This window comes from Mastomys coucha, unplaced genomic scaffold (assembly GCF_008632895.1).
Source record: "Mastomys coucha isolate ucsf_1 unplaced genomic scaffold, UCSF_Mcou_1 pScaffold3, whole genome shotgun sequence".
NCBI lineage: Eukaryota > Metazoa > Chordata > Mammalia > Rodentia > Muridae > Mastomys > Mastomys coucha.
Window position 1 is genome coordinate 72,287,425 of NW_022196909.1, and position 58,938 is coordinate 72,346,362.

The 58,938-nt window shown below is 48.5% G+C and overlaps 2 protein-coding genes across 3 annotated transcripts; both read right to left on the bottom strand.

The window, feature by feature from the left end:
- Positions 1-7,420: 7,420 nt before the first annotated feature.
- Positions 7,421-11,270, bottom strand: Tnfsf14 (TNF superfamily member 14). Of its 2 annotated transcripts, none has more exons than XM_031347650.1 (4): positions 11,066-11,270; positions 9,993-10,029; positions 9,674-9,715; positions 7,421-8,106 (listed from the first exon to the last, which is right to left on the bottom strand). In XM_031347650.1, the coding sequence occupies exons 1-4, from the start codon at positions 11,171-11,173 to the stop codon at positions 7,679-7,681; spliced, it is 615 nt and encodes a 204-aa protein (XP_031203510.1). In that variant the 5' UTR covers positions 11,174-11,270; the 3' UTR covers positions 7,421-7,678. The 2 variants fall into 2 exon arrangements, with proteins under 2 accessions (XP_031203510.1, XP_031203509.1); XM_031347649.1 differs by having other exon boundaries at positions 10,961-11,270.
- A 19,517-nt stretch (positions 11,271-30,787) lies between these two features.
- C3 (complement C3) lies at positions 30,788-57,730 on the bottom strand. The gene is made up of 41 exons (XM_031348120.1): positions 57,558-57,730; positions 56,059-56,248; positions 55,604-55,766; positions 55,437-55,507; positions 54,714-54,808; positions 54,534-54,616; positions 54,352-54,442; positions 54,167-54,269; positions 53,838-53,964; positions 53,614-53,729; positions 53,382-53,528; positions 52,677-52,886; positions 52,346-52,552; positions 51,790-51,948; positions 51,487-51,616; positions 50,974-51,045; positions 50,596-50,796; positions 49,890-49,998; positions 49,355-49,440; positions 48,596-48,738; positions 48,257-48,469; positions 47,090-47,156; positions 46,908-46,994; positions 45,575-45,778; positions 45,005-45,080; positions 44,560-44,719; positions 43,553-43,651; positions 41,654-41,810; positions 40,656-40,819; positions 39,359-39,517; positions 38,828-38,887; positions 38,652-38,742; positions 38,480-38,531; positions 36,739-36,826; positions 36,549-36,638; positions 35,454-35,559; positions 33,468-33,557; positions 33,064-33,147; positions 31,274-31,357; positions 31,059-31,194; positions 30,788-30,966 (listed from the first exon to the last, which is right to left on the bottom strand). Exons 1-41 carry the CDS (start codon positions 57,635-57,637, stop codon positions 30,825-30,827), a joined length of 4,992 nt encoding a protein of 1,663 aa, XP_031203980.1. The 5' UTR covers positions 57,638-57,730; the 3' UTR covers positions 30,788-30,824.
- Positions 57,731-58,938: the final 1,208 nt, after the last annotated feature.

Consider the following 58,938-nt stretch of genomic DNA (forward strand, 5'->3'; position numbering starts at 1 on the left):
CTCAAGTTCCCGTTCGTGGAGCTCCCACGGGATGAAGTGAAGCTAGGAGCTCGGCTTCCTTCACCACCCCTTACGCTGTATCCACTGCATCCCATCCCTTACGTGGCCACTGTTACTCTTCTGTCTATTTTGAATAGAACCCCAACCCAACTTCATACCAACTTGGATTAACTATTTCTGCACTGAAGCCACCAACCAGGTTTTCCAGAGTCAAGGCCCCTAAAAATAATATGGAACTCATACTTTTGAAGGAGACAATGTAAAGTCCTGTCTTGGCCCTTTCACATCTCATTTCCTTAATGTCAATCACATCATGATGTTGGTACAGACTCTTCCAGAGCTATGATGTCAAAAAAACCTTTTTTTCTTTGTAAAGTATTTAGGCTCAGATATTTTGTTACAGCAACATAGTAGACTATGTTTTCAGTTTTCCAGCTCTGAGCAGTGGCCTCAGTTCTCTGTGCCTGACCTCTAACTGCTTGGGCCACTTCCCACTGAGCAACCTGCCCATCCCTGTCTCCTCTTCCAGTTTCCATTTATAATGGATTACAACACTCTACTGACCTCTTTATAGCCAAGGCATCTATTAAAGAGAATCTTCACAGATGCACATTGGGAAATTGTCCCACTTACCTTTGTCAGCTTGATGCGGTCTAGCATTGGGCAGGGAGCCTTTACTAAAATAATTGCCAGATCAGATCAGATCAGCCTGAGGCCATGTATGAGAGGTTGTTTTGACTGGAGAATCCGGCCCCTGTGGGCAGCACCATTCCTAGGCAGGTAAGCCAGATATGTATAGTGTCACTCACTGGGCATGACCATGAGTGGATGAGCCAGGGCACAGCCTTCCTGCATGTCTCCTGCCCCAGAGTCTTGCCTTGAGTTCCTGCCTCAACTTCCCTCAGTGACCTGTGGAGTGTAAACAAAATCAACCCTTTTTCCTCCCTGAGATGTTTTTGGTCAAGGCATTTACTACAGCAACAGAAAGAAGATTGGGTTAATGTCAGGACTTCAGCATTTGGGGGTGCCACATACAATGTAGTCTGTAACAGGGCAAAGTCACTTACATTTTGATTTTTGGAGAGTCCTGGGAACATGAAAATCCTCCCAGAAGAGTTTTGAGGAAACTCAAAGATGAAAATGTCTTGGATTCCTGTAAGACACCTGAGAGGCTGCAGGTTCCCCACCAGGAAGTGACTTAGTGGCATCTCTGGACAGCTTCAAAGAGCTTTCTGTACCTCAGATTGACCAAATATATATATATATATATATATATATATATATATATATATATATATATATATATGTATGTATGTATATATATATATATACATATATATATGTATGTATATATATCACCAGCAAGACTCATTATTGGTAGAGATTTCTCAGTTGCCAACAAGTGATAGATGCCAGAGTGGAGATGATTGACAGCCAGAGCTTGTGTGGACATGTGCTCCTGATACCTCTACCTGGACTCATGTACCTAGCCACCTGTACCTATGGACCACCTTCCTCCACCCTTCATAGCTCAGGAATTTTGACAGTCCAGGGAAAGAAGGATGTTTGAAGGAATGGTTCCCAGCTGGGTAGCCACCCTCAGCCTCCTGGTGGTTGAGTGAACTTTTCCAGGGGGATATGAACAGACACCTACTCAACCCACAAAAAGGCAATGACATAATCAAGGAAGACAACCCAAAGCAGCTTGGTGAACCACAGACTTAACTGGGGTTGCTTACCAGACTTATGGGCAGCCGCACCACTCAGGGAAAGATCTGTCCAGGGAACAGTTAAATAGCTATTGATCCTTAGGGAGGGGCCTCAGAGCCTCTTCCCCACATGACAGAAATTTAACGGTTTAGTCTTGTGCTGATAATCACAGCTACCAAGCATTCATGAGGGTGGCAACCCCAGTGAGCCCACAGGCCAGTGCTCCACAACACTGGTGTAGCCAAATCTTCAGACACAAATAGAGTTGAATTAGTAATGAGAAAAGAATATGAAAACTTTCTGCACTCTCGTAGAGGTTCATGTATGCCACACACCAGCCTGAATTTGTTTCGTAGGAAGCAGTCACTAAGAAAAGCACTGATGTGGGAGATTGTATCAGCTAGGTCTTGCTCATGTGAGCTTTGATTGGAACTTGCTGTTCCTTTAATAAAATCTATAGCCTGATGTGAAGATGAAAGCCAGCTCACAGTCAGCCTCTCTGTAGGAGATACTCAGGGTGTGGTAGGGGAGATAGCTTTGGTGAGAGGCCCATGCAATGACCTTCACAAAAGGACAGTCACTACTCCATCAGCTTGTCACAATGTCCACCTTCCCAATTGTCCTTGTTCCTTTTCCTGTGACTATAGTAACATATCTTGATGAGAGCAATTAAAGAGAGGAAGGTTTACCCCAGCTCATGGCTCAAGGGTGCATTACACCATGGTACAGGAGACACAGCAATAGTGAGTGTCTCTGCAGCTCAGTTCCCTTTTATACAGTTGAGGATCGAAGCCCAGGGAATGGTGCTACCCACAGTGTGAATGTGGGTCCTTCTGCCTCAGTAATGCAACTGAGATAATCTCTATATGCATGCATGTGTGGTTCCAGCATTGGAGGGGAAGAGACAGGAGGCTCACTGGGGCATACTTGTCCACCACTCATAGTGAGAGATGCTGCTTAAAAATCAAGGTACATGATACCTGAAGGATGACATCAAGGTTGACTTGTGGCTTCCACATACACAGTACATACACAGATACATGTATACTACTGCATGGACATGTACACACACACGCACACACACACGCACACACACACAGAGTCACACATATTGGCTAATATGTTTCCCCTTTCTTTTTCAGTTTTCTTTTTGTTTTTTCAAGTCGGGGTTTCTCTGTGTAACAGCCCTGGCTGTCTTTGAACTCACTCTGTAAATCTGGCTGACCTCAGAGATCTGCCTGTCTCCTGGGTGCTGGTATTAAAGGTGCACCACCATCGCTTGTCTAAGTTTCTCTTTTCAAACACACTCTGATTAGTGTCCTATGGATGATGCAAGGCTGCCTTTGGCAGAATAGTTGAGATTAACTGGAAATTTAAGTGAGCTCATAACTATAACCATGTCAGTTAGTCTTCTGTTACTATAACAAATGACAGAGACAATGTGGAAAGAATGCTCTGGTTCTTGTTTTGGGCAGTTTCGGTCCATGGGTGGTCGTCCCTGTTGTTTTGAGACTGCTGGGATGTGTCATGGTGGGAATACCTTGTGGGGGGGAATCACTCAATGCTTGGGAAGTGAAAGAGAGGAAAAGGAAACAGACCACATTTCCATTCTCTTCTTTGAGGGCCTGTTTCCAACTGCTTGGTGATCTCTGAACAAGCCCCACTTTTGTTTTTTTAGCATTTTCAATTTATTCTTTGAGAATAATTACAGATATATAATGCATTTTGATCATATTTATCCCCCTTCAACTCCTCCAGGACTCTCCATCCTCCACCGTTCCTCTTTCCTCATCATAACACACTCAATCCAGTGAGAGCTGCCCATATGAGTGCCCTACTCACTGCTCTATTGCCATGAGGAGACACCGTGCTCACAACAACTCTTATAAAATGAAGCATATAGCTGGGGGCTTGCTTACAGTCTCACAAGGCTAGTCTATTATCATCAAGGTGGGAGCAGACAGCCATGGTGCCAGAGCAGTAGCTGAGAGCTTTACATGCTGATCTGCATGCACCAAAGCTTTTGAATCCTCAAAGCCCACACCAGTGACACATGTGGCCCTCCCTCAACAAGGCCACACATCTCAATCCTTCCCAAACAGTTCTGCTAACTTGGGATCAAGCATTCAGACATATGAAACTAATTGGGACCATTTTCACTCAAACATCACGATCAGCATGGGTGAGGGTTGTCCACTGGAGCATTGTGAAGTACTAGGAGAAGAAAACTTTTTCTTCCTACCCCAGCTGCCATGAGCCGTTCAGCTCCTCAGTTAGGGGTGGGGTTGTGATCCCCTCCCCTCCATGCTGCAAGGTGGCCTGGCCTGATCCTGTGCATGGACCACAGTTGCTGTAGTTCATAGTTGTTGGGTCCTGTCATAGCCAGAAGACACTGGCTTGCTCTGGGTCCTGCCTGATCAGACTCTTACAGTCTTTCTGCCCCTTCCTCCATGATGGTCTCTTGCCACGCACACTTTGCGTGACAGCAGTTTGAGGCAAAAGCTTCATGAAATCCAGTCTCCTGCTTCTGTATCGTCTCCTTGGCATTCCATAACTCAGAGGTAGCCCAGATATGTCCTTGCCAACTCGCGTGCTAGGTGCCCACCAAGATATGATTTATTAATAGCTAGACAAAATTGGACATTGCTCTCTGACCTTTACCAATGTTCCAACTTCTTAGCCAAACCCTGGCTTGGAATTTCGTAAAGAATGTTATCCATCCAAACTAATTGCCTTCAGCATTGTGGGTAGGGCATTGAAGCTACCCATAATGGGAGACTTATCCCAGGGCAAGGTCAGGTCAAGAATTAGCAAGAGACCTGTCTCTACTAGCCCAGAAGACTAGCATAGTGGGCCTTTTACTAAGATGGGTAGGACCTTGAGCCGAGTGTCTGTGTGTGAGACAGTGTGTAGCAGTCAGCATTCTAGATTCGAGATTCGAGCCTCTACCCTCCTGGCTGGTGCACTCACAGCCCCCTTGGACTCCTGCCGGGCTGCATGGGCCCGAGTGTGCTCGGAGCCTGGGGGTGCTACACCAGTCCAGAGGAGATGGCTGCTGTTTTAGACCCAGTGTGTTTCAGGTGACCTCAGATGTACCTCAACCACTGAGCTGCCAGATTTTTCATCTCTCTTTTACAATGACTGTAAAAACCTCATGCCATTTTTTAAGAAATACATTCAGATTCCACGGTTCTTTGTGAAGACTCTGTTTATCACCCGCCAAATTCCTTGCTCACCAGGCCAGAGTTTTCATCACCCTGTGGAATAAGGGGTCCTTGCAGAAACCCGGTCCATGGCAGTCTCTGAGCCTTGGGGAGGGATGTGACGTAGATTTCCCATTTGTGACTAAGTTTTCCTCAGTCTCTTGCTCTCTGCTCTGTAATCTGCTGTGGGTTTCAGCATTAACTGTTGTCCATTGCATCAAGAAGCTTCTCTGATGAGATCTGAGAGCTACATGGATCATTGCATATCAAGATACTAATTTAGAGGACATTTTCACACTATGTCCATTTAGCAAAATAGCAGTAAGTTCCCCCTTGGGGTCTGTGAATGCCCAAAACATGGCTTCTTGGCAAGGTTTCCAGTACCAGGTGTGATTTTCCTCCTGTGGAGTGGCCCTTAAATCCAACCAGAAGTGGTTAGTTACATAGTGGTAACCAGTGGGTACATCTTGCCAACCAGTTACTGTAGTTCACACAGTTCACAGCTGAGTAAGATGGCATGATAGGGTCTTACCAAGTTCTGGTGGGTAATAAAGAGCAATGGCAATAGCTTGTATTGTTTTGGAGGTCTCTGGAATATCTCTTACCAACAATTTGGAGAGAGGTGGTTACCAAAGTACCTCCTCTGGGGAGACACATGTACAGCGCAGCAACAACTATATTTATATAAGGAATAGCTACTAATGATAAAAGAGATCACTGCAGCCCAAGCTGTATAGATGGGGAAACTGAGGCCCAGAGATGCCAAGGATGAATCTCAAAGTCACCAAGCTGGGAAGTGGCAGAGCAGGGATTTGAACTCTGAACATTGACTCCAGAACATAAGAACCATCAGATTTCTCTGTGATGACATCTCTCATTTTAACCGTGGTTAGCAGGTGGGCTGTAGCACCATTCTATGACACTGGCACACCATCATTATTTTGGGCGTCTTGGTAGGAGGTAAGGGGAAGAAGGGTCAGTGACTGCCTAGGGGAGAATGGTGTCCCAGGGAGCAGTGGGTGGTGGAGCCCCAGGGGTAGAAGAGGAAACACATTATAGATAACCTTCTCAGAAACACAGAAGTAGGTCAGTTCTTGGCCAGGGACTTCCTTGTCCCCCATCGTTCTTGCCCCTCGCCTCACACTTTTACCTTCTTTCCTACTTCCCTTTCTCAATCACCCCTCCTCTCTTTCTATTCTCAAGGCTGAGAAAAATCTTCTAGAATGATTTTTTTTTCTTACAGTGGAAACTGCTGGTGGCTTTTTATAAATACACTGTCCCCACACCTTGGTCTCATCAAAGACACGGAAACAGGCCATGCTAAGCATAAAGGAAACTCCGATGGAGGGTGAGGCTGGCTGTTTGGGGGCTTTTCCACCTCCCACCAGTGTTGCAAGGACAGGACACAGGAAGTCTGCTTGGACTGGCTTGGACTAGTTGTGACCCCTGAGCAGAGGGAGCCCGACCCTCTCAGCCTCTTGTGGGCTCTGCATTTGAAGGTGCTGGGTAACTGCCCAGATGTTCAACTAGGGTAACACACAGCTATAGCTCTAGATGCTGGAGGAACCTAGATAGGAGGCATGAAACTCTGCCTCAAAATATATGAAATATATAGTTCAAAGCTATCCTGGACTACTTGAGACCCCATCTCCCAACAAACAAACAAACAAACAAACAAACAAACTGGAACAAACAAACATAAAAGCACAAATGATTAGAACATGTAAAGTGCCTCTCAAATACTATTATTTAATATTTTTTATTTTATTCACTATGCATGTGTCCTGCATGTGGGGTCCAGAGAATGGCCTCAGTTGTCATCTTCAGGAACTATCTACCTTTTTTGAGGCAAGGTCTCTCCCTGATCCTGGAACTCATTGATTCAGCTAGACTGCCTAGCCAGCAAGCCCCAGAGGTCCTCCTGTCTCTGTCTCCTATTGATGATCCCATCACCACAAGTGTCCATCACCACATCTGTGTCTTTATATGAGCACCAGGGATTCAAACTTAGATCCTCATAATTGCACTTTACCCACTGAGCCATAACCCAAACCCATTCGCTGCCCTTTGTGTCTTCCCACAGGCCTGGCACAATCTGTTCTAAGTGTGTTGAAAAAAGTGCCCTCAATGGTGTCATCTCCCTTCCCTGACACTTTATTCCTTGAGTTTTCGGGTTTTTGTTTTGCTTTGTTTTGTTTTGTTCTTGTTTCCTCCCCTTCTGTTCTGCATTCCCCTCTTTCCTCCCTTCCCTCCCTTCCCATGTCTGTTGCTGCTGCGCATTGTGCTGAGTGCTGAGGTCCATCAAAATGTCCCTGAAGGATGTATGTGCTCAGAAGCTGGTACCTGGCCAGTTGCAGCCAGGGGCCCAATGCTGTGTGGTGGCTGGATGGAAGAGGCCAGTGTGTGGTGGCAAGTATGGATTCCTGAGTGCTGCCAACATGGTCTTGATGGCACCCTGAGAAGGTTTCTTGCCTCCAGCCCAAACCCAGAAAGCTTAAATCTCAGTGTCTGCATCAGAAGCATAAATACCCCAAGCTTTATTGTTTCTGCCTGAATATCAGGCAAATGGGCTGAACCCCATGCTCCTGGGCTCCACACCTCAAGTCTCTAGGTCTCTGATTTGAAGATTGCTCAAAGCCAGTCAGCAGTCTACACCATCCTGAGCAAAGTTCAAGGCTCCTTAAAGGGGGGTTCCAAACCCGATTGCTGGGTTTGAGGTGAGTCCTGGAGAGATCCCTCCACAGAACACATGGTCACTGCAGCCTTCAGACCATGAAAGCTCCGAAATAGGACCTGGTGCCGTCACGTGGTCTGACCAGGCGATTTCCAGGCACGCGGACCACCACCTCTTCCCCAGCTTCCAGATGTACCACGCCGCCCAGGAAGCTGCTGTCCCACCAGACTCGGGAGCTGTTGGCCCGGCCACAGGGTGACCGCCTGCTGACCAGCAGTTCTAACTCCTTGGGGTAGCGGGATGTGCGCTTGTACAACCCATGGGTGATGGGGAGGCCATTGGCCAGCCCTTGGGGGCAGCCCACGCCACTGAGCTGCACTTTGGAGTACACATAGTAGTAACCGGTCTCCGTTGTCACCAGGGCCCCATCATGATATGTCAGGCCCCTCAAGAAGGCTAGGCCAAGTCGTGTCTCCCATAACAGAGGTCCACCAATACCTATCAAGCTGGCATTGGCTCCTGGGGGGAAAGGAGAGAGAAAGATAACTGGTCAGCATGGTTAGCATTGTGCCCACCCTTTCTATGTGACCTTATGCTAGTTGCCTCTGATTTCACCGCCATATTAGGCTGCTTGTCTGGGTTGACTCAGCCCATTCTTGCAGGGGGGAGAAACTGAGGTACAGAAAAACAAGCAAAGTAATTTGGTGGTTATGCATCTTAACTCAGTTCATTCCCATCTCCTTCTGCAAGGGTAGGAACAGAGGCACTGAGGAGCAAAGCCACTTGAATATCAAAGAGGAAACTGAGGCACAAGGTATTTAAGCTTCCTAGTGAAGTGTTTTAAATGGGATTAGGACTTAGGAGGTGGAACACTCGCCCAGCATGCCGAAGGCTGGGCATTCTATCCCCAGCACCAAGTAAGTCAGGTGTGGTGGTGTATGCCTGTCACCCAGCTCTTTCGAGGTGGAGGCGGGAGGATAAAGAGTTCAAGGCCAGTTTAGGCTACATGAGACCCTGTCTCAAAAAGTGTGTGTGATTGTGTGTGTGTGTGTTTGTGTGTATATGTGTGTGATGTATGTGAGTGTTTGTGATATATATGTGTATGTGTGCCCAGAAGTCAACACCAGGCAACTTCCTCAGCTTCAGCTTCTCTCCATCTTATTTTTGAGGCAGAGTCTCTTCCTGACCCTGGGAGTCCCCTGTTGTTGAGGCTACTGGCCAGCAGGTCCCAGGGACCTCTCTGCCTGTCTCTGCCTCCATGACTGGCACAGGAGTGTGTGTCTGCCTGGATCTGCCTCTGTAATTGGCACAGGAGTATATGTTTGGCTTTGGCTCAGATGTTGAGTCGAAAGTGGCTAGCACTTTGCACATTGAGCCATCTCCACATCATGTTTTAAAAATAGTTTTTGATTATAGCATATTTTATGTGTATTCTGGTTAATTTCTTATTTGTTAAATTATAAATTAAACTGTTTATGCCAAAAGAAAAAACAGTATATACAGCTGGATGTAGTGGCCTACGTCTTTAATTCCAGTACTCAAGAGACAGAGGCAGGTCTACTAGGCATCCCAAGCTACACAGAGAGACCCTGTCTCCAAAAACAAAAGTAAGCAAGCAAGCAAGCAAACAAACAAACAAACAAATGTAAACTGTGGTAGGTCTGTGGCCCAACATATTCTGAGGCCTCCAAAGACCTTGGGATGTGTCCCCATGACTAACAGGATGAAAAGATGACTTTACATGGCTCTCTGTGGCTCTTCTATGGGCTGTTTGTTAGTAAACCCTGAAAAAATTTTAAAAAGATGGCTAAGAGAGTAAAGGCACTTGGAGCCAAGCCTGATGACTTGACATCAGTCCATGGAAGCCAAAAGGTGGAAAAAAAGAATCGTTCCCATGAGAATTTTCTGACCTCCACACTGTGGCATGCACATGTGCAGTATTAAATGAATAAAAAGAAGTAAATGTAAAAACAATTAAAAACACACTAAATGAATGCAAAAATGAATGCTCTAACTTGTGAAGACATGGGTCTCTCAAGGACACACTAAACCCTACTCCATGTGAAGATCTGGGGTTCCCCCTCACCTGTAAGATGTGCTGCTGGGTTGGGCTGGTGAGATCGTTGATCTGAGGAAGAGAGTCAGAGGTTAGAGACAAAGAGAGGAGTGTGTGTGTGTGTGTGTGTGTGTGTATACCGGTAGGTTCTCACACACTGATGGAGGCTACCTGTAAGTATCAGGCTCTGCCCCTTTTGGAATGACCCAGATTTCTGCTTCTTTGGCCCTGGGGGAGGGGCACCTGTGGGGCCTATGAAGTGACACTAGATGATGACCCAGGGTGTGTTGTGGGGAGGTGCAGAGCAGGAACCATGCCACCTACTTTGTAGGGTGGGGCCCAAACTTACCTTGTATCAGCTTCTCCCAGGAGCCTTTGCCTCCATCCTGAAAGGCAGACAGGGATGTTTGGTAAGGACATGCCACACTGGAGTCTTGCTGGTATATGGAGATGAGACTGTCTGGCCATGGCTACAGACACCACCCACAGGCATGTATGCAGAGCCACACATGCACACATCACATACATACACACATATGGGAGAGAGGGGCTCACACCTAATTAGATCTGTTGTGTTTCCAAGATAGGTTCTCGTAGTAGCCCATGCTGGCCTCAGGCTTGCTAAGTAGCCTAGGATGCCCTTGAACTCCTTGAGCCTTCTGCCTCCCTTTCCCACTTGCTGGGATGAAGAATTAACTAATCAAGTTGAATGTCTGAAAGCTTGAGACTAGAATTGTTTCAGAAATGTTTTCAAGGTTTTTGGATAGTTGAGGGCCCGTGAGAAGGCTCAGGGGGTAAAAGTGCTTGCTGCTAAGCCTTACCTGAGTCCAGTCCCTAGGACCTACACAAATAGAGACCCAGAGAAGTGATTCCACAAAGGTGTTTCACATACATGCTGCAGCACATGCACACTTTTTCATATCCACACACTAAATAAGTAAATGTAATAAAAAAAAAACTTAAAAAGAAAACATAGGCAAAGGCTCAGGAGCATATTGTGACACACCCATGGCTTGTCTGAAAGGGACAGAGAGTGAGCAAATGAGAGAGCTGAGAGTGAACCAGGATGACCATTAAACTAGTCGTGGACAAGGCTTTGGACTGGAAACAACAACTGTGCAGGTGAATCCCAGGGAAGCTGCCGGGTACCGCATGTGTATCAGATCCTCATGTACAGAAGAGAAGACTGAGGGTCAGAAAGACAGACTGACAGGAGAAACCCTGGGTTCTAGTTGGGTTCTCTGCCTGGCACACAATACACAGCCATAAAGAGACAGGTACTAGAGAGGACCCGCTGGTTCCCCAAGCCCCACTTACTGGCAGATGAGCCACTATGTCCCCAAGACGCTGATGCAGTCTCAGGAGAAACCAGCCCTGGGTGGCCAGCCCAGCACCTAGCAGCAGCATCAGAGCCAGGCTAACCTGGACAATGCCGCAGTGCCGCCTCCGATGGTTCTGTCCCAGCCGCCTGAATGGGATGTCTGTCTGTCCGTCCACCACAAACACTGAAGGCTGTACCACACACTCCATGCCAGAGCAGCTGAGGCTCAGAAGCCCAGGGACAGGATTGGCAAGCCCGAGTTCCTCCTCTCCGGAGGAAACCACAATTGCCCAATGCTTAGGCTTTGCAAACTGCAAAAGGTTCCTGTAAGCCCTAGGACTCACTTTAAAGCTGAAGTTTGGTGCCTCCCCTTTCCCCACACACCCTCCTCTTCTTCCTGTGACCCCAGAAGGCCCAGCCCTGAGATCACTCTCACTCAGGCCGCCATAGCTCACACTTTCCAGAAAATGTGACTCAGGTGAGATGGACGGGGCAGCCCCTGATGGAGGTACTTGGTGGCTTTGTTTCCCTCAGAGGAACTTCTGTGGGTTTCATGCAAGCATCTTGCACCACACCTGCATGCACACGCTGGCAAGCACAGGCCTTTGGGTTTGCTTTAATCTGTGCATATGGGTGCAGGTGCTTGTGCAGATTCAAGGTTCATGAATGTGTGCACACAGATGTAGATGTTCTGATATGTGCCTGTGTGTGCCAGAACAAGCACACAGGCATTTCCTGATGTGTGTGCAGGCCCATATATGGGCATACACACTACAGCGTGTATCATCTATTTGCACATGCACATATGAACCTCGGATGTGTTCACATGTGTGTCCATTGAAGACGGTGCTGGGGAAGATTTTCAGATACCTCCTTGTCCCCAAATCTTCAGCTTGGACCTTACCCTCACCACACACCCTTCCAGATACTGAGGACTCAGAGGTTCAGTTAGAAGGCTCACCAGCCCCTCCTTCTCAATGTCAATGGCCCCCATGCTGTAGTGTTTGTCCTCACACAGGGCTGGCAGTGCTGTGACCACAGAACCCCAGTGCTCTGCCACACTGCTGATTCATGGCTTCCCTAACCAGGGTTCCAGGGGAAGTAGTGCTGAGACTCCTGTCCCTGCAGGACCCACCCATCTACCTGCCTCAGGAACAGAAGCCTTCAGAGGAAGCCCAGGTGTGTGAGGTGCTGAAGGGACGTGTGCTGTTGACATGAGCTTGTCAAGAACTCCAGAGCCTCAGACCCAGAGGGAAACATAGCCTTCTCTTCTGGTCCACGCATAGATGTGGATGTCGACAGTGTGTATAGAATGTGTCCACCATTCTTCCCCAAGTGCTGACCCATGAACATAGCTCCCTTACAAAGACAGTTCTTATTGAGATTAACTAAACCTGCCTTCCCCATCCCATTGTGTATATAAAACCTGCGTCCTTGCTTAACTGTATGTAATAAGCTGCCTCTTTCAGTGATATGCAATAACCCCGCTTCTCCACTCAACTCTGTATAATAACATGCTGAAATACTCATGTGCAGAAGGCCCAGATCACATGACCCCAGGATTCCTGTATGTCTGTTTTTTTGTTTTTGTTTTTTTTTTTTACTTGTCTCCTTGCTGTTGCCCAACTCAGGTCCATTCCTGGAACTGTGCATATTACTCATCAGCCCAGAGTATCCTACCATATAGGATCTGCCTGGAAGCATTATCTAGTCTCTCATGGTCTGTACTGGCCAGTGTCAATTTGACACAAGCTACATTAATTTTGGAAGGGGAAACTTCAATGGAGAAAATGCCCTCAACAGATTGACTTGTGGGAGGCCCCTGCTCACTGTATACTGTGCCTTCCCTGCACTGGCATTCCTGGGTTGACAAGCCATAGGACCCAAGCCAGTCAGCAGTGTTCTTCCATAGCCTCAGCATCAGCTCCTGTCTCCGGGTTCCTGTCCTAACTTCCCTCAGTGCATGGGGTATGACCTGAAAGCGTAAGCTAAGGTAAACCTTTTCCTCTCCAAGTTGCTTTTGTTCATGGTGTTTTATGACAGCAATAGAAATCCTAAGCAAGACACAGGTTGGTATCCAGTGTGGGGTAGGGATATGGAAGACCTGACTATGGTTTTGAGAAGATTGTAGTGGCATCTGAACTTTGGACTGGAAAAACTGTTCCATGCACAGAGCTAAGTGAGCTGTTCTGTAGGAGCTTGGAAGTTCAAAATGCTGAGAATAATGCAGATGATGGAGGCCTGGCTTGTGAAATTACAGAGGGAAGTTTGAGAGTTCCTTAAAGACCACCAGGATTTAGAGGATGATGGCACACACCTCTAGTCATAGCATTTGGGAGGCAGAGGCAGAGGCAGAGGCAGAGGCAGAGGCAGAGGCAGAGGCAGAGGCAGAGGCAGAGGCAGAGGCAGAGGCAGAGGCAGAGGCAGAGGCAGAGGCAGAGGCAGAGGCAGATGGATCTCTGTGAGATCAAAGCCAGCCTCACCTATATAGTGAGTTCCACGAGAGCAAGAACTATCAAGAGATTCTATCTTAAAACAAAAGAACAAGAAGAACATTGTGAATGTTTGATATTTGAAGTAAGATTCTTAGTTCTGCTAGTTCTGCAGAACTGGCTGTGATTTAAGAAGAGACCGGCATCATTGAGGTAAAATCTGGGAAGTGTTTCCTGAGAGAATCAGTATACAGAAGCTGTGCTGTTGAGGTGAACAAGGTTATAATCAGATGATGCTGGTTTTGAAAGTATAAAGAGGCCATGGAGAGAAGCTGAGGTTTGGCACTGTGTGAGACCAGGAGAGGTTGTTAGTGAAAGCGCAGCCTCAGTGGCAGCAGAAGACCCCAGCATTCTGAAGATGCTAGTGCCTTGGGGTAACCACCACCACCAGCAGCCTTGGAGTGCAGCCAGCCCCAGCCCAGAAGACAAGATGTGAGGGCTGCATAGGGCAGCACCAGAGAAGTCATTTAGGACCTTTGGAGGAGCCCAGAAGATCGCATTTGAATCCCAGACACTGGAATGGAATTTTTTACACAGTTGGATTTTGGTTTTGCTTGTTCAGGTTGTTGACTGTACCCTGGTTCTTCCCTCTTGAAATAAGAAAGTATTTAGCTTGTTTTCAATGTTATAGGATCCCACAGTTGAGAGACTAACTTTTAAAATATTTTAGATTTTAAAGAATTTTAACTTTAAACTTCAGAGTTTTAAAGACTAAATTTTAACGTGCTTGAATTTGTAAGGCTGTAGGACTTTTTTAAGTTGGCAAAATGTTTAAAAATTTATTTATTTTTAGTTTATGTACACTAGTGTTTTGCTTGCATGTATGAGGGATTTGGATCCCCTGGAAAATGAATTAAAGACAGTTGTGAGCTGCTGTGTGGGTGCTGGGAATTGCTCATTTTCTTGAAGAACAGCCAACGCTCTTAAGCCATCTCTCTGCCCACCAAATGTTTTTATATTGTGATGTTGATACTAATGTTTGATCTTGGAGATGACAAGAAAGGAAAGGTTGTGACTTACTAGTGATGTCTTTGTGTGTCAAGATGACAAGGGGTAAACGGTGCTGGATAGTTTTATGTCAACTTGACACAAGCGAAAATCATCTGAGAAGAGAGAGCTTCAGTTGAAAAAAATGTCTCCATAAGATCAGGCTGCATTCAAACCTGTAGGGCATTTTCTTAATTAGTGATTGATATGGAGGGGCCCAGCCCACTATGTGTGTCACCATCCCAGGCTGATGGCCCTGGGTTCTCTTTAAGATTTACTTATTATTTATTTACTACAAGTACGCTGTAGCTGTCTTCAGACAGCACCAGAAGAAGGCGTCAGATCTCATTACGGGTGGTTGTGAGCCACCATGTGGTTGCTAGGATTTGAACTCATGACCTTTGGAAGAGCAATTGGTGCTCTTACCCGCTGAACCATCTCACCAGCCCTGGCCCTGGGTTCTCTATGAAAGCAGGCTGAGCAAGCCATGGGGAGCAAGCCAGTAAGCAGACCTCATGGCCTCCACATCTGCTCCTCCTCAGGGTTCCTGCTCAATTAGAATTCCTGTCCTGACTTTATGCAGTGATGAAATATAACCTGGAAATGTAAGTGAAATAAACCCTCTCCTCACCATGCTTTGGTCATGGTGTTTTATCGCAGCAGTAGAAACCCTAACTATGACTTGGAGGAAGGAAAATCTTGGCTTATGGTGAGAAGTGTCTATCACAGTGATGATGTCAAGGTCCATGGTGATTCTATGCCCTGTAAACATGATCATCTAGATTTACCACTCAAGTGTAGACGTGAGTGTGCCAGGCAGGGGTCAGAGGAGACTGGAGAAGTTCAGGGGAGCTCACAGGGAAGCCAGGATGTGAGGCTCAGTGAAGGGGCAACAAGCTGTTGCTGAGGAAAGATGTGGGAACTGAGAGCTGAGACTCAGAAATGGGGGGTGGGACAAGGGTGCCTGGCTGCTAAGGGCAAGTACAGGGGAGGAGGGCAGACATGCTGCTTAGGGCAGAACCTGAAAGCTTGCGGGCTCTTGGATGGCTTCTCCTAGGGAGACTATTTTTATACTTTACTGCAGATAATGGGGGGAAGGAAGGACAGAAGAAATGGTCATAGCGGATTACAGCGTGGTGAACCAGTGAGTTTATCTGGGTGACTTATAGAAGCATGGGTGAGGGTGACTTACAGGAAACCAAGTGACTCAAAGACACTTGTGTCACGAAAGACAGGGCTGAGCATGTGCAATGACTGATACAGGCTGGGACGCCCGGACTTCCCCATTTAACTTGTAGGCAGCTCCAGCAAAGAGTCTCAAATTCCCCAGCAACTCACTCTGCGTGTTTGGATGTATGTGTATCTGTGAGAGAGTGTATATATGTCTCTGTGTTAGTGTAAGTATTAGTGTATGTAGGTGTGTGTGTCTATGAGAATGTATGCACGTGTGTGAGTGTGGTATGTCTTTGTGTGTGTGTGCATGAGTAAAAGAACGTGTATGTAAGTGTGTGTGACAGTGTATGTATGTCAGCTTGTTATTGTAAGTGTAAGTATTAGTGTACATGTGAATGTATGTGTGGTATGTCTGTGAGTGAGAGAGTATGTGCATATGTGTGTGAGAATATATGCATGTCTGTGTATTAGTGTAACTATTAGTGTGAGTGAATGTGACAGTGTGTGGAAGTATGGCATTTCTATGTGAGTGTGTGTGACTAAGTGTGTGAGTGTTGTTTGGTATGTCAGTGTGAGTGTGTGTCACTGTGTTAATGTATTTAAAGAACAGAGGCCCACACTGAATATCTTCTTCAATGGCTTTCTACATTATATTTTTAACATTTACTGTTACTTACTTTGTCCTTGAGTGTATCCCTGTGTGTACACTGCCTGTGGGAGTGAGAAGGGGGTACCAATTCTGCCAGAGATGCACTTAGAGCTGCCTGTGAACTTCCTTTCATGACCACTGAGAAACATGTGGAACATCTGCAACAGCGCTATGAACTTTGAACTAATGAACCTATCTCCAGTCTCCTCTTTATATTTCCCTATCTTCCTTACAACTCTCTATCCTTCTCCTTACACCTCTCCAGCCTCCTCCTTACATACCTCTATCCTCCTTATATCTCTCCAGCCTCCTCCTTACATCTTGTGGGACTGTGGAGTGCAGTCTGTGTTTTTGGTTGAGCAAGGCTTGCTTCTGGAGACCCAGTAGAAAGTTCTACAAGGGACAGAACAGTAAAGACCACAAGACATAAGGCTGCTGACAACAGAAGCCCTCACTCCAGGATCCTGTGGCTAGACAATGTTGCAGCTCCCAGTATTCTGGCTGGACTCCACCCCCAGTCTCTGACCACAGCCAGGTGTGTCCCACCCCACAGTTACCTGAGGACAGACTGGTAGCCCAGCCCGCCATATAAGGGGCTGTTTGCCCCCTCCTCTTTCTTTCTTTTTTCTCTCAACCTCTTAGCTTCTTGTCTTTACTCTCACTGCTCATCCCCTCTCTTCTCATTCCTTCCCCCTCTCTCCATGTTGCCAGGTCCCACCTCTACTTTTCTACATTCTCTCCCTCTCTCTTTCTTTTCTATAATAAAATGCCTTAAGATCATGGATTGCTCCCTTTCCACTAGACTCATGTTTGCCCAGCGTTTGCAGCCACAAGACCAGACCAGTGACCCTCACCCTAGGCTCACACAGGAACAATCGGGCGCCACCGCTTCCCTTTCATGCCCTCTTTATCCCTTCAGGCCCTGGGTGGACTGAGCTGCTCCAGGGGCGGGGGGGGGGCAATTTGTTCTCAGCTCTTCCACGGTATCCAGTGTCTCCTGCGATGCCCAGGAGCTAAAACCTGCTGTCTTTGGCCTCATTGAGGGCCAGGGACCCCTGTAGCTGTCCATCTCCACTCCCCAGGGACTGGGATCTAGATGCCCACCCTGTGGGGTGGAGTGAGCAGATTACCTCTTCTGCCCTCCAACCGAGAGTACCAGAACTCTGGCAGGACGCAGGTCTCCCTGCAGGTCTCCCTTTTGATCTCCACTGGCAGTGCTGCTGGCTGGTGTCTGGCACTGCCGCAGCTTGGTGATGGCAGGGTGTGCAACCCAACAACATCTCTCCATTTTCATACATCCCTCCATCCTCCTTACATCTCTCTATCCTCCTTATACCTCTTCATACTCCTTACATCTTTCCATCTTCCTTATATACCTCCATCCTCCTTTTTCAATCCCTCCAGCCTCTTTACATCGCTCAATCCTCCTCCTTACACTTCTTCATACTCCTTCCACCCTTCCAACCTCCTTACATCTCTCCATCCTCCTCCTTACACCCCTCCATTCTCCTTACATGCCTCCATCCTCCCCCTTAAATCCCTCCATCTTCCTTACATCTCTCCATCTTCCTTACATTCCTCCAACCTCCTTATATCCCTCCATTCTCCTTACATCTCTCCATCCTCCCCCTTACATCCCTCCATCCTCCTTACATCCCTCCATCCTACCACTTACATGCCTCCATCTTTCTTACATCTCTCCATCCTTCTTACAACTCTATCATCCTTACACCTCTTCATACTCCTTACATCTCTCCATCTTCCTTACATTCCTCCATCCTCTTCTTCCATCCTTCCATACGCATTACATCCCTCCATCCTCCTTACATCCCTCCAACCTCCTTGCATTACTCCATTCTTCTTACATTCCTCCATCTTCCTCCTTACATCCCTCAAGCCTCCTTACATCCCTACATCTTCCTAACATCCCTCCATCTTCCTTACATCCCTCCATCCTCCTCCTTACATCTCTCCATCCTCCTTACATCCTTCCATTCTCCTTACATCCCTCCATCCTCCTTAAATCTCTCCATCTTCTTTACATCTCTCCATCTTCCTTTCATTTCTCCATCCTCCTTACATCCCTCCATCCTTTTTACATCTCTCCATCCTCCTTACATCCCTCAATCCTTTTTACATCCCTCCATGCTCCTTACATCCCTCCATCCTTTTTACATCTCTCCATCTTCCTTACATCCCTCCATCTTCCTTACAACCCTCCATCCTCCTTACATCCCTCCATGCTCCTTACATCCCTCCATCTCCCTTACATGCCTCCATCCTCCTCACATCTTGCCATCTTCCATACCTCCCTCCATCCTACATACATCCCTCCATCCTGATTACATCCCAACAGCCTCCTTACATCTCTCCATCTTTCTCACATCCCTCCATCCCCCTTACATGCCTCCTTCCTCCTCACATCCCTCCACCCTCCCTATATCTCTCCATCCTCATCCTTACACCTCTTCATACTCCTTACTTCTCTCCATCTTCCGTACATACCTCCATCCTGTTCTTCGATAATTCTATCCTCCTTACATCCCTCCACACTCCTTAAATGCCTCCATCCTCCCCCTTACAACCCTCCATCTTCCTTAAATCTCTCCATCTTCCTTTTATCCCTCCATCTTCCTTACATCCCTCCATCTTCCTTACATCCTTCCATCCTCCTTACATTCCCCCATCTTCCTTATACCCCACCATCTTCCTTACATCCCTCCATCCATCTTACATCCCTACATTCTCCTTACATCCCTCAATCCTCCTTACATCCCTCCATTTTCCTTACATCCCTCCATCCTCCTTACATTACTCCATCCTCCTTACATTCCTCCATCCTCCTTACATCCCTCCATCTTCCTTACATCCCTCCATCTTCCTCTTTACATCCCACAATCCTCCTCCTAACATCCCTCAATCCTCCTTACATCCCTCCATCTTTCTTACATGTCTCCATCCTCTTCTTTACATCCCTCCATCCTTTTTACATCCATCCATCCTCCTTAGAACACTCCATTTTCCTTACGTCCCTCCATCATCCTCCTTACATCCCTCAATCCTCCTTCAATCATCCCTCCATCCTTCTTACATGCCTCCATCCTTCTTACATCCCTCCATCCTTCCTTTTACATCCCTCCATCCTCTTTACATACCTCCATCTGCCCCCTTACATCACTCCATCTTACTTACATCTCTCCATCTTCCTTACATCCCTCCCTCCTCCTTACATCCCTCCCTCCTCCTTCTTACATCTCTCCATCCTCCTCCTTACATCCCTACATCCTCCTTTTTACATCCCTCCATTTTCCTTAAATCCCTCCATCTTCCTTACATCCCTCCATCCTTCTTACATACCTCTATCCTCCTTTCAACTCTCCAACTTCCTTACATCCCTCCATTCTCCTTACATTCCTCCATCCTCCTTACATCCTTCCATGCTCCTTACATGCCTCTATCCTCCCCCTTACAACCCTCCAACTTCCTTATACCCCACCATCCTCCATACATCCCTCCATCCTTCATACATCCCTCCAACCTCCTCCTTATTTCTCTACATCCTCTTTACATCCCTTCATCCTTTTTAAACCCCTCTATCCTCCTTACATCCTTCCATTGTTCTTACATCACTCCATCCTCCTTACATCTTTCCATCTTCCTTACATCCCTCCATCTTCCTTACATCCCTCCATCCTCCTTACATCACTCCATCCTTTTTACATCACTCCATCTTCCTTACTTCCCTCCATCTTCCTTCTATTCCTCCATCCTCCTTACCTCCCTCCATGCTCAGTATATTCCTCTATCCTCTGTACATTCCTCCATCTTCCTTAAATCTCGCCATCTTCCTTACATTCCTCGACCCTCCATTTTACATCCCTCCATCTTCCTACTTACATTCCTCCATCTTCCTTACATCCCTCCATCCTCCTTACATCCCTCCATCCTCTTTACATCCCTCCATCTTCCTTACATCCCTCCATCCTCTTTACATCCCTCCATCCTCCTCCTTACGTCACTCCATCATCGTTCTTACATCCTTCTGTTCTCCTCCTTACATCCCTCCATCTTTCTTACATCCCTCCATCCCCCTTACATGCCTCCATCCTACTTACATGCTTCCATCATCCTTACATCCCTCCATCTTCCTCTTTACATCCCTCCATCCTACTCCTTAGATACCTCCATCTTCCTCTTTACATACCATAATCCTCCTCCTTACATCTCTCTGTCTTTCTTACATGCCTCCATCCTCTTCCTTACATCCCTCCATCCTTGTTATATCCCTCCATTTTCCTTACAACACTCCATTCTTCTTACATCCCTCCATCTTCCTCCTTATATCCCCCAATTCTCCTTCTATCATCCCTCCATCCTTCTTACATTCCTCCATCCTTCTTATATCCTTCCATTCTTCCTTTTACATCCCTCCATCCTCCTTACATAACTCCATCCTCCTTACATCCCTCCATCCTTCTTATATCCCTCCATCTTCCTCCTTACATCACTGAATCCTCCTATTATCCCTCCATCTTTCTTACATCCCTCCATCCTCCTTACATACCTCCACCCTCTTGCATCATTCCATCCTGCACCTTACATCCCTCCATCTTTCTCACATCCCTCTATCTTCCTCTTTACATCCCTTCATCCTACTCCTTACATCCATCCATCTTCCTCCTTACATCCATCAATCCTCCTTACATCCCTCCAACCTCCTCTTTACATCCCTCTATCCTCCTCCTTACATCCCTCCATCTTCCTTACATCCCCATCCTCTTTACATCACTCCATTCTCCTTACATACCCCAATCCACCTTACAACACTCCATCCTCCTTACATCCCTACCTCCCCCTTACATCTCTTCATCCTCCTCCATTTTACGTCCCACCATTCTTCTTACATCCCTCCATCTTCCTTACATCCCTCCATCTACTTTACATCCCTCCATCTTCCTTAAATCCTTCCATCCTCCTTACATGCCTCCATCTTCTTTACATTTCTACATCTACCTTCCCTCCATCCTCCTTACATCCCTCCATCCACCTTCTTACATCACTCCATCTTACTTACATATCTCCATCTTCCTTACATCCCTGCATCTTCCATACATCCCTCCATCTTCCTTATATCCCTACATCTTCCTTACATTCTTCCACCCCTCCATCCTCCTTACATCCCTCCATATTCCTTACATCCCTTTATCTTCCTTACATACTTCAATCCTCCTTACATCCCTCTATCCTCCTTGCATCCTTTCATCCTCCATACATCCCTACATACTCCTTACATCACTACATCTTCCTTACTTCCCTCCATCCTCCTTATGTCCCTCCTTCCTTCTTATATCCCTCCATTCTTTTTACATCCCTCCATCCTCCTTACATCCCTCCATCCTCCCCCTTACATTTCTCCATCCCCCTCCTTACATCCCTCTATCCTCCTTTTTACATCCCTTCATCCTCCTTACATCCCTCCATATTCCTTACATCCATTCATCTTCCTTACATACTTCAATCCTCCTTACATCCCTCCATCCTCCTTACATCTCTCCTTCTTCCTTACATCCCTCCATATTCCTTACATTCCTCCATCTTCCTCCTTACATCCCTCAGTTCTCCTTACATGCCTCCATCCTCCTTACACCCCCCCAGCTTTCTCATTACATTCCTCCATCCTTCTCCTTACATCCCTCCAAACTCCTTCCTTCCATCTTCCTTATATCTCTCTATCCTCCTTACATCACTCCATACTCCTTACATCACTCCATTTTCCTCCTTACATCCCTCCATCCTCTTGCATCCCTTCACCCTCCATACATCCTTACATCACTATATCTTCCTTACTTCCCTCCATCCTCCTTACATCGCTCCATTCTCCTCCTTACATCACTCCATCTTCCTTTCATACCTCCATATTCCTTACATCCCTCCATTTTCCTTATATATCTCCATCCTCCTTACATGCCTCCATCCTACTTACATCCCTCCATCCCCCTTACTTCCCTCCATCTTCCTTACATCCCTCCATCCTTCTTACTTTCTTCCATCCTCCTTATATCCGTCCATCTTTCTTACATCCATCCATACTCCTTACATTTCTCCATTCTTCTTACATCCCTCCATCCTCCTTACATACCTCCATCTTCCTTACATGCCTCCATCCTCCCCCTTGCATCCCTCCATCTTCCCTACATCCCTCCATCTTACTTACATCTCTCCATTTTCCTTACATCTATTCATCTTCCTTATATCCCTCATTCCTTCATACATCTTTCCATCCTCCTTACATTACTTCTTTTTTCTTATATTCCACCATCTTCCTTTCATCCCTCCATCCTTCTTGCATCCCTCATCCTCCTTAAATCCCTCCATCCTTTTTACATCCCTCCATCATTCTTACATCCCACCATCCTCCTCCTTACATCCCTCCCTAATCCTCCATACATCCCTCCATCTTCATTACATCCCTCCAACCTCCCTACGTCCCTCCACCGTCCTTACATACCTCCATCCTCTGCTTACATCCATCCATCTTCCTTATATACTTCAATCCTCCTTACATGCCTCCATCCTCCTTACATCATTCCATCCTCCTTACATCCCTCCATCTTCCTTACATCTGTCCATCTTCCTAACATCCCTCCATTTTCCTTACATCCCTCCATCTTTCTCCTTACATCTCTCCATCTTTCTCCTTACATCCCTCCATACTCCTCCTTACATCCCTCCATCTTCCCCCTTACATCCCTCCATCCTCCTTACATCCCTCCATCCTCCTTACATCCTTCCATCCTCCTTTCATCTCTCCATCCTCCTTATTTCCCTCCATCCTTTTTACATACCTCCACCTTCCTTACATGTCTCCATCTTCCCGCTTTCTTCCATCCATCTTCCATACATACCTCAATCCTCCTAACATGCCTCCATCTTCCTTACATCCCTCCACCCCCTTTTACATCCCTCCATCCTCCTTCTTACATGCCTCCATCCACCTCCTTACATCCCTACATCTTCCTTTCATCCCTCTATCCTCTCTACATCCCTGTATTCTTGTTATATCTCTTTATCCTCCTTACATGCCTCCATCCTCCTTATATCACTCCATCCTTCTTACATCCCTCCATCCTCTTGACATCCCTCCATCCTCCTTACTTGCCTCCATCATTTTTACATCCCTCCATCTTCTAACATCCCTCCATCCTCCTTATATCCCTCCATCTTCCTTTCATCCCTCCATCCTCTCCCTTCATCTTTCCATCCTTTTTACATTCCTCCATCCTCCATACATTGTTCCTTCCTCCTCCTACTTACATCCCTCCATCTTCCTTACATCCCTCTCTCCTCCTTACATCCCTCCATCCTCTTTACATCCCTCCATCCTCTTCAAATCCCTCCATCCTCTTCCTTACATCCCTCCATCCTTCATACATCCCTCCATCCTCCTTATATCTCTACATCCTCCTTTTTACATCCCTCCATCTTCCTTACATCCCTCCATTCTCCTTACATCCATCCATCTTCCTTACATCCCTCTGTCCTCCTTACATCCCTCCATCCTTCTTACATCCCTCCATCCTCCTTACATCTCTCTATTCTCCTTACATCCCTCCGTCCTCCCCTTACATCCCTCCATCCTCCTTCTTACATCCGTCCATCCTCCTCCTTATATCCCTACATCTTCCTTACATCTCTCCATCCTCCTTACATCTCTCCATCCTCCTCCTTACATCTCTCCAGCCTCTTCTTTACAATCCCTCCATCTTCCTTACATCCCTCCATCCTCCTCACTTCCCTCCATTTTCCCCTTTATATCTCTCCGTCCACTTTACATGCCTTCATCCTCCTGATATCCATCCATCCTCCTTACATCTCTCCATCTTCCTTACATGCCTCAATCTTCCTTACATCCCTCCATCCCCCTTACATCCCTCCATCCTCCTCCTTACATTCCTCCATCCTTTTTACATCCCTCTTGTAACCCTCCTGCTTGACCCTGCCTGCCTCACATAACCACACCTCTCTGCCCATCTCCTGCTATTTGCCACGCCTCGCTCCTGGTTCCAGTTACATTGGAAGTCCCTCCTCCAAAGACTGAATAAGGAGCTGCTGATTGGGCCAGAATGCTAACGAACTTGAGGGAGGGGTTTTGCCTCACCTATTCTACCTGTTGGCTTGTAACAAAGAGATTATTAAATGGAAGATGACTGGGTGATCACATCTCCTGTTGTCTAATATTTAAGGTGCCTTCCATGTGGGTAAGATATACTTATGGCTAGCCAATTTTCTCCTGACTCGATATTCCAGAAAACCCTTTCCTATTGTTGCCGCTGGCCAGCAGCACCCTCCACCTTCCTTACATCCCACCATCCTCCTTATATCACTCCATCTTTCTCCTTACATTCCTTTATCCTCCTTATATCCTTCCATCCTCCTTACTTCCCTCCATCCTCCTTACATCCCTCCATGCTCCTTACATCCATATATCCTACTTACATTCCTCCATCATTCTTACACCCTTCCACCCTCCTTATATCCCTTCATCCTCCTTACATCCCTTTATCCCCCACCTTACATCACTCCATCCTCCTCCTTACATCCCTCCATCCTCCTTACATCCCACCAACCTCCTTACATCCCTCCATCTTCCTTACATAACTCCACCTTCCTTACATACCTCCATCTTCCTTCTTACATCCCTCCTTCCTCTTCCTTACATCCCTCCATCCTCTTCCTTACATCTCTCCATCCTCCTTACTCCACTCCATCCTTCTTACATACCCCCATCCTCCTCCTTACATCCCGCAATCCTTCTTACATTTCTCCATCCTTTTTATATTCCTCCATCCTCCTTATATACCTTCATGCTCCTTACATCCCTCTATCTTCCTCCTTACATCCCTCCAATCTCCTCCTTACTTCCCTTCATCCTTCTCCTTACATCCCTCCATCCTCCTTATATCCCTCCATTTCCCTTATATCCCTCCATCATCTTTACATCCCTCCATCTTCCTCACATCCTTCCATCCTCCTTACATCCCTCCATCCTCCTCCTTACATCCCTCCATCCTCCTCCTTACATCCCTCCATCTTCCTCACATCCCTCCATCCTCCTTATACCCCTCCATCCTCTTTACATCCCTCCATCCTCCTTACATCCCTCCATACTCCTCCTTACATCCCTCCATCATCCTTACATCCTCCATCATCTTTACATACCTACATTCTCCTCCTTACATCGCTCCATCTTCCTTACATCCTTCATCTTCCTTATATCCCTCCATCTTCCTCTTTAGATCTCTCCATCCTCCTTACATGCCTCCATCCTCCTTACATCTCTCTATCTTCCTTACATCCCTCCATCTTCCTCCTTACATTCCTCCATTCTCCTCCTTATATCTCTACATCCTTCTTACATCCTCCTTTCATCCCTCCATCCTTTCTACATACCTCTACCTTCCTTACATCCCCTCATCTTCTCAGTTACATCCATCTTCCTTACATACCTCAATCCTCCTTACATGCCTCTGTTCTCCTTACATCCCTCTATCCTCCTCCTTACATCCTTACATTCTCCTCCTTACATCCCTCCATCTTCCTTTCATCCCTCTATCCTCCTTACATCCCTCCATCTTCCTTATGCCCTCCATCCTCCTTACATCCCTCCATCTTCCTTTCAACCCTCCATCTTCCTAACATCCCTCCATCCTCCTTACATCCCTCCATCTTCCTCCTTACATCCCTCCATCCTTCTTTTTACATCCCTCCATCCTCCTTCTTATATCTCTCAAACTTCCTTACATCCCTCCATCCTTCTTACATTGCTCCATCTTCCTTACATCCCTCCATCCTCCTTACATCCCACCATCATCCTTACATCCCTCCATCTTCCTTACATCCCTCCATCCTCCTTACATCCCTCCATCCTCCTTACATCCCTCCATCCTCCTCCTTACATCTCTTGGTTTTCCTTACATTCCTCCATCCTCCTTACATCCATCCATTTCCCTTACATTCTTCCATCTTCCTTACGTCCCTCCATCCTCCTTACATCCCTCCATCCACCTTACATCCCTCCATCTTCCTTACATCCCTTCATCCTCCTTACATCCATTCATCTTCCTCCTTACATCTCTCCTTCTTCCTCCTTACATCCCTGCATCCTACTCCATACATCCCTCCATCTTCCTTACATCCTTCCATCCTCCTTACATCCCTCCATCTTCTTTACATCCTTCCATCTTCCTTACATCCCTCCAGCTCCTTACATCCCCTCTGTTCTCCTTACATCCCTCCATCCTCCTCCTTACATCCCTCCATCTTCCTTACATCCATCCATGTTCCTTACATCCCTCCACCATCCTTACATCCCTCCATCCTTCTTACATCCCTCCATCCTCCCCCCTTACATCCCTCTATTCTCCTTACATCTCTCCATCCTCCTCTTTTTTTTGAGACTGATTCTCCTTCATGCTTGTTCTTAATTAAGAACAATTAATTTTTTCACCAAATTTACCAATATCCTAGGCTACATATACTGATTTACCAGTTCCTACACTCATCTACATAATTTCTGTATGTGTTTTAGTTACTGCTTGATATTCTGGTATAATACAGAAAATAGACATCTTTTCTGCCTTGGTAGATATTAGCTTTGAACCTTCAGATACATATATGCCATTTGAAACCCTCATGTATGTCAGGACACTAGTGTATGGCCTCAGATAGTTTAGGGAGGCAGTCCAGTGACCACGGGATGGGAAGACAGAAGCTATGGTACCAAGGCTATTAGGAGCTTAATGGGATGGGGATGTTGTGTATGTGAGGTCATGGTAGAGGAGGAAATATGGGACAGATACATACACTGAAGGTAGTTGAAATATTTATATGCAAATCTATGTACCATTGAACATACATCATTTACATATGTGCATACGTGTGTGTGTTAATGTGTAATGAATGGGGTGACATCACTCCTCTTCGACACCACTGACTAACAAATAAAAGCCCAATACAAGAAATGGTTTACTTTTTTGGGGGGTTGTTGGCTAGTGAGGTTCCATAAACACTCTCAAACCTTATAGACTAGTGCCAGTGCCCTTGGTTAACCCCAGGACTTGATGGTAAGACTCCATTGCTGAAGAAACCACATACTTGAGTCACAGAACATGAGAAAGTTGAGGTGATATGTCCTGGAAGCTCTGTTTCCTTTGACTGGCCTTCACAGTACTGGAAGGTTCTATGCACACCACCAGAGGAGAAAAGTCATCACCAGCCTCACAGCTGCAATGCCTGAAAGCTGGAATAACAATGTGCCTGTCAAGGAATGCCCACTTACCAATAGTGAACCCAACACCATAGGTGTAGCCAACCATTTTCTGATTGGACTTAAGTCACTCTCACAAGATGTATCCTCTACCTGGCACCCTGACTGGGCCACGAGATTCATAATGACTCATCATTACACCCAAAGAACAGTGCAGCTTTCAACCATCATCTGAGAAGTTTCTATTTGCATTAGTTGGTGATTAACACAGAGAGCAGCAGAGACTAAGAGACTAACGATTTTCACATCTAAATGAAACATTTACCCTGCACCTACTCTTCCCAAGGCCTAGGGATCATTCCAGAAGAGGGGGCAGAGAGAGCTAAGAGCATTCCTGTTGCTGTGATGAGGCACCATGACCAAAGCCACGTAGGTGGAAAGGGCTTATTTAGCTTACACTTCCACATTGTAGTTTATCATCAAAGAAAATCAGGGCAGGAACCTTGGGATTTGTAACTTTCCTGAGCCCTGCCCATGTGATGATCTGCCCTCCACACACTGACCGTCTGCACCTGGTGGAAACAGCAGCACAGACCGTGGGAATCACAGCAGCCCATGAAACAGACTGCTGAGGGGGAATCAGATAGGACAGGGCTGAGCTGTGAGTGAGCATGACTGTGTGTGTGTTGGGAGGGATCATAGGTGCCTCTAGAAACTCCAGAGTGGGCTGAGAGATAACTATTGCTTGCTGTGTAAGGGAGAGGACTGGATGTCCTTGGAGCCCACATAATCCTAGCACAAGAGACAGAGAGAGCCTTGCTGACTACTGAGCTCTCAGTAAAAAGGAGAGACCCTGTCTCACAAACATGGTTCACCCACCTGGAGAAAGGTGTTGTTTAATTTTAAAAACTATGCTACCTCCTTGCCTGGGTTGCATGCAGCCCGAGCTTCTTGCTTTGCCTAGGACTTCGACCAGTGCTCAGGATCAATTATAACCAACCCCAAGCTGGGAAAGCTGGGAGCTGCTGTCTGCACTTCACTGGTCCCTCTCTGCTTCTCTCTTTCTCTGCCCACCTTAGGTCTGCGGAATGAAAACACTAGATGCCATGCCCACTCGTCACTCCAGTGGATTCCAAGTGTCAGGCCTGAAAGCTTGTTCACGGATTTGAGGTGTGCAGCTTCAAAGGGAGCTAGCTAGACTCCTGGAGTTTATTTCTTGGCATCTTGGCATCTCCTAACTCTGATGTGTTCCAGATTGGTCTCTGCTAAAGTCTGTGGGGAGATCTGCGTGCTTTCTTTATTCAGGCATAAAGGTGCCCTAAGAAATATTTTGTTATAGCTAAAACTGAGATTTAACATTGTTTCCTGGCCCCCACAGTGTTTCAATGATCCTAATTGATTTCCTAGCTGTTATTAGCTTGGAATCTTTACAAGGGAAGCTGCCTTATCAGACAGGGTGTCTCCAGAGTTAGAGATAGTAGTCAAACACTATTGCTATCTGTAAACATAGTTAGAACTCTAAGAGCAGTGCCACACAAGGCAGAATTGCTTTACAAACTAGAGAGTAGTTGAATAGTTTCCTGAACTAATGTTTGCCTTACAAGCCAAACCATTCCCAGGAGCTGCTAGAATGGGACCTCCTGGTGCTTCCCTGCTTCAGAACAAAAGAGAGTTTGCTTAGGGCTGCCAAGATAGCCCAGTGGGGAAGAGCACTATTGCTCTTCCGAAGGAATCATTTACACCTGGCTGTTTGATCTTACTGACTTTGATGTGACCACTACCTGCCTACTTGATTCCTGACATTCGCCCTGTTTCTGTATACTATATAAGCTTGATTTTCACTTTGTGCAAATACACTCAGATTCTGCACTCCTTCATGTTGTTTCTGTTTGTCACTCACCAAATTCTTTGCCCACCTGGCCAGAACTCTTATCACCCCACGGAACAAGAGGTCCTCGCAGAAACCCAGTCCGTGGCAACTAGACAGCTTTATTGTTTTAGAATTTATCAGATAGCACAATTGCTGGGCACAGAGTCTCTTGCCCTAAACTTATCAGCTAACCTATATCAGTTAGTGTATATTAGCCAGCCTCCACTGGTGGCAGAGGCCTACGGTTCGAACTTCCCCAAGATCTTACACGAGTGCTACTTTCTTCTTGTTCCAGTGCATGGTTGCAAAAGCACCTTTCTCTTTTCTTTTTTTCTTTTTTCTTTTTTTTTTAATTTATTTTATTTACAGCTGTACAGATAGCTGTGAGCTATCATGTGTGTGGCTGCTGGGAACTGAACTCAGGACCTCGGCTGACCCCGCTTGCTCCTGCCCTGTTCGCTCCAGTGTAATTCACTGTAGCTGTCTTCAGACACATCAGAAGAGGGCCTCCGATCTCATTATGGGTGTTTGTGAGCCACCATGTGGTTGCTGGGATCCGAACTCAGGACCTTAGGAAGAGCAGTCTGCACTCTTACTCGATGAGCCATCTTGCCAGCCCCCTTTCTCTTTTCTTGTGTCCCCTTTTCCCTCCTGGGACCTAGAAGTCTCACCTTTCCCTTCGCCCAGCCTTCTTTATTGACCAAATGAAGGACCAATTAGGGAACCAGATTTTAATTCCTCTCCCTACAGAAAGGTACAGTGGTTAAGAGCACATACAGTTCTTGTAAAGGCCCCAGGGCAGTGCCCAGCATCTATAATTTTGTGGCTCACAACCACTTGTAATTCCAGTTCCAGGAGATCCAAAGCCCTCTTCTGGCCTCCACGTGTACTGAACATAGACACAGACAGACTCTTGATAAGTTACTGGGGATGGAGTGGTGGCTCAGCAGTAAAGAACACTTGCAGAGGACCTGGGTTTGGTTCCCAGCACCCCATTGGGCAGCTCACAGCCAGCTGCAGCTCCAGCTTGCTCTCCTGGCCTTTGAAAGCACCTACAATCATGTGGCTCATATGAACTCATGTAGACATACATTAAATTAATATGTATTCTAAAGATAAAATGAAATAAAAAAATACAAAGTGTATGCCTTTAATCCCCATTCTCAGGAGGCAAAGGCAGGTGAATCTGAGTTGGAGGCCAGCCTGGTCTATAGAGCAAGGTCCTGGACAGCCAGGGCTACACAGAGAAACTGTCTCAAACAGAAAAAAAGAAAGAAAAGAATTTTGGTGTCCATATGTATGTACACACATTCTATACACACACACACACACACACACACACACACACACACACACACACACTACACAACTCCAGACACTGAAAGGTGGGTGAAATACAACTGAAGCTTTATTGAAGGGCTGGTTAGTTGGGGCATCCAAAAACCACCATTGTTTCTGTGAATGCTCCAAGGTCTTCGCACTGTTTCTGGTTCTTCTGATCTTGGCATTCTTCTGCCTCAGGCCAGTGTTCCACCCACGTGTCCTTCCCAATAATGTAGCTGGTGCTGGGGAAGGAAGAGCAGTTAAAGGTAGGTTCCTGGGGTCAGTGGGTGGGGCTACAGGGACAGTCACACCCACATGCAGGGTGGGCACTTACTTGGGCTTTTCTCCCCAGAGGTCCGAGGAGAGGCCCCACATGAGGTACCGTTTCCCTTTCTGCAGCTTCAGGGCGTTCCTGCACTTGATGTGGCTGATGAACCTGCGTTCCTGCCCAGCCTGCACCTCATCTGAGCCTGTGGAGCAGGGAAGGGGAGGCTGAGATCCAGCAGAGGGAGTCGGGCTGGGGATGCAGGAAGACAGAGGGCTGGGTACCTGACTTGATGACCTGCTCGATGGTCATGATGTACTCATCAAAATCATCCGACAGCTCTATCGTGGCTAGCTTAGTCTTGTACACTGTGAGGAGAGGAGCAGCGAGGGTTTTGAGCAGGGTTGGTCATGGGGCTCTCACTTGCAGATGCACCTGACTTCGTGACACCCCCTCCCACCCCTACAAGCAGAGATAATGCTGAGTCAGAGCCATTGTCAGTGTATCCCCTCCCAGGAACACACACAACCAGGCCATCTCACAGCCACACTCACACTCATAGACCAGTCATGGGTCTTTGTGAGTAGTTAGAGATGCCTACAGGCAAATATTTATATACACAGAGGCAGCTGCTCACCGCACAATCACCCACAATGCCACAATGGCAGTAGCATGCAACCATGGCATGCTATCTTATTCTTATCTAACCCTTATCTTACTCCATGTCCCCTGGGTATGATTTCAAGGCCCTCCCTCCTCATAGGAGTAGGGTGTCTATGTGGATGTGTCCTGTCTGGACCCGCCCCCTCATAGTGCCCACCCCCAGGTCCTCCCTTCCCATGGGAGTGGAGCAGCTCTGTGTGTGTGTGTGTGTGTGTGTGTGTGTGTGTGTGTGTGTGTCCCGCCTGGGCCCAACCCTCACACCTTCCGAGTGCCCACCTTGTGCAAAACCACACCTGATAGAGCCATGTGTAAGGACAGTCACTTTCATGATGGCCATGATTGCTATCCAAAGTCACGCTTGACCACTGTTTCACACACAGCCAGGCAAAGTCATGCATAGTTGCAACACATGTCTAACTCTCAGCTGTGTGCAATTCACCCAAAGCTACAGGCACATGCACAGCTATAGCTACTGTGTGTGTGCAAACATGTTCACATGTCATAGTATCAGCTGTCAATTTGACGAATCTGGGAAGAGGGAAGGAATCACACCTGAGGAATTGTCCATCAGCTTGACCTGTGGCCATGTTTGTGAGGCATTTTGATTGCTAACTAACAGGAGGGGCTAGTCCACTGTAGGCAGTACCATCCCTAGGCAGGCAGGCTTGGGCTGTGGCCTCTTTAGTCTCTGCCTGCAGTTCCTACAGCTCACAGTTAACAGCAAACTGTGAGCTGTAAGATGAAGGAAAGCCTTTTCTCCACAAGTTGCTGATCACAGCAACCAAGAAGCCAGGGGACCTCACATGCACACATTTATGTGTGTGAGCTTAGAGGACAACTTTGTCCTTTTTATTTGATGCTTATGTCTGTGAATCCACAGACGCCAGAAGAGGGTGTTGGATCTCTTGGAGCTGAAGTTACAGGCTGTTATGAGCCTGAGGTGGAGTGCTCTGACACAAGGAGACATCTCTTACTCTTGTTTTTTGAGACAGGGTCTTATCAAAACTTTGACTGCACTGGTGTGGCTAGGCTTGCTGGCCTGAGAACTGCCTGTCTCTGCCTCACCTGTGGTTGAGTTCAGGACATGTGCTACCATGATGAGCTTTTTACATAGGCGCTGTGGATCAAATCCAGGACCTCATGCTTGGGCATCCAGAGCCATATAAACAGAGCTATCATCCCCATCCACTGTCTTTGTGCTTGACCCCAGTTACTGGTTGGTTCAGTCAGTGCCCTAACTGGCATGAGTATCTGCCAAAAAAACCCACCACACAACATATCTACACATGCCTCCTACACAACAGTCACCTGCAGCCACAGCCTGATAGGGACACAAACCCCAGCACTGCTACTCCCCACTCATCACTGTCACACCCCACAGGGTCTGGCAGCTACCAGCAGCCATGCTCACCATAGTCGACTCCGGGCTCACAAGCCTTGTCTAGCCGCTCGTTCAGGCTAACCTTCTCCTGTGACTGATGCAGGAAGCAGTTCTCTGCAGGGTGGAGTGCACACAGGCTCATGAGTATCTCCACCCAACCCACTTTCTGTGTTGCGGCTGGTTCCAGAAGGAACCCCTATCTTACTCCATGTCCCCTGGGTATGATTTCAAGGCCCTCCCTCCTCACAGGAGTGGAGTGTCTGTGTGTGTGTGTCCTGTCTGGGCCCGACCCCTCATAGTGCCCACCCCCAGGTCCTCCCTACCCATGAGAGTGGAGCAGCTCTGTGTGTGTGTGTGTGTGTGTGTGTGTGTGTGTGTGTGTGTGTGTGTGTATGCCCTGCCTGGGCCTACCCCCACACCTTTCTAGTGCCCACCTTCAGCACAACGGCACATTTCATTGTGGCACAGCTTGCTCAGCATTCCATCTTCCTTCTCCGGATGGTAAAATCGGGTGCATGATTCCTCTGTGGGGAGAAGAGGTAGGAGGAGGTCAGAGGGTCAGTGGCTCTACCTGAAAGACTATTCCTGCTAGGAAATGCAGTGAGTGAGTCCCCTTAGCCCTGAGATGCAAAGTCCCCAACCTCAGACCCTGTGATACCCAAACCTTAGGCTTTCTGATCTTTTATTCTTTCAGACCATGGTCTCTTGAAAGCTCCATCTAGAGTCCTGGAACCCTCAGATGACAAATTCTAGGTCCCTGAGATGTTAAGGCCCTCCCTCCCTTCAGATTTCTGCAAGTTGTTAGACCTGAGTTTCCCAGCTCTCTGAATCCTAGGACTCTAAGGACTTCAGCACATGGATCCCCAGGGTCCTTAACCTCAGCATGTGGATCCCCAGGACCCCCAACCTCAGCATGTGGATCCCCAGGACCCCCAACCTCAGTATGTGGATCCTCAGGACCCTCAACCTCAGCATGTGGATCCCCAGGACCCTCAACCTCAGCATGTGGATCCCCAGGACCCTCAGCCTCAGCACGTGGATCCCCAGGACCCTCAGCCTCAGCACATGGATCCCCAGGACCCTCAGCCTCAGCATGTGGACCCCCAGGACCCTCAACCTCAGCATGTGGACCCCCAGGACCCTCAACCTCAGCATGTGGATCCCCAGGACCCTCAACCTCAGCATGTGGATCCCCAGGACCCTCAACCTCAGCATGTGGATACCCAGGACCCTTAGCCTCAGCACATAGATCCCCAGGACCCTCAGCCTCAGCACATAGATCCCCAGGACCCTCAGCCTCAGCATGTGGATTCCCAGGACCCTCAACCTCAGCATGTGGATCCCCAGGACCCTCAACCTGAGCATGTGGATCCCCAGGACCCTCAACCTCAGCATGTGGATCCCCAAGGTCCTCAGCCTCAGCACATGGATCCCCAGGAGCCTCAACCTCAGCATGTGGATCCCCAGGGTCCTCAACCTCAGCACATGGATCCCCAGGACCCTCAGCCTCAGCATGTGGATCCCCAGGACCCTCAGCCTCAGCATGTGGATCCCCAGGAGCCTCAGCCTCAGCATGTGGATCCCCAGAACCCTCAACCTCAGCATGTGGATCCCCAGGGTCCTCAACCTCAGCATGTGGATCCCCAGGGTCCTCAACCTCAGCATGTGGATCCCCAGGACCCTCAACTTCAGCATGTGGATCCCCAGGACCCTCAGCCTCAGCATGTGGATCCCCAGGGTCCTCAGCCTCAGCATGTGGATACCCAGGACCCTCAACCTCAGCACATGGATCCCCAGGACCCTTAGCCTCAGCACATAGATCCCCAGGAGCCTCAACCTCAGCATGTGGATCCCCAGGACCCTCAACCTCAGCATGTGGATCCCCAGGACCCTCAACCTGAGCATGTGGATCCCCAGGACCCTCAACGTCAGCATGTGGATCCCCAGGACCCTCAGCCTCAGCATGTGGATCCCCAGGAGCCTCAACCTCAGCATGTGGATCCCCAGGGTCCTCAACCTCAGCATGTGGATCCCCAGGACCCTCAGCCTCAGCACATGGATCCCCAGGACCCTCAGCCTCAGCATGTGGATCCCCGGGGTCCTCAACCTCAGCATGTGGATCCCCAGGGTCCTCAACCTCAGCATGTGGATCCCCAGGACCCTTAGCCTCAGCATGTGGATCCCCAGGACCCTCAGCCTCTGCACATGGATCCCCAGGACCCTTAGCCTCAGCACATGGATCCCCAGGACCCTCAACCTCAGCACATGGATCCCCAGGACCCTCAGCCTCAGCATGTGGATCCCCAGGGTCCTCGACCTCAGCATGTGGATTCCCAGGGTCATCAACCTCAGCATGTGGATCCCCAGAGGCCTTGGATGCCAGGATGACTCAGCCACCAAGCCCTGCCCTGGCTGCTCACCCAGGTTGTAATAGGAGTAGACCTTGACCGACCCGGGCTGGATAAGTCCCACATTAAAGAACTGGTGAACTTTGAAGGACAGGCAGTCTTCTTCGGAATGTGAGATCTGAGGGAAGGATGGGCTGGTCAGCAGGTGTCACAGAAGGAGCACAAGACACACCCCTGGCATTTGGAGCCATGGTAGAGAAACTGAGGACCCAGGCAGGTTCTAAAAGTTGTGGGAAAATGAACGGGCAGTCGTTGAATCTACCTTCCCTTTCTGCCATGCTTGGAGCCAGACTCTGCAGTGTCACTCTGACTTAGGGACACTGAGGTGAGCAGGCTTTGGCCAGCAGATTGCTGTCTACCTGCTGTTGTTTGGATGTGATTTTCCTTCATCTAGGCCAAAGCCTGGGAAGTACTAAGCAGGTCGTGGGGGTTAGCGACCGTCTGGAAGAAGAAGGCCAGATCTTAGCAGAGTGGATTTGTTACTGTGATAGTGGGTCTGGTTTCCTGGTGGACTTTCTCTTGCACTCTATCTTGTCATCAGCCTGGAGGTTTTTGCTAGAGACTAGACAATGGGATCAACCAGTCTTGAGCCTTTGGCCTTTCCAAAAGTTTGAGCTACATAACTCTCTTTATAAACCATGCTGCCTCGGATATTCTGTTAGAACAAAATGAAGAGCACTATGGCAGTGGTCATGAAAGCAGCACCTATAGCCAGGTTTATCTCTATAATTCTAACACTCAGGAGGCTGAGGCAGGAGGATTAGTTTGGGACCAGTTCAGGCTACATTGAGAGACCCTGACATTCACAATCAGACAAACCCATGTACTTTTCTTATGTTATTGCTAAAAACTCCAAAATCCTGGAGATTCCAGAGCCACAAGGTGGAAGGAGTTTGGGTTCCTGATCGTGGAGTACCAGACTAGAGAGACGAAGGGGACAATCTTGAATTGGTCACCTTATATTACAAACTTTCTCCTATCCCCACATAGAACAAATCCTGTGTTCCCAAGCCTGGGGCTAACATGAGCTGGATATCAAGATGGAGGAAGAAACCCAGACAGGAAGGGGAAAGGAAACACAGAAGCCTCCCTGGGGACAAGAGTTACCTTTTCTAGGTAGATGATGAGGGTGTTCTTGTTGGAGAAGGCTTTGTTCATCTCATACTTGGAGATATATCTGTCTACTCCAGAGCTCAGCTAAGGAAGAGCAGAGTTGGTAAAAATCCCTCCCTCTCTCCCTGAAGCCTCTTCCAGACGTCAGGCGTCTTCCCTAGGCCCCAGACCCAAGCCGTCTTACCAGTTCCAGGTCGTTTGTGTCTGGAACAAAGCCAGTCATCATGGAGATGTCCAGGATGGACATAGTGGCATCCACATCTCCCAAGTATCTGCACATGGCAGAAAAAGGTTGTCAGCTTTCAGGATGGCAGAACACCCAGGGCCAATGCTTGGATGAGGAGTCTTATCAGGACCCAGGTTCTTGCATTCCACCCAGCACTGAAGAAGGGTTTGGTTTGGAAAATACTTGTCTGAAAGCAATATGAGTAGATGCAGCCAGACATGGCAGTCAGCCAAGCACGGTAGTCCATGCTGCTGTCTCAGCACCCAGGAAGGAAGACTGTGAGCTGAGACTAGCCTGAGCTACTTAGTAAGTTGACACAGGCTAGCCTAGGTTACAAAGCAAAACAGTGTCTAAAACAAAATAAAATCTAGCCAAAACCTAAAACTAAATTAAACTAAACTAAACTAAACCATAGCAGTGTGGAGGGCTGGTGTTGGGGTGTAAAGGGCTGTTGTGGCAGGCTCACTTGACAGCTTAACCAGTAAAGCTTGATTGCTGTGCAAGCATAAGGACCTGAGTTTGATCATCCACTATCCATGATAAAAAGAACAAAAGATCACTGAGCTATTTGTCTGGTACATGCTCATAGTTCCAGCCCTGCAGATATGGAGTCAGGAGGAACTCTGAGCTCATTGCCCAGTTAGCCTATTATACTCAGAAAATTCCAGGCCAAGTTGTAAAAGAACAAGGTGGAGGTCCAGAGAGGTAGTTCAGTAAGTACAGGTGCTCTAACCACTATGCTTGACAACCTGAGTTCAACTGCCAGAACACACATAGCAGAAAAGAGAACCAACTCCTGCAGTTGTCCTCTGACCTCCACACGTATACTGTGGCATGAAGAAATGTATACACACACACACACACACACACACACACACACACACACGAACATACATGCACTTGTGAACACATGATCATGGAAACAGAAAACATAAAAAATATGAAAATTCCTCTCGCAATATTTTTGACCATACATCAATGATGCTTTAGAAGGAGAGAAAATGGAGGGACTTTCACATAACCCTGGGGTTTTGTGAGAGATGTGCTGTGTGGTCAGAGGGATGCAAGCTTGCCAGCGTGAATAAAGAAATGTTAATGAAGGAGATAGAGATGGGCTGAGGATGCAGCTCATGGCTGCAGCACTTGCTGTGTGCACAAAGCAGGGGCTCAGGCCCAACACCACCCATGACGAAGAAGTCTTTCTAAAGGAGAAGAGAGTAACTGGGACAGGGGACCATGCCAGAAAACTTGGTAAGATTGAATGGGTTCAGAAACCCTGGACCCTCAGACTTGAGGACACTAGGCACATGACCACAGCACCCCATGGAGAAGACTGTGACAATTAGTCACATGGGGCAGCACCTGGAAGACCTCCACATGCAGATGAGGCATCCCTACCATCTCAGACCAAGCCAATAGAAAGCATCTGCTTTTAGATCTCAACCCACTCCAAAATGTACAGAAGACCCTGTCCACAAGGAATAAAGGCACAAAAATTGTTTCAACAGATATCGTCTGGGAGTGTCTGTCATATAAGAACTATAACACACTTGGGAAGAGAGTCCTTTCAAAGCTTTTGCCTGAGACTATCACGGCCACTGCCCACTCTGAAACCCTGGCCTTGGCTCCCAGCAGATGCTCTACCAGTGTACACAGACTGGCAAGTAACCAGATGAGTCCTAAGGATCAGGATCCTTACCTGGTGCAGATGTCAAGGACCATAGTACTCTTGGCTTCCTGGGGCTTCTTGGCTACAAACATAGAAACAGAAAGATGGGAGAAGGTACCTCTGGGTCCTGATTCAGGAGAAGTGAAGGCAATATGCTAAGAGTAGGGTTGGAAGGTAATGGAGGGGTTTTTATTCCTGTTACCTGTCTCAGGGGCTGGTCTTATGGCAACCCTGAGGTCAAACTTCTTGCAGGTGACTTTCCCTTTGACTTTGGCATGATACACTGTCACCACCTGGTGAGATGAGAGAAAGTCTCATGAGAGCAAGGGATGGACAGGGGTGGGGTGGACATGGCAGATGTAGATCCCTCTTTCTTACCGACAATGTGCCTTGACCTTTTCCTTTGGCTGTTAGAGAGAAGCCCTCATTTTGCTTGGTCTGCAGAGAGTTGGCAAAGAGAAGAGGTGGTGTTAAGAGCCAGTTTCAGGACCAGGGGTATGGCACAGTAGACAAGGTGTTTGGCTTATAAGCATGAGAGCCTAGGTTTGATCCTAAGAATCCATGTAAAGCAAACTGGGTATAGGCCAGCACTGGGGAGACAAAGATGGGGGATCCTTGGAGCCAGCTGACCAGCTAGCCTATTCTATTTGATGAATTTCAGCCCAATGAGACACTCTGCCTTGACAGCACATGAAGAATGTCATTTAAGGTTGACCTCTGGTCTACACACACACACACACACACACACACACACACACACACAAACGAGCATACCTGTACACAAACAAGCACACACACAGGGTCCAGCTTTCTCTGTCCCTGAGGGCCCTGACAGTTATCTGACCTCCCTCCTGTAGCCCTGGCTGGTACAGAGGGTTGAAAACAAGGAAGGGAGGGGTGAGGCTGTACCTCTTCTGATCTCAGGAGGCTGCCACTGTCCCAGAGCAGACGAAACACGGTTGGGGAGCTGCGACTGGGGAGGTGGAAGGATACATCCATGTTCAAGTCCTTGTGGTCAGGGACATCTGTTTGGTATTGGGCCAAGGCTTGGAATACCATGAAGGTGGCCTAGAACCCATGGGATAGGATAGTTAGCTTTGTATTCTACCTGGTGGTTAGGGTGTTCTGAGGAGATGATGATGTGTAGATCAAAATTATGGCAGCAGCAACACACACAGAGCATTCTGGAGAACACAGAGATATAGGTGGAAGGGGATGATATCCCTGAGCTCCATTGAGAGAAGCTCAGACTAGGGCTGGTCAGTAGTCATTCAGTGGTCTAGAACCCACCAGAGTGTGAAGGGAGCAGTTGAGGTCACTGAAAACTGAAGACCTGTCTAAACCCCTCCAAGGGGGGTGAGCTTTTGTTCAAAAGTTATCAATGATGGAAACAAGTCAGACTCCACCAGAAAATATAGACCCATCAAGAGGAAGGAGGCTTAAGAGGCCAGAACTTAGTCTAGAACCATCTCATGAGAAAGAGAATAAAGCTGAAGCATAGAGGAGTCAAACTCTAAAATGACTGAGGATGGAGCAAGTGCTGAGAAGTGATTGACAGCCCATGAGAAAGACAGACCAGGCTGAAGCCCAAGCTTGTTTTGCCTTAACTTGCCAAAACCATCACCTGGAGGGCTCTAGAGAAAGAGGCTCCAGGCAGTGCCCTCATGTAGGGCCTACACACCATCATCTTCCCAGTACACTCTAACCACATGCCCTAGAACATATGGATGACAAAAGGTGATAGCAATTGCCTGGGTGGATCTGGGAACTTGGTCTAGAAATCACCCTGGGGGAAAGGGTGACATATGAGAACCTGGTGGAATAGAGAACATGATCTAGAACCCACATAAGAAATGGGAACACTAGTAGTCTAGTCAAATTGAAATCATGTTCTAGAACCTTCTAGTGAGGGGGAGCATTAAGAGCCTGGTGAAACTAGAAATGTGATCTACAAGTTTCCAATTAGTGTGACATTAGGGGGTTTAGAAACATGAGACACAACCTGGAACATTTTGATGAGGAATGTATGGGGACCCTAGGAACCTAGTAGAATGAAAAACATAATCTACTAGAACAAGGCATGTGCTCTAGTTTCTCAGCTCGCCTGCAGTCCCCACTCTCTTCAGGCATAAGAATTGCATGCCTGCGCCTCAGTGTCTCCCTTGGGAGACATGGCAATTAAGCATTGGAGCTCAAGGCCACTTGCCTGGGTGGAGCCATAGCCGCCTCCATAGTATCTTTGCTCATTGAGCCAGCGCACCACAGGAGGCACAGAGTCAAAGTCTTTCAGCAGCAGCAGGGCCAGGAGGGCGTAGGATGTGGCCTCCACATTGTAGAGCTGCTGGCCAGGCTCCTCCCAGCGGTTCCGATCTGCAGAGAGATACCCGAGCCCCTCATCCATGGAGCCTGGGGGTGACTTAGGAGCTAGCTTTCCCAGGGATGCCCTGGTGCTCAGTGCTGACTGTCAATCTGAGTCATCTGCAAGACAATCCTCTGTCCATGTGACAGAGGGAATAATCCATGTGAGTGGGGAATAATCCTGTGTTAATTGATGTGGGAAGACCTAGCTTGATGGTGGGCAGTACTATTCCCTGGGGTGGAGATACCAGTCTGGGTAAGATGGTGAATGCAGTTAGAGCACTAGTGAGCTTGCGGTCATCTCTCTGCTTCCTGACTAGGTTCCACTGCTTTGATTTTCCTGCCACAACGGACTGTACCCTGTGACCTGTGAACTCAACGGAGCCCTTCTTCCCTTGAGTTTCTTCTATCAGGGTCTTTTATAACAGAAACTGAAAAAGAAATCAAGACCATTTCTAGTCCACCAGCTTCAATCCCTTTTCTCCTCCCTTGGACTCAGATGCCTGGTGTATGGTTAAATGAGACATGAGCGAGCCGTGCATGCATCACACTGAAGGGCCTCCAGTGCAGCTCAGTGTGGGCCATGCATCCACCTCTCAGCTAAGAGCCGTGCATCTTGGCTCAGTGCATGTATCCAGAACCGACCCTCATGCCCCAGCCTTGCACCCCTTTGAGGTCACCCCTTAATACCCACCCATATACCCTTTCCCCATTGAGGTGACCCCCAACATCCCCCCACACTCCTTTTCTCTTGAGGTGATCCTCACCCCCACATACCCCTTGCCCCTTGAGGTGACCCCTTACCCACCCATGCACACACCCCTTCCCCTTGAGGCGATCTCTCACCTTTGGCTGTGTTCAGAAACTTGCTGAGGTAAGGTTCCTCCAGTTTGTTCATCAGGGCCAAAGCATACCCAGCGATGGCCACTGTATATGGCCTCTGAAGGTTCAGATAACTGGCTTCCAGGTACTCCCCCGCCTTGTTGATGCTCCCAGGAAGGCTCTGTGAAACACAGAGGGTTGGGGTCTCACATGACTCCTGGGCACACAGAGGGTTGGGGGTCCCACATGACTCCTGGACACACACAGCGTTGGGGTCTCACATGACTCCTGGACACACACAGGGTTGGGGTCTCACATGACTCCTGGGCACACACAGCATTGGGGTCTCACATGACTCCTGGGCACACACAGGGTTGGGGTCTCACATGACTCCTGGGCACACACAGGGTTGGGGTCTCACATGACTCCTGGGCACACACAGGGTTGGGGTCTCACATGACTCCTGGGCACACACAGGGTTGGGGTCTCACATGACTCCTGGACACACACAGGGTTGGGGTCTCACATGACTCCCGGGCTACCAGAATGATATCTATCCTTTGGAGCTCCCTTGTCTTTGATGTGTCTGATTTTAAGAGTTCCCTAGTTGTTGGGGACACTTATGTGGCACCCTTTTGTTGAATACCTCCATGTGTATAGCTTAGTCTGTACATTAGATATGTACAGCAGAATATGTGACTGTGGGTTCTTGAGCAGTTGATCCCTGCTTCAAAACAAAGGTGAATTATGGCTGGGTGAACATTCCCCCAGGGGATGTCACTGAACACATTGATGGTATAAAATGTCCCAAATGGGCATAAGCTAGAAGCCAAGTTCAGCATGTCAGTCTTAGCCCGTGTGACTGTCCTCCTCCATCATTGTCGTCACCATCTCATCTTTACTATGGGTTTGTCATTTATTCATTTATTGAATTTGGATGTGCAGCTCTTTGCTCTAAGTTGAAACAGTCCCTTCAAGATGCAGGAGCACTCATAAAACTCAGGAAGACAATGAGAGACTTACACCAGGGCTCGGAAGGCTCCAAAAACTCATGAGTGCTCAGGACTCTCAGGAAAGGTATGAGATACACAAAGCCCCTCTCTATGGCTTACCAAGGCAGCATGCTGGGGTGAGGGGTCTCTCTGGTGGACTGGCCCACATGTTGGACAGGAGACTCTGGATGTACAGCTCTTGTGACTTATCACCCATAGTGGGGTGGGCTTTTTGGCACTTTGGCTGCCTTTAAGTCACCCAGGCTCCCCTAAGTGACCCAAATAAACTTGACACAATGTTCACCAAGCTGAACTTGGGCAGCACCATTTCTCTGGTCCATTGTTCTAGGGTGATAGATGTTTGCTTAGATCTCCCCAGGAAAAGTCACATACCAGACCTCTGAGGTCAATGACACCCAAAAGGTGTCATGATTGGTTCCCAAGACCATCTAGGTAATCAGTAGAGAGGGCCAAATCTCCCAGGTCAAGGGGACAACCCCTCCCCTGGTCAGCTTTAATTGCCAATCTGACATGACCCAGAGTGTCAATTCAATTGATGAATTGCTTAGATTAGATCAGCTAGTGGTCATGTCTGTGAGGGACTGTCTTGATTGGTAATTGATGTGGGAGGGCCACCATGTGTGGCACCATCTCTAGGCAGGTGGTCCTGAACTGCCTATGAAAGCTAGCCGGGGTATAAGCCTGCCAGTAAGCCAGTGAACAGCATCATTTCTTTGGCTGTGAGAGGTGAGTTCTTCATCTGAGGTAACGCTGTATAGAACAGCAAATACAGCTGCCTTTGAATCTCTGTCTTGACTCTCCCCAGGGTGGGCTATGACCTGGAGCTATAAGCTGAAAGGAACCCTTCTGTCCCTTACACTGCTTTTGGTCAGTGTTTGATCACATGATGGAGGGCTGAGAGGACACTCACATTGACCTGCCCCTCACAGATATCTCTGGCTTCCTGCAGTGCTATGAGGACGAAGGCTGTGAGGGACACATCTGCCTCCTTGGTGTTCCGGAAGCCACCCTGTGAACAGGAGCAGAATCGGGTCTTTATTTGTCCCTACCCCACTATCAAGCACCCTGAAGAATCTGAAGTCCAGACTCATCTCCCCACCCAGGAGAATCAAACTCTCTGGTATGAATCAATTGAATTGTTGGCTCCTTCTCTGTTATTAGGGCCCCCTTGTCCTGCTGTCCCTGGTATAACAGTTGAGGGAAGCAGGCATGGGTTCTAGCCCTTACAGGGAGGAAGGACCAGCTGCTCAGCTGCTCCATAGATAGAGGACTGCTCCTTGATTTATGGTGGAGCTACTTCCTGAGAGGCCCAGAGTAAATGGTCGATATCATGAGTCAAAGCAGGGGCTGGGGGAATAACTCAAGCCCGGGACCTGAGTTCATGTTCCAGAGTCCACATTAAAAAAAAAAAAAAAAAAATCAGGGGCTGGAGAAATGGCCCGGAGGTTAAGAGCACTGACTACTCTTCCAGAGGTCCTGAGTTCAACTCCCAGCAACCACATGGTGGTGGCTCACTACCACCTGTAATGGGATCTGATGCCCTCTTCTGATGTGTCTGAAGACATTGACAGTATACTCACATATATACAATAAATAATATTTTTTTTAAATCTGCGTATGATGGCATGTGCTCATAACCCAGCATTGGGTAGACAAGGACAGGCACATGCTGGCACTCAGAGGCTGGTCAACCTAGCTGACCTCAAATCTCTGCTGGTGCACAGAATACCATCCATGCCGCCCTCATGGCTGGGTCTGTCAGCCTCTGGATTCTTGGAATTCTTCCAGTGTTTTACAACTTTATTCACCTCCTCCCCACCCTGCACCACCAAATGAACAAGTAGATGGGGCAGTACTCTCTCCCATCCCTCCTGGGACCCTCTACCCTTCATTTTCTGGAATCTGCCTGTCTCTTACAATCATTTCTTGGTGAATCACGGGCCCATCCTCCTGAAAGACACCATCTGGCTTCTGTTTCTCCAGAATCAGCCATTTAACAGCCCCACACAGGACCTGAGAGTCGATGGCGATGAGGTTGGCAGCCAGAGAGAAGACCTTGACCACGTAGGCTGTCAGCCTGGGGATAGGAGTTATAGGAACACCAGTTGAAAATCAATTGGTTTTAGTATATAGATTGACATCTTCACCCACCAATGACCAGAGAGGGTTGGTGCCAGAGCCACTCAGTTTGGAGTCTTAATTTCAAAGCTGCATGAAGCTGGTGCTTAAAGGATTCTAAGGCTCATTCAGTCCCTGCAGCCTTGACTGTGGACAGAGAGAGGCCAGACCATCATTGGTGGTGATTCAGGCTTTGCTCAGGTGGCTGTTGAGGCAGAGGGGACCAAGCTGAACTCCTGCTTACCAGGTGCTGGGGGGTCGGTTGTTGAAGGCAGCATAGGCAGAGCTGGGCTGTTTGAAGGCAAGCTGCTGGGTATACCCTGTGGGGAATAGACAGGGTCACCAAAGGAAGGGGTGGCCTGGAGGCTGAGCTACCAGGATAGGCAGTGGGAGACCCAGGGCAGGATAAGGATGTGAGGTGGGGTGAGGGTTCAAAGAGGATAGGACAATGATCCTGGGATGAAGGGGTTTTAAGGAAGGCTTGAAGGGAAAAGCAGAGTCATGTGGGATGGCTCACTGAGGACAGGGAAGGCAAAGGTGCAGCACAGGGTGGAACAAGTGTGCAGAGAGGGAGGAAGGCTCAAGTACGGCATGGATTCTAAAACGAGGACTCAGGTTGGGTCCAGGGATCAGACAGGTGAGCCATCTCTGAAGAAAGGAGAGGGGAGGGGCTTGGAGGAGAGACATGGCCTTGAAAGAAGGGATGAGGCTTGGGAGAAGATCTAGGAGAGGCGTGGCCTCTGGAGAAGATTGGGAATGGAGGGGTCTGGGAAGGTTGATGGGTGGGTTTGGGGAGCTCTAGCTCAGGCCCCACCTTTCTTGATGAGCTCCAGGGCCTCTTGCCTCTTCTCCAGGCCAAACTTCTCCCACTGTTCAGTCTGGTCCAGGTAGTGTACTGCAATGACTGTTGGTGTCATGCCAATCATGTTCTGCTCTCCACAGCCTGCGGGGGTCACGATCAGGTGTTTCAGCCGCTCCCCGTCCACAGCATCTTCGGCCATCTGAGCCACCGGGGTCCCTGCAGCCGAGGGTGGAGGAAAAGGCCTGTTCAAGACAATCTCTGACCAGAGGAAACCTAAGGCTTGGTGGCTGTAGGAGGGTGTGTGTGGAGGTGCTGTGTGGGTTTGGGGTAAGGTTGTACTCTACCTTGGGCATTTAATTTCACCTTTAGATAAAATAATGACCATAGTCATAGACAGCTCTAGCTTACAGTTCATTGCTCATGTCCATTGGAGAAATCCACATAGAATCTCAAATAATCCTCAAACCACCTTTGTAGTTAGGCACTGTTACTAGGTCTCTAGGAGGGGTGCAATGCCCCCTTGATGTTCCTGGATCCAGTCAAGAGTAGCAGAACCTCTGCTCTTGATGTGTGCAGCTTCTCAGTTAAGTGTCTTTACCAGCAAATGCTGTTTGTAGAACTGACTTCTACAGGGAGCTCCTGCAGGCAGACCCACAGCACATTGCTTCAGATGAAGCAAGGGATCTGAGGTGCTATGGGTCAACCCCCATAGCAAACGAGGCAGAGATTGTCTGTGGTGTTTGAATGAGAATGGTCTCCATAGGCTTATATGTTTTAGTGCTTGATCCCCAGTGAGTCAAACTATGTTTGAGAAGAAGCAGAAGCTGTGGCTGTGTTGGAGGAGGTGTGTTGCCGGAATGGGCTTTGATGGTTCAAAAGCCCACTCTAGGCCCAGTCTCTTTCTCTCTCTGCCTGCTACCTATGGATCAGGATGTAAAGCTCTCAGGTACTCTGCTCCACCACCATGTCTGTCTGCCTCCTGCCATGATACTCATGGGCGAAGCCTTTGAAACTATAAGCAAACTCCAATTAAATGTATCCTTTAATAAGAGTTGCCTTGGTCATGGTGTCACTTTACAATACAACAGTGACTAAAACTATTGTATTCTTGCCCTCATTTTTCATAGGGGGAAACTGAGGCACAGTGTGCCAGTATGTTAAGAAATGAGTCCTAGGTCAATCAACTTGAAATTGATTTGAATCTGGGTACCCTGGCCCAGGGTCTTCCCTTGCTCCTTTTCCTTATTCTCTTCTCTACTCACCCCAACCCCATGAGATGGAGCTCAATTAGCTTCTGGCTCCCAGCTGCCCTGACCTCTGCATGTCAGGGAAGAGGCCATCTTACCTTGCAGGAGAATTCTGGTCTCAGAGTCTGTGTCTGGCACTTGGTCACTGAGGTCTGCCGCAGGCACATCCTCCTTCTGCACTCCCCCTGCAGGGTGAGAATGAAGACTTGGATGGCACCAGCTCCTCTCACCCCTTCCTTGATGCCCCACCCCACCTTGCCCTCTCTGCCTGCCCCCTCACCTTGGCCGAGGTGCTCTGGATCTAGTGTACGGATGGCCACAGTTTTGTTGACTCTCATTCCTTCTGGCTGTGGTGGGTGGTGGATAAAATGACAACAGATACACAGATGGTCAGCAGGGCACTATTCAGAGAAAGTCCCTCAAAAGAGCTCTGTCTCTCTGTCACTAGCCCTGAGTGTGACTGGAGGCCAGTTACTTAGCCTCTCTCTGTCTCAACATCTTCTAAGGAGGAGGTGATTCAAATGCCTGCCTTACACTCATGTGTATGTGTGCATGTGGGTATTTATTAGTGTGTGTGCATATTTGCATGTGTATGAGCGTGTTTGTGCAAGTGTGCATGTGTGAGAGTGTGAGTGCATGAATGTCTGTGAGTATGTGGTGGGCGTGTTTGTGTATGTATGAGTATGTGTCCATGGGTATGAGTGTCCATGTATATGTGCATGTGGGTGTAAGTATGCATGCCTGTATGCATGATGTGTCAGTGTGCATGTGTGTGTGAATGTGAGAGCATGAGTGTGCATTATGTGAGTGTGTGGTGTATATGTGTATGCTTGTGTATGTATGTGCATGTGTGCAAGATAAGCATGTGTGTATATGTGAGTGTATATACATGTGTGCATATGTGTATGAGTGTGCATGTGTATGAGAGTGTGTGCAAGTGTGAGTGTAAATGCAAGCATGTGAAAACGTCAGTGCCATATATCTTCGTCTATCCCTCTTCACTTCTTCTTTTGAGACAGTCTCTTGCTGAATCTGGAATACCCAATTCAGCTAGGCTGGCTGCCTGGTGAGCCACTTCCTCTGGCTTCTATTTGGGGCTCTGAACTCAGGCCACATGCTTGTACAGCAATCATGTTGCCAGCTGAGCCATCTCCCTGAGCCCTTTTTACTTTTTAAAAAACTTGAGACAGGGTCTCATTAAGTTACCCCTGCTATTCTCAAATTCATGATCCTCCTACCCCACTCCTCCTAAGTGCTGGGATCATAGGGCACACTCCATACCTGGTTTACAAAGTGCTGGAGATGGAGCCTGCTCTACACCCTGAAGCCTAGCCAGTTCTAAGTTTCTGTAACATCTGGGCCCTAAGATGATCCTTGGTGTCTCAGAGCCCAGGTCAACAGCAGGAAAGCCTGAAGGCTACAGGCAGCAGATGCCCCAAGGACTCACCACAACCTTCAGTATCTTCTTGACACCATCACTGATGAAGTGGTTGAAGACAGCAGCCTTGACCTCTACCTCTTGGAGGCCAGTCTTCAAGGGGACAATGATATAAGGCACAGCTACAGAGGACTTGGGAGGGATTTCGATGGTCTGGAAGTAGCGCTTCTTGGCAGTGGCCATGCTGCAGAAGGCTGGATTGTGTAACAGTTCCACCCTCACCTGCAAGGGAGGGAGGGCCAGAGCAAGTGTGTAAGGGGGGGTCTGGGGCAAGTGAGGGAGAGGATAGGGCAGGTGAGGGTAGGTTCATGGGTCCTGGTGGCTCTTTCAAGTGTGACTTCCTCCCACCTTAAGTTTCTCCTGTTCACGGTAGTTGAAGAGCACAGCTCTGATCTCCACCTGTTCATTGCGCACTACAGAGTAGGGCAGCCGCAGGTCAATGAAGAAGTCCTGCATCACTGTGATCTCATAGGGGTCTGCCACACAGATCCCTGTCAGCAGAAAGAAAACTGTGCAGAGAGGCAAAGGCAGGCTTCTGGTTCACGTTCCCTAGCTGATCTCATCTGCAGAAAGGTGAAGACTAAACATGCACATGTGATTGGCAAATCCCAGATGTGATGATATCACAGCCAGCTGTGTCTAACCTCATGAGTTTACATGTGCACATGTGTGCATGGGTGCATATACATGTGGAGGCCAAAGGTTGACACTGAGTGTTGTCTTCAATTGCTTCTCTGCCATACGTATTAATTTTATGTATATGCACAGGCATCTCTGTGTTTGTGTGCATCTCAGGGCAATGTCCACAGAGGCCAGAAGAGGGCATCAGATCCTCTGGAGCTGCAGGGAGTTGTGAGCAGCCTGATATAGGTGCTGGTAACCAAACTCTGGTCCTCTGCAAGATCAGCAAATATTTTTAACCACTGAGCTCTCTTACTGACCCTGAAGCTCATTGATTGGCTAGGCTGGCTGGCCAGAAAGCCCCAGGGACCCTCCTGTTACTGACTCCCCAGAACTAGAATTGCAAGCAGGCACTACGTTGGTTCTGTGGATGGAGCTCAGGGCAAACTCTTCATTGCTGAACTATCTTCCCAGCCCCTCCTGTACCTTTCTTGTCTGACAAGCTCACTGCCAGAATCTCCCAGGTGGTGATGGAATCTTTGAGAAAGATGTTCATGACCTTCGTAGAGATTCTGGGTGGGACAGAAGTTTGAAAATTAAGTGGTAAGATCTATTAATGTAGAGAGGGTGCTGAGGTAGAGGGCCCTGGGGGCCAGGTTAGATAGGAGCTCTGGGTTGCACCTGTGGCTTTGCTAGTTCAGCCCATGAACCTCTATGGTGAATCCAGAAGAGACAGGAAGTTGGCAGGTACATGCAAATCACATGCAAATGAGTTAGTCTGAGAGGATGCTTTCTGTCCTCAGGCAAGGATGTAGAATGGGAGTGTCCCAGTCTCATCCCCCAACCCTTTTAGAAAAATATATTTACTGTTTATGGTTAAGTGTGTGTTGCATCCTTCTGCCATGACCTTCATGTGAAAGTCAGAGGACAGTTTGTGGGAGTCTGTTCTCTCCTTCCACCACATTGGGCAAGTGGTGAGTCTTGGTGGCCAGCACCTTTTTCACTGGTCAGAGAGCCATACCCATTTTTCTCTGGTTCTTTCAACTCTTCTATGGTCCACAGCCAGCTCTCTGGAAAGTGGCTTCTGGAGATGATATCTTCCTCTGGGATTATGTCTTCATCCATGTCACCTGAGGGTAGGCAGATCTGATTGGAAAAGACCTACTTTGCAGGTGGCTCCCTGCAAACATTTCTGAGCTGTATAAATGCGTTCACCAGTGTGATGATTTTCTACCAGCTCCAGACATGCTGGTCTGTGGGGATTCCTCTCTCCATCTAGGAACTCAAAACCAAAAATCATGTTCTACAGATGTGTTTCTATCAAGATGAGCATCATCCAAACTAGTTGGGAACTCATTAGGTAGTCCATGCTGGCCTGGGGCCTGTAGCAATCCTGAGTGCTAAAATGACAGGCATGTGTCTACCACACCTAGCTTCAGTGTGGATTGATTGTAGGAGAATTTAGCTTCATTTTGTTGAAGTGTATTGCTTTGTGGGATGGGGGTATAGGTATGGGAAAGCTGATGCCCAGTATGAGAAAAACCCTTGGCTCTCTCCCTCAGTGTTTCCTCACACACAGCCCAGCTGGCCTCCATCCTCCTCCTTCTGTCCTCCCAGGGGACATAGTCTTTGGGCCACTCTTCCAGGAAACAGGTGCAGCACTGGGCAGTTGTGTCCTCCCCCCCCCATCCACCCACCCAAGTGTCACTCTGCAAGCCACCACTTACTCCTGGCCAGGCCCAGCACATGGTCTCTACTGTGTTGTTCACGCAGCCTGGAGATGTAGTTGCAGCAGTCTATGAAGGCCTTCATGCAGCTCTCACCCTGGGTGATGAGGCGTGCCCTGCGCTGGCAGCTGTATTTCATAGGGATATCACGCATGCCATCCTCACAACACTTCCGCAGACCCTTGTCTGTGTACTGACCAGCTGTGGGAGGCCCAGACCTGGTGTCAGCCTTAGCCACCAGGAGATCATCAGACCAGACTTCAGGTAAAACTTCCCTGGGGTAGGACAAGGAAGGCAACCCTCTCCTCCTCCTGTGGAATTCTAACAGGATGAGTGTGGGCGATGCATGGAGATGTGGGTCAGTAGAGGATTCCTAACCTTTGTCCATCCTTCTTTCCATCAACTGTACTGAGCGGCGGCGGCGGGCAGCTGGCTTGGTGCACTCAAGATCTGAGGGAGAGAGAGACAGGAGGGACAGGGGTGTGATGGTTGTACCCTTTTGGTAGTGGAATAGACTGAGGTTCAAGAAGCAACAATAAAAGCTGATGAGATGGCTCATGAGGTAAAGGAGCTTGCTGCTAATCCAGATGTTCTGAGTTCGATCTCCAGGACCCACAAGTTGGAAGGTGAGAACAGAGTGATCCAAGTTGTCTTTTGACCTCCACAAGCATGCTATGGTGTGTGTGTGCACTCACATACACATGCACTCACCCACACCACTTTAATTTAATGCAATTAAAAACTAATTTAAGCAAAACAGGGATGGGCAGGTGTTGCTGATGGAGGAAGGGCAAAGATTCAGTCTCCTGATCCCAGGGCCCTGTTCTTATATGGGCATCTAGGTTTGGAAGCATGTCCCTTCTTGTGTTCTCCCCTTGTCTCTTTTCTCACCTGCTCTCTGATCAGTCTGCAGGCCTTGGCTTGTCTTGAAGGCCAGGCCTGCATCCATGAAGACGCCAGCATAGTTCTTCCCACTGCCTGGGGTGCAGCCAATGTCTGCCTTCTCTACCACATCCCAGATCTGCAAGTGGGGTGGTATGGGGTGGATGGAGGGGATAGAAAAAGGCCACCAACCCATCATGAAATTCAACCCAGCCATCCCCACCTCTCCTTACCCTAACATCCAGCCCTTGACAGACCCAGCTTTTAGTACCTACCACACTCCAGGTTGGGCTGAGGGATTCAAGCACTTACCTTGCTCTGTGTAAGTTTGTTCTTCTTGTTCAGCACAAACACTCCCTTGTCCACAGCCACTAGCCCCACTCGGGCCCCCTGGTTTCCCTCAATCCTGAGTGTCGTTTGATGCCCAGGTGCAGGCTGTCGGTTATCTCTTGGGTCACCCTTCACCACCAGCTATAGAGAGGATGGGAAATCAAGACAGGGAAGAGTTAATCCCAGAAAATCCACAGAGGGAAGAGAAAGTAAGGGAAGAGCAAGGAGGTAGAGAGAACATAGGGAGGATACGGGGAGGGCAAAGAGAGACATGGGGGAGAAGAGATAAGCCAAAAAGGGGTGAGGACAGAGAAGAGAAAAAGAGGGGTTGCAAATGGTAGGGGTGGGGGAGACAAAAGCAGGCAGAACGCTGTGAGTCTGTGAACCCAGCCTAGGCTAGTCTACATATTGAATTTTCAGGAAAGTCAGAGCTGCATGGTAAAACTCTGTCTTTAAAAAAGGAAAGGGGGAGAGAGAGAAAGAGAGAGAGAGAGAGAGAGAGAGAGAGAGAGAGAGAGAGAGAGAGAGAGAGGCTCACCGTGCCTACACAGGAATCCTTTACATCCACCCACACAGAGTCAGCCACCACCTCTCTTTGGCCATTAGCTCCAATCAGGGTATAGTAAGCCACCAGGCGAAAGGAAGGAATAAAATCTGGAGTGATGGGCAGGGACAAGACCACCAAGTCCTGGCCAGGCTCCCGAACCTGACGGCCTGCCTTCAGTAACTTCCCCTTGTTCATAACCTGGAAGGATGATGGGATGGCATAAGACCAGGACAGGGTTAGGTAGAATGGGTACAGGAGACCCCAGGGATGGGCATGAATCCCTAGGGTGCTGGAAGAGCTGAGGCCCCTGGTGGTCACAGACCAGGTAGGTGTAGTATCGGATCTTGGCCTCTTGGCCTGGGTCTGTGCGCAGGTGGAAGTTGACATTGAGGTTGTCCCCTGGCTTGAGCTCCACTCGAGACACTGACAAGTGTAGGTAGTTGTTGGAGTTGTGCATAGTGCTGTAGGGCTGTGCTTGCATTGCCTTGGTGGCTTGCCGTGCATCTGGGATACCCTCCTTCTTGGTGCGGACCTAGGTGAGGAATCCAGGGAGAGGCATGGTGGTTTCCAAAGCTGCCCAGGTGGGGATGCTCACAACAGGCTCTGTGACAGTTGACATTGATAGACATCTTGATAGCATCTAAAGTCAGTCAGGTGATAAGCCCCAGCCAAGCTGGTAAGGGGATTTCTAGATTAGCTTAAATGCGTGGGTGGCACCGTTCTCCCCTGAGATATTGGACTAGACTGAATAAAAAGGAGAAAGTGAGTTGAGCACCATCATCCATTCATCTCTATTCAGAATGTGAATAGCTGCTGCACGCTCCTCCTTCTGTGCCTGCCAGCTGTGAAGGACGGTAGCCTCACACTGTAAGCCATGATATACAGTCCTTTCTAAAGTGGCTTTTGTCAGGTGTTTTATTACAGCAACATGGGATCCTCTGGGTGAATCACAGAAAGTGTCATGAAAGCCAGCGGAGCCCTTGTTTCCATGACCCTGGAGGCCAGGCTTGGAGCGCTAGGCACTCACCGTGATGGTCAGGGGATGACGGTTGTTGGGTGTATTGATGCTCAGCTTGGCCACACCATCATCTTGAGTGAGAGCCTGTGCATCAGATCCCTGAGTGACTACTGGAACTCTGCGGGCTGGAGAGCCATCAGGGTTGGTCACGAACACCTGTGGGCAGAGTCAGGCAGAGAATGGTCAGGCAGTGTGGTCAGAGTGACTGGAGGTGGAAGTCAAGACTAGCTCTGTATCTTACCATGAGGTCGAAGGGCATGGCTGGCTTGAAGAATTTGGGTGTCTTGGTGAAGTGGATCTGATACGGGGAAGTGACAATTGGGATCCCACTGCGCTCTGCCTCTACCATGTCACTACCTGAGGAAATGGATGGTACCAGTGAGGGCAGGCTTCCCAGCAGCCCTTTAGGGCCAAGCCTCCTTTCTCAAACTAGCCTTGCCACCCCTTCATCAAAGCAAGCCTCACCCGAGTGCAGGATGACAGTGACAGACACATACAGGGACTTCCCCACTAGGGCATCAGCGTTGGAGGGCCGCACCCCCTCCATCAGCACCTGTCGACTCAGCACTGCCTCCCCCAAACCATCCTCGATCTGCAGAGGATAGGAGAGCATGAGGAAAGGTCCCCAAGAGCGAGGAGGCTAAGAAGGGTAGGAGCTCAGAATGGGTGGCCTGGTTCTGCAAGGTATGGGACTGGGGGTGGGGCTAAGAGGTGGGATAGGCTCGGCGTGATAATGGGGGGTGGTCTCGGGGGAGAGGCCGCCATTCCGAGCTCTTGAAGGGGTGAGGCAGTACCATCACACGCTTGAGGGAGTGGGCCAGAGAAATCTTCTTATCGCCATCCTGGACCCCAAAAATTACAAAGGCCGTTCCGTCCACGTTCTTCCCGTACAGGAACCTGAAAGACAAGGAGACTTGGGGTCTTGGAGACTTCTCTGGCTGTGGCTGAAGACACCTCACCACATGTCACCCCCCCTCACCTGGCTGTAATGGAAACTTCCAAGCCCTTTAGGTCATCTATGTAATAAAATTTCTCTGTGGGCTCCACCAGGACCTCGAAACTGGGCAGCACTGGAATGGAGTATGAAGATGATGGTGTTGGCATGGCTGCCAGGGCAGCATAAGCACAATGGCCTCACCTGCCGGGTGCCCCAAGACTTACCGTATTCCTTCACCTCAAACTCTGCAGAGAAGATCTGCTTCGGTGCATGCTCATAGAAGGCTCGGATCTTCCACTGCCCCATGCTGCAAGAAGATGAAGAATGTGGCAGGGCCTCCAAGCGCCTCTTCCCCATCCCTCTCCTGCGACAGGGGAATCCCATTTTTGGAGACCCAGATATACTTGACCAGTTCTGGAATGTTCCAAGACAAAGGCAAGATGCCATTTTGGTTGTGGGAAGACAGAATGTCTCTCTTGATGGGAACGCCATCGGGGGTCTGTAAGAAAAGCATAAGGGACAAAGCAACTCTTTAGAGGTACAACCGCCCCACCTGTGTTCACTAGGCAGCAGTTAAGAACACAGACCTGGGTAACTCAGCCTAGGTTAAAATGCCTACTGTGTTCTCAGGCAAATAGCTCAACCTCTCTGTGCATTTCTTTTTTATGTTTAGGACATAATGCAGCAAAAGCCTGGGTATTTAAAAGATGAGTGGTATGATGTGTGTATGTGTGTGGAGTAGAAGGTACAAGGGGGAGGAAGGCAGGGAGGAACCTAGGCAGGGTGAGCAGGACCTTGACTTTGACTCTAAAGAAGCAGGGAGAGAAAGAAGGGATCACTCAGGTTCTAACAGGGGCCCTCTGCTGGGCAGAATGGACTGACTACAAAATTACTATTAATTCATCCCACACTTCAGACAGTGAAACTGAAGTTCAGGGAGTTTCCCTGGAGTTGGATTCCTCAGTCTATGACCTATGGGTCTTCCTAGGTCTCTGGCCAGTGATCGCTCTGTGTAGCCATTTGCCCATGGACCACCTTAGAGGACTGAGTCTCAGAGGAAAGGGTCTCAAAGGGGAGGGGACTCAGAGAAGAGGGCATCCTCCTCTGGGAAACTCAGTAGCTGGTACCTCAATAATGATGACAACTGTCTTGCCCACAGGCAGTAGGTTGTTGTCCACAGTGAAGATCCGATATAAGACTGGAGGATGTGAGAGAGACACGCAGAGTCCCGTTAGACCTTAGGCTCTAGGAGGACCTTCCAGCCTGGCTGTGAGCAGCTTCCCACAGCACTTACCAGTGGAGCCTGGGGTGTAGATGGTCTTGTCTGTCTGGATGAACAGGTACCCACTCTGGAAGCTTACCAGCACTGCTTTCTCCACCACCGTTACCCCGAAGTTTGCCACCACTGTCACGTACTTGTGTCCCTTATCTGAGTTGAATTCCTTACTGGCTGGAATCTATGCATGGGCCAGGGGGAAGTCAGAAGTCTGTGGCACAGAGTGGTGCCCCCAGAACCCCTGGGCCTCTGCTCTGTGTCTCCCCTCAGATGGGAGGGGGTCAAGGAGGAAGGGACTCAGAGGTGAGAGACTGAGAGAGAAGGGATCTCAGAGGGAAGGGTCTCAGACCAGAGGGTCTCAAAGGGCAGGGGATTCAGAGAGGAGGGACTCAGAAGGGAGGAGCTCAGAGGGGGGACCCAGGCTGGGCCAGAAGGGGCTATGGCTGACTGTAGCTCCCCAGTTCCTTGCCCACCTTTATGGACACCCTGTTCAGATGTCCACTGGCTCCTGTCAACACTGTCTTTTCACTGGTCAGCACTTGCTTCTTTAGGAAGTCTTGCACAGTGACTGTGACTGGGATGTCACCCTGAGCATCATGAGCCTCTAGTATGATGGTCTCTTCGCTTTCCAGCCGCAGGACATTGGGAGTAATGATGGAATACCTGACCGTGGGGTGTGGGAGCAGATGTTACCTCAAGGCCTGAGACGTTAGCCCTTACTCTGGTTGGCCCAGTCCCTAGTTCTAGAGGGTTCTCAGTGCTGTTGGGACACCTGCCAGAGCAGATGCCTGGAACCATGTTCCTCCCCATGTGAGAAGGTACCAAGCCACAGCCCTTCCCTTAGCCACATGAAGCTGTTTCCCTGGCTTCAGCACTGGGTACCAGCCACAAGGGCTTTGCTCGTGCTGAGAAAGTGCTCTACCACGAAGCTACACCTCAGCCTCTTCTCACTTTTCTGTTTGGAAACAGCATCTCACTAAGTTGTTCAGGCTAGCCCTGAATTCACTCTGTAGCCCAGGCTTGGCTGGAATATGTATACTTCCTGCCTGGGCTTCCAGTAGACAGGAGGACAGATCATGTAATCAGGCCCAATGCTGAGCTTGGCTTTTGATAGTCCACACAAGGGCTATAGACCCCAACAACCCTCCAGTCCTCAAATCTTTTTTTTTTTTTTATTGGTTTTCGAAGACAGGGTTTCTCTGTGTAGCCCTGACTGTCCTGGAACTCACTCTGTAGACCAGGCTGGCCTGAACTCAGAAATCCGCCTGCCTCTGCCTCCCAAGTGCTGGGATTAAAGGCGTGCGCCACCACCACCCAGCCAGTCCTCAAGTCTTAAACTTACCATTGCCTAAACCACAAGACATCACAGACACCATAAATTTATAGACCATCTTTTTCAAAAGTTGGCACACCAATGCTACAATACCTGGCTACTATGAACATAAGACTGTAAATACCCTTATACACAAGCAACCCAAACACTCACACACATTCTCTCTCTCTCTCTCTCTCTCTCTCTCTCTCTCTCTCTCTGTGTGTGTGTGTGTGTGTGTGTGTGTGTGTGTGTGTGCGTGTGCACACATGCGCGCATGTTTGCAAGTGTGTGGAGGCCACAGGAGGATGTCAGGAGTCCTGTTCTATGCCCCCCCCCACCCCCATACACATACCTTAAGCCAATATCCCCTTTTTCTGAACCTGACACTGGGCTGGCAGCCAGCAAGCCCCAGAATCCTGTCTCCAGCCCCACAGTTTGAGGTCACAGGCTCTGGAGGCCACTCCTAGCTTTCCCATGGGTGCTAGGAGTTTGAACTAAGGTCGCCATGTTCATACAGCAAGACTTCATACCCACTGAGCCATCTTCCAGCCCCCAGCACAAATTCTTAACATCCCTGTCTCCTCCCACACGGCCACACTCACCCAGGTAACTCATAAATTCTATAAGAAATTGCACCCCCAGAAGGTAACTACTTACATGGGGCTCCCCAGAGCTGGTGAGGAGCTGGCCAGCAGCAGCAGCAGCACTAATAGCTGGAGCCCTGAAGCTAGTCCCATAGTGAAGGACAACGGTGGAAGGAGTGAGGGGGAAGGGGAAGGGGTGGGCAGTGGTGAGCTGTGATGGTGGCCGCTGCTCTTTATGTGGCTCTCCTCTCTGGCCCCTCCCTGTTCCTGCCCCAGGGGCTGCCCCAAATTTCGCAACACGTTTCCTAAGCTTTTCACAAACCTGGGGCAACAAGTCTTGGGGTGAGTAACCCCAGGCACATTTCCATTTCAGTGGAGCTTAAAAGTACCTGCCTGGCTCAGGCTTTTCTTGGGGTCAAGGCCAGATGCTGAACCTGGGCTGGTCCCTGTTGTACTTTGTTATACCAGAAACCATTGAAGTCTAGAGTGACCTTCCCCCACACTTAGCTGGGTCCCAGTAACCCAGCACTTCTGTCTGTCTGGTTCTCCCTACCCCCCAAGGTCTTGCTAAATCAGTGGTTCTCAACCAGTGGGTCGTGACACATTTGGGACTACATTGAGTATCAGTATTTACAATTCATAACAGTAGCAAGATTACAGTTGTGGAGTAGCACCGAAATAATTTTATGGTTGGGGGTCAACACAACCTGAGGAACTGTATGGAAGGGTGACAGGTCTAGGAAGGCGGAGACCACTGTGCTAAACAGTTCTGTACTCCTGCCCTCAAGCAAGCCTCCTGCCTCTACCTTCTCAGTTGCTGGGCACTACCCAAGTCCTACTTATGCATGTATAGTCCAAGCCTTTCCTATGATGAGGATAAGGGGTGGGGGCAGGTCCTCACATACAGTCCCAGCTCTGTGGAGCATTTTCTGAAATGGGAAAGAATTCTGTTTTTAGAGGATCTGGGAGGGCTTCTTGGCAGTGGGACAGTTAAGCTTTAGTTTTGAAGGCTGCCTCGTAGTTCACCCTCCAGGGGATATGCTTGCTTTCTAGGGAAAAGAATGAAGTGGACCTTATCTACCCTGTCACTCAGGGTGGCCGAGTGACCATGGTGGGCTTTGAGAGTCATGGAGGAAAGGTCTGCTCTTGCCTCTAGGACTTGTCCTGTACCTGTTATCTCTTTCAATTGTATTGGCTTTGTAGCTGAAGGCAGGTAATGATTCACAATGCTTAATATTTATAAAGTACAAATTGTGCCTTTGGAATGTAGCTCAGTGGGAAAGTGCTTCCATACTCAGTAGCATGGGATTAATTCTGATAGTACACATCTGTAATCTCAGCACTAGACACAGGAGGCAAGAGGATCAGGAGTTCAAAGTCAGCCCCAGCTATGTAGCAAGTTAAGAAGCCAGCCTGGGCTACATGATACCATTTCTTTTTTTTTTTTTTTTTTT

What these genes read in the sequence shown, in the direction of transcription:
- Tnfsf14 (XM_031347649.1), bottom strand. Translation starts at nt 11,173, where the DNA reads ATGGAGTGTGTGGTACAGCCTTCAGTGTTTGTGGTGGACGGACAGACA. An exon ending in ACATAGTGGCTCATCTGCCA is followed by an intron (nt 10,030 to 10,960) that starts GTAAGTGGGGCT and finishes TCTGCCTTTCAG; the next exon opens with GATGGAGGCAAAGGCTCCTG. An exon ending in CTGGGAGAAGCTGATACAAG is followed by an intron (nt 9,716 to 9,992) that starts GTAAGTTTGGGC and finishes TCTCTTCCTCAG; the next exon opens with ATCAACGATCTCACCAGCCC.
- C3 (XM_031348120.1), bottom strand. Translation starts at nt 57,637, where the DNA reads ATGGGACTAGCTTCAGGGCTCCAGCTATTAGTGCTGCTGCTGCTGCTG. An exon ending in GAAGTTTCCATTACAGCCAG is followed by an intron (nt 54,270 to 54,351) that starts GTGAGGGGGGGT and finishes CTTGTCTTTCAG; the next exon opens with GTTCCTGTACGGGAAGAACG. An exon ending in CCTGGAGCTCATCAAGAAAG is followed by an intron (nt 45,081 to 45,574) that starts GTGGGGCCTGAG and finishes TATTCCCCACAG; the next exon opens with GGTATACCCAGCAGCTTGCC.